Source organism: Esox lucius, chromosome 12, assembly GCF_011004845.1.
Source record: "Esox lucius isolate fEsoLuc1 chromosome 12, fEsoLuc1.pri, whole genome shotgun sequence".
NCBI classification, from domain to species: Eukaryota; Metazoa; Chordata; class Actinopteri; order Esociformes; family Esocidae; genus Esox; species Esox lucius.
The window spans coordinates 15,057,813-15,113,048 of NC_047580.1; the positions used below are offsets into that span (position 1 = coordinate 15,057,813).

Genomic DNA, 55,236 nt, shown 5'->3' on the forward strand with positions numbered 1-55,236 from the left:
TAAGATTGAGTAAGAACACCAGCTAATGGAAGGAACAATACATTTAGGCTATACTGAATGTAAACAAACCCTTGATTACATGACCAAATGCCAGAAATATCCCTAACATTTTGCACCACACCTCCCTATAATCTAAAGATGACACACTCAAGTAAAAGTCACTCACATTGAATGCCAGTCATTACCAAAGTCAAACTTATGTCCACTAATGGTTGAGCCAAATCAGCACTTCCACAATTGAGGCTGAAGAAACTGATACCTAAACTTTGAGTAAAACACCACATAACATCGGCCACGTTATGTTAATACCATGGTGGTCCCATTTATTAAGGCAAAAAGAAGCAGTTTAGTCAACAGTTCTCTTGACTTTTATTTGAGCTTGCGTTTTGTTAAAATTCATGTGAATACATAAAAAGGCATTTAAAAATGTCAAACTGACCAGATATCAAATTACTTTTCTTTTAAAAACCATTTGGTGTAAAAACTTAGGACCGATTTAGAAAAACGTCTGCTGTTTCCCCAAAACTTTTTGTAGCTGTCACATAAAAATAATGGAACAAAACAGGTCTGCATAGATTCTGCAGGCAATCGGTGGTAATCTGGTCAAATGCATGGTGCAAGCTTAAGACGATCGTCAAGTCAAATCTGTTTCTTATTGCTCAGATCTTGGATGTTTCTTCTTGATGCCATAACTGTAGAGAAAAGGAAAGGACAGATTGAAGTACTTGATATGAATGTTCAGTAGCATCAAGGCAGACATGCATGGAGGGTGAAGCCAGGACCAACAGACGTGGCACACATACAATGGCAGGAGGGCTGTAGCCAGGCAGCCAGTTTGCTTTATCAAATCCATGGCATTACCTCATTCTGCCTCTGCCTTGGGTGATGTAGCAAAGCATCAAAAGAAAGTGCAGAGCAAGGCAGGCTTTATAACTCCAGAGTTAACTGGCCCAGGACACTACAACTGGTGTGTCTTTTCCACTGAAAATAAATGTGGCCCGGTAATATAAATTGTTTTATGAGAAGCAGTGATGGTGAATAACTAAACCTAATCAACTGATCAAACAACACATCCTGCAGAATACCATCAAACCCTATTTCTGGGACAAGTCAAAAGCAATTGATGAAAAATTAACTACATTTTTGTTGCTTCAAATGACCATAAAACATTTCAGACTGGTGACATTTTGAACCCTCACACTTTTTTAGAACGTTGTCAATAAAAACCCATCTCATATTGGTTTCTTTTGATACACTACACGTATTCCCGCAGTCCAATATCGAAAACAAAAACTATGACTGTTAAAATGTGGTCAATCTGGAGTGTTTGGTGTGTAGGCATTTTATATCTCAAAGCATTTAATCAAAAACACACAGCACACCGGTGGAGCACTCACCCGGACGATGGTAGAGATGGTATGCCGGTAGTTTCTACTCAGCCCCGCCCTGCTCGGCCGCGGGAGCGGACGTTTTTTCGGTGGATGGTTCACCGTCGGCTTTGGCCTCCTTGCCATCCTGGGGCTTCCCGCCAGTCTGTGGGCGTCTGCGGCGGTAGTTGAAGTTTCGGCGGTAGCGGCGTTGGCGGGGCTCCTGGTTTTCACCATCACCACCCTGGTTCTCTTTGTTTTCCCCCTCGCCATCCCGCACCGGTCTTGGACGTGGTGGACCCCCACCCCTGCTGTGGGTAGGAGAACACCTTAGGACTAAAGCTAACTCCAGACCATTTAAATGACCATTCACTTCCTGAATTAGCATAATTCGACCCATCCCTAGTAGTTGCAAAGTAGAATTAAAGGAAAAGCAACAATAGGGAATGGTCTACTACACAGCTTCCTAACATCCGGTGTAAACCGGCACTCTGAATCAGGGTAAATTCAAGCTTGGTCTTAGAAAACTCAGGCCAAAGCAGCCCCACTTTACTGGTTCTACCCTGATAACTGACCTGCCTTAATTATCCCATTAGCATGCAATTACCTGCTGATCACTGCTGCATGTTGCCACGTTTAGCTACCTTGTCGACGACAGCTAGCACATGAACAAGAGAGTGAGATAGTGGGATGCAAATTACCAACACTGCTGGACCTTCATTTAAGCAATACACAACTCATCTGGGAACTGCTTTCCAGCACGTCATCCAAGATAATTCACAATCTATTCAAACCGTAGGTCACCACAGAGAATGCATAATGGCTTCGGAAAGTATTTGGTTCACTTTTCATGCAACCACTGCCTCTAATGACAAAGGGTTTTGGGATCCTGTCCAAAAACAACACTACCCTTAAACAGTTGTCAAGGTCATAGAAAGGGACAGGTAATCACACAGCGCCAAACCTAACACCTATGATTGGGTTCGGTGGCGCTCAGTTTCCGAAACAGCCAGGTGTATTATGGCAACATGTTCATTGGGCAACAAGTTCAGAAGTACCTTGCAATTTAACTGAAGGCAACAAGGACATAGATTGGAATGAGACGGGAGAAGTTCCATCCCTCACCTCCTGGTCATAAAACATTCAGGGATTGTAATGAATATTCCTACTCATAGGCCCCAATACACTCAAAACAGCACAATGAGTGGATGCGATGTGGTCAGAGTAGCAAGCATTTGACAGCTACTTGACACACCCACCACTGGGAGTTTACTGATAATGAACTCCAGTGTTTAGTATGCTGTTCATCTCATTTCATGTCAAAGAAACCTGCAGTGTCCATTTATGTTTTGTAACATGTTTTCTGGCTAAGAGTTACAGTTTTATTGTGCCAGTCTAGATTTCCCACAACTATACATGAATCTCTATGAAAATCATACTAAATTTTTGGTTGAAATCAGAGATGCAGCACATTGGCCTGTTCTGATAAAAAGAATGTATATTATGTAAATCTCAAACAGTTTCACATAAATCTGACATAATAATCTTATGGAACCATCGAACTTCAAGCTGCCCATGGACTAGCAGTGACTTATTTTTGAATATCGTAGCTGTGTCAGAACAGGTCCCAGGATAAATTGACCATAATAAAGCCAAAAATAAAATCAGGAATAATCTAAGAAAAAGTCATGGACCGTATTATTCAAGATCCAGTTAAAAAAAAAAAAGTTTAACAACTAAGTAGCTCTGGATAAGACAGTCTAAAGATACATAGATGGAGGGAGGGGGGTGCAGTAGATTAAGTACAAAATGTATCCACTTACTACTGCACGTCACTCAGGAAAAGAGCATCTGCTAAATGAGTTAGAAGGAAACGCAGACGTGAACTCTATGTACAGTAAATGCTGAGATCAGAGGTTTATGTAATCTTCATTATTTAGTCAGAGAAGAGACATGAACTCATCACTTCAACAGCATAGATTGCTTTGTTCTAGAATGATTAGGTCATATTGTATGTTCAGTTTAACCAATCTGCCTTATTCACACATCACTAACTAGATGGACAGTCTTAGTTCAATCCTACATTAACCATCATGCATATTACGAGACATGCTACAAAGAGATTAACCAAAACTACAGGCAAGTCTCTGGACCAAATGTTCCTGTGTGACCAGAAATAAATAAAAAATAGTGTTTACATAGTCTAGCCTCAAGAGCTTACTATAGTGCAGTGCCAAAACACTTCAGACTTCTTCTAATCAGGGCCTAATTCTGAGTAGGGACAATAGGTAAACGCATTAACTAGCTAGTAGAAAACAAAATAGAAGTCTTTCAGCATTCTAGGACCAAGACTGAAAACCCCAACTTTAGGGACTAAAGAGACATTGGAATAGTTGCATTTTAAAAAGCGGTACACATGCAATGCATGCAGATGTTAAGGCAAAAAAAACTTGCGGAAGCAGTTGCAATTCAGTGTTAGCCTGCAAAAAGGGGAATGTTCCTTTACGTTTTTAATCACTATACACCTCATAAATGTACTTAATTTGGTGGTTAGACAAATAAGATATGCCCTTAAATGGGCCAATGACTTCTGTGATTATCCCCTTGTTGCAGCCTTGTGTCAATGAACACAACATGCAAACCTTGGTCTAAACCTTGGTCGGAAGCCTCTGTAGTAGTTCTGCCTCATTGGTTTGTTGCCCTGGTCTGGACCTCCCTGGTTCTCGTCACCTTCTCCACCCTAAAAACAACAAGAGTCAGTCAAAATCATTAATCGTTCAAAATAGAGCTGGGTGTGAAACACGTTCTGGGTAGAAACATTTAAATATATGGTTGACTGATGGGACGATAAGGCCGCAGAAATGTATTAATCTTTTTAGGAACAGGCACGACTGAAGTAATAAAACAATTCAAAAATGAATGGACCAGGTATTAAAAATACAATTGACTTGGTCAAGATCCTACTTCTTTTCAATTGTAGTTGAGAAAAGGACATGAATCATATTTTAATGTTGTGAGAAATGAAGGGGTACCCAACATCATGGGCCATTAGCTCTCATGTGAATTGGCTCTCATTTTAACCTAAAGAACATTTGATCAGTTATAGATGTGCACTAGGTTCCATCCTTTATCCATTTAGAAAGAATGGCCATCCACTTGGTTAGGAAAACATTGAAAGGTTTCTTTACATTATTCTTCAACCCAAGGCGAAATATTTTTTATCCTTGTACCCTAAAAAACAGCTTCCTATTCTCTGAGACAAAGGAGCCGGGGACAAGACCTACATTATTAGATGTTAATAAAGCGATGTCATCGCGTTTACATACACTTACTGGATAGGTTAAACCATGCAGAAGATAAACTTGTATGTGCAGAAACACCTCTCAGGTGTTCATTTTGTCTTGACCAACACAGCGAGGTGTATCACTGGTCTATTAACCGGCGATTTGAAGCCAACGCCGGGTCCTGTCAGCTTGTGTGTGGCGCGTGTGTTCGACGAGAGTGTATATGACATCACTGGAACCGGGCCGGACTGCTTCAGGAGTGCCTGTGACAGCGTACCTCAGTCATCTCTCCGCGAGGTGCGTTGGTGTACGGGGGCCGACGGCCGTAGCGTCTACGTACAAAGTATGGGGGGTAGCGCCGTCTCCCGGGGAAGGGGGGCCTGCGCTGCTGGGGCTGCATCTCTCCCTCGGGGGCACTCTCGGCACCCTCACGGCTCTTGCGGGGGGGGCGCTCTCCTTCACCCTCGCCGTCGCTCTGGTAGTTGTCCGGGTATTCGCCGTCGCGTGCTGGGCCCCTCCTGCGGGGGTAGCGTCTGTAGCGGTTCCGGTCAGCAGCATACTTGCTACCCTGGACGGGAACACCCGCCGGGCCGGTGACATTGGCTGCCTCTGCGCCCTGGGGAGAGGCACATACAATGCACGGCTCAAACCTCTGGGTTGCACACTATAGCACATGAATACGCAAATGAGACTTCATGACAAATAAAACCCACCCACCTAGGAAAACTTAAATATTCCATAAATATTGATAAAACGTCTAAAAACATGCATCTTCCTATGTGTGCAGGGGTTTCAACTACCTTCTCCCCTTCAACCACATCAAACTCCACAGTTTCTCCATCTCCAACACTGCGAAGGTATTTTCTTGGGTTGTTTTTCTTTATGGCTGTCTAAAATTAAAGGTAAATAAAAAAAAATGTATTAGGCAAAAGTCTGTGGTGCTCTTGATTTGTCAGAGAATACATTGATCTATCCATGGGAGATTTGGTTACCTGGTGGACAAAGACATCTTCTTTTGTGTCATTCCTTGTGGATTAAGGGAGAACAACAAAATACATTACACAAGCCAATAAAACAACAGTAAAAAAAATATATATCCACTGCATAATTTCTAATTAAATTAAAGCAAGCAGATTAAGAGCCAACAAGTTTCATTGTACACTCATTAAGCCCTTACATGACAAGAGCATGTAACAGACGGCCAAATCAGCCTCACAGCTTTGTAAGCAAATCAAAGCTGTAATAGGATTGAAAATGTTACCGAACACAACCATCATATTAGTGCCTCGAAGAAAAACTTACCTGTTGATGAAACCGTAGCCATTTCTGACATTGAACCATTTGACTGTACCCAAGACCTTAGTTGCTAAAAAAATAAAAAATAAGTGATTACTCACATAGCCCAGCAAAAATTACACTGCACAATAGCCTGTAAATGACAAGTTATGGATTGAAGAAGAGATAGTTGCAAATGTCAAATGAGAAATTAAATTGGGACCACTGAGAAATGTACACAACAGGTCCTACCCAGGATCACAGAAAATACTAGGGAAGCAAAGCTATATTTAACCACCACCAATTGGCTTTTTATAGATTCTGATGCTAAACCCTTGGTGTTTACTGGCAGCTGCTGTGGCTTGGACCAACGCATATCATTAGTTTGCAGTACTGATAGTCCAACGTTTAGGGTCTAATGAGGTCAGTGCTTATGTTCCTAGCCTCTAAGGTCAGTGTGGCCTAAAGAAATTGGAGTGGGTCTCTAGACGTAGCCTGTAAAATGTAATGTGTAACTAGGAAGTGTAATAATTTACAGCCCGAAACTGTCTAACTGGGTTATGTTTTAATAATGACTAGCTTTCAGTGGGCAAAACTATTTCCCTAGTTCAGATGCGCACAAGGAAGTACTCGAAACTTTACACGTGGTGTCGCACCCTAAGACGCTAGCTAGCCTGCTAACGTCACTTAGCTAGAAACGCATAGCTATGTACCTACTTTAATTAGCTATCGTTTGTAGGTTATCTTGGTTTCAACCATGTGGTTGGATGTGAGCCAGGATGCTGAATATCTGGTCATTCAGCACGTCAAAAAAATAAAAATACCAACGTGTAAATAGTAGATATTTGGTGTGCATGTGTACGGTTAAACGCGCGATACAACTGAAATTGGCAGGCAAACGTGGACAAAAGAAATTCTTAAATCTGAATATCACGGCGGACATTTTGGATGCCACTACAAACTCGACTGAATGGAAATCAAGTTGGCTACCGCTAACTAGCTAGCTAAGCCATCGACAACTCCGTAAAAAAAGCATTTGGGGGCGTTATGTTACTTTTTGATTGGTCTTTGCCATAAAGCGTTAGCAATAGAATAACGTTTAACAATTAGACAATTCTATTGTAAGCACGAACGCCATAATGCAAGCTAGCTAACTACCAAAGTAAGGTTAACGTTATGCACGTCTACGCGAACAAAGGGATAAGATTGCAATCGTGGCTCTGCAGTGTAGTCTCGTAGGCCTCCAATGAATTATCCCTCAAACATCGGCTATAATTACTTTATAAATGGGAGTACCTGCAAATGTGTTTACTTAAATAGCAATGTATGTGGCTGTGTGTTTTTGTGTACACTCCGTGCATCTCGAGTATTAGTGTCGTTAATCGGTCATTACCAATGCCAATATCATTTCCTTCAAGCCAGTTAGCAGAATGGCTAACCGCTAACGTTAGCCTGACTGTTAATGCACGAGACCGCACGGCTAAACTAACGTAAGCTGCTGTGGCTAGTTAGCAACCATTCCCATGTGCCATTCCACATTTATTCCAGTTGGCCAACTTTCCTAGGAACTGCACATATGTATATGGCCGAGGTAGAAGTCAGTTTGTTTGTATTATAGACCCACATTCATTATTTTACTTGTTAGCTAGTCAACTAGTTAGTTGATAAGTTCGATGAAGGATGTAACTATTTGGAATTAGCCATTCTGATACGTAAATAGAGAACGTTTCGTTAAAAATGATTTGGACTTCACTTTAACGACCAGTTAACGTTAGTGAACGTTGTATGGACTAATGTTATTTAGTTACCCACGTTCGAAAGCAAGATAGTTAACCAACATATTACCGGTAATAATAGCTAAGCAGAACTGCAATTCGCGTAACGTTACTACTGTATACTCTAGTTACACGTTAACTAACGTAGTTACCGTAATTAATTTGATACATATTTGCAAATAACGTTAGTATGTCTATTAAATCTAGGTCTGCGTGAACTACATGTTCCACCTGGTTAGCAGCTAGCTTACCGATGACCTTCTTATCCCCCGCGGAAGCTGCGGCTGCCGGGCTGGATGGGCTCTCCGCATCGACGGCAGGCTCCGGCGGTTGTTGTGTCTCGGCCTCGCTGCTCATGGTTTCTTGTTGGATATGCCGGCGGTGGCTCTCTAGTGTGTTTCCCGGTGCTAGATGGTAACCTGGGCCGGCGGTGGTGGGGGCTGCTGCCTTCGGGCTCTCAACTTTCCTCTCTCCGCTCCCGTTGCCGATCGAACTGGGAGGAACGAGAAACGATGCAGTGGAATATCCCCGGCCATAGTCCCTCCCATACTGTAATATAATTGGTCAAACATTTCCTCGTGATAAACGTAACGAATACGTTTATTTTCTATTCGTTACATTGGTTGCCAGTTATTCGCATTGGAGTTATTGGTGGAAGACCTAGAACGCGTACGAAAAAGAAGCCGTGTACTCTGCTGAATGCGTTGCTTATTGACGCTATGTCAATGCTAGATAACGAGTTTTTACTCGGAATTTCTCTTTCAAAATGTTATATATTTAAGCAATAAGGTACGAAGGGGTGTGGTATATAGCCAATATACCACGGCTAATAGCTGTTCTTATGCACAACGCATCGTGGAGTGCCTGGACCCAGCGCTTAGCCGTGGTATATTGGCCATATACCATAAACCCCGGAGATGACTTATTTCTTAATTGTAAACCAGACGTTTTAAATTCTGAATGGTGATTGGTTGATAACCGTGGTACATGTAAGCAATAAGACAAGAGAGGGCGTGGTCTAAGACCATTGGCCAATATAGGCCAATACCGCCTGGATACAGCGCTTCAACTTGGTATACACAATTATAATAGTACAAAAAAACAGATTCCCTCTCCCGATTATCCAAACGGAGCAGCCTGATTCTACAGCAGGAGTATGCAGCAACTGACAGTAGCTTCTCTACCCCTCGGCATACTTCGTTTTTTAGGATGTGCCATTAAAGATCCCAATATTTTTGTCCACTGGTTGTAAAAACAGCACTACTGAGCCAAAATAGGTCCCTGGAAAGAGTACACTATGTCGTGATGTAATCGGAACCATTCGGAATTTCAAACTTGGAACTTCATTTCTAAGTATGATAGTGATTTTACTGAAAAAAATAAACCCATTTAAACAACATATTAAACATCGAGACCAATGTGGAGTTATTTCACAGAATTTCCAGACTGCATCATTAATCAAGGCTGTCACCTAGGTGTTATTCAGGAATCTTTTTTCTGATGCAATATAATTAAATATGACAATTGTATTGTATTATGGTAAGCCTTTTATTACCTGAATCAGCTAGTACATTAGAGATACAGTTGATTTCCAGGAAAAAAGGTGACAGTACTGCAGTAGAGTTTACATAGTGAAGATTCAACCTGCATAGCTTGTAGCTTTTTTCTTGCTTTCTGACATCTTATTCCTGTGCGTTCATCTTTTATTCTATGCTGCTTCTATGCATAACAGATAAGGATTTTGTAGTTTCCTGTCAAGAACAAGAAAGATCCAAATCAAATGAACACACAACTTTAAAAGGACCCACTTGCCAGTGGGGTAGACTATATAGCAAGACAACCCCAGCCCGAGTGGGAGACAACCACAAACCACCCCCCATCCTTTGTCATGATAATGCCCTACTGGCACTGTACATGAGTACTGGTTGATGTGTGAAGAGCTTGTTGTTAATGGCCGGGTCCTGTTGTCCTACACAAAGACAGGCTTTAACATTGACCCAGAAGCCTCCCTCCAAGCCCCCTAAAACTTTTCCTGCTCCATAAGAGAACAGAGCTCCATCTGAAAGGAGTCTTTTGTACTGGGATGGAAAAGGTCCAAGGTGGGGGCAGGGGACTAGCTTTTTATGTGTATGTATGTTTCCTTATGTATGTACAGTGAAGTTTTTGGGACAGTGACACATAGTTAGGTTTTTTTGGCTCTGTATTTCAGTAAATTGAATTTGAAATGACACAACCACCATGAGGTGTAGACTATTAGTTTTAATTTGAGTGTATTTCTATTCATATTGAATTAACCATTTAAAAATTAAAGCATGTTTTATACATAGTCCCCCAAATTATGGATACCAAAAGTATTTTGTTTTATTATCATTATGTACAATATCATTCAAATTAATTTATGAAGACCTTTTTACATCAGCAGTTGCTTTTACGAAACACCCAGCCTGAAACCCCAGGGAGCAAGCAACAACAGTGTTGAAGCACAGTGGCTAGGAAAAACTCCCTAAGGAGCTGAAATTTAGGAAGAAATCTAGAGAGGAACCAGACTCGGAGGGGTGACCAGTTCTCTGAATCAGTAATATTAAGTACTGGGTTGCATATCCTTTGCAGTGATTGCCTGATGTGTGTGACCTATAAACATCACCAGAAACTAGGTATGGAGTATTATCCCTAGTGAAGCCCAACTACTGTAGGCCTGTCTGTTCCTGGGCTTTAATGCCTTCAGTCTTGTCTTCAGAATGTGAAAGGCATGCTCCGTTGGATTCATATTGGGTAAGAACTTGGTAATATTTGTTAGGCTTTGTATCTAAACAGTTATTAGCTTTTTGTCCAAAATATTCAAAATGATCTAAAATGTATTGCGAAGCTCAACAAAGATTTGTATACATTTACACAACTACATAAAATGCATAATTGTCAACATCAATAAGAGAACATAATGAGCAGAGAAACACTAACAAGCCTAAGCTGGCAAACGTAGCAAAAAAGGCTGTAAAAAAACTGCTCAAGAAATTAGCTATATTGTAATTTCATATATTATAATGTTTCAAGAGAATAAAATTACACTTTCAAATTATACATTTCCCAAAAAAGGTAAAAACAGCAACCCTTGTTTTTAGTACTTTGTGTACCCTCCTGTTGCAAGGATAATGGCATTGATGCTTAATCTGAAATGGATCCATCTTTGTCTGTGCATCCATAATGAATGATACATTCTTTATATTTTATTTGGATTGCAAGGAGGTTTGGTAGGATCTCTGTATTGTCCTGGTCCGGTTTCCAGATTTTTCTTTCACCGTATACAGTGAACATTTTATGAATTGTTGAATATTGAATTTCTGCTTTTTGGCACATTCCCATTTCATTGTACCGGAAGACTTTGGCAATCAATTATGATAGCTTAAGTGTTATAACTCTAAACATATAAAAGTAGTGTTGCATTGGGACTTTTTAAAATGTGTACTACTGCAAATCAATGTTATGTGCTACTGTTTTTTTAAACATCTGGACATATGGATCAGAGCTAATTCCAAGCACATTCATTGATGAAGGTAACCCAATTTAATAAATCACAAAAAGACAATTAGCTTTGAAAACATTTATGGAATAATAAATAGGCAATTTCCTTATGTGGAAAAAGATGCCGTCACATAAAATGGCTCAAATTAGAATCAGGTGCACAAAAACAAGAACTCATAAGAGAGTAACTTAGAAGGGTCCAGCCTAAAGATGAGAACATTTTCAAAACGGTGCATCATTCCACTGTCCGACAGATTATCTACTAAATAATAAAAATTCCAGACCGCTGGCAAACAACAACTGGCAAAGTTTGTCCCACCAAATTCAGCCCAGGAGCTGACCAAAAGACGGCTCATTGAAGTCTCTAAGAAACCCAGGTTGACATCAATGGATCTACAGCAGGGGTGTCTAAACAGTTCCACGGAGGGCAGAGTGTCTGCAGGTTTTTGTTTTTTCCTTTAAATTGGTTCCCAGTTCACACCTAAACAACCAGGTGAGGGTAGAAATTAACCAATTAGTAACCTAATTAATCAATCATGTACAAGGTGAGAGCGAAAACCTGCTCACACTCGGCCCTCCGTGGAACTGTTTGGACACCCCTGATCTACAGGCTTCTCTTGCCACAATCAAAGTGAAGTGAAATGCACAGACCTACATGGGTGGTCAGAAAGGAAGATGCTCTTAAAAAAGACTATCAAGACACAACTCATGTTTGCCACACATCTGGTAAGAGATGAAAACTACATTATCAATGAACTTAATTTAAAAAAAGATATTTTATTCACATGATCCGTATTTACACACACATTTCAAATTTCTAAATTGTGCAAGTTCAGAAGGACAACAGTATGTGACTTTGTAACATATAATGGACCGCCCTTTGACTGATTGCCTGGATGGGAGTCTGAGAAGTAAGAAAAGGTTGAAGACCCTGCTCAAATGGATGAAGTAGTGACAGACCGTGATGGGGATCCACTATGCCAAGAGGCCATCACTGAAACCCTATTCTGGTCACTGCCTTTGTTGCCTACTGTCACTAATACATGCAGCCGAATAAAAATTATGACGTTTTGGTTAGAAGTGATTAGGCTTAGGTCTGGTTGATGTGTAAGAGAAACAGTTTCCCAAATGTTACGCATAGATTGGACCCTTTTCACATCCTTTATTTACAATTTCAGGAATTGAGAGAAACTGATTATGTAAAACATGGACGTGTCAGTTTGTGTAGCTGTACTTACTATTCATAGGAGAAAAATGTAATGTGTGTAGCAAACTTTAACAGACTAACTTCCACTCAATTTAAAGAAGTAAACAGAATTAGGTACAGGTCAATTGATAGCAAAAATGGGATAAGAACACACTGATTGAAATAAAAATTATAAAAAGAGTAAATTGCTGAGGAAAGTCACATTTCCCCACACTGGGCTATGAGGATGGGGAGCTTGGGTTTGTTGTTTGGGCCGGTAGGAACGTTCTGTGGGAGAAATTGTCCAGATAAAGTTCAATGACATACAGCAATTTCTACACCACAATTTCTCAAAAAAAATTGCTTTGCTGTGATATAGTAGTAAACAATTCTTATCTACACTCCCCATGCATTTGCTTGAAATTAAAACTTTGAAATTGGAATTCCGAAATGGAATTACAGTAACAAATGTCATCTTTTATTCAACTGTTTAGAAATGAAAGGGCTTTGTGTGTCAAGTTTGAAGAAATACAAATGTCTGCTTAGAAAACAGAATGGGGTCGTTTCCCTGACATAGACTAAAAATCGACCTGACTCATTTATTCTGCATGTATTTGGCTCCTGTAATTAAGAAGCATTTTGAGTCTTGGGAGAGGTTTGGTACCGTATGACTACTACAGTAATGGAGGTCAACATGACTGAAAAACATTTAACAGTCCTACATGAAAAGAATCGAATCAGGTAGAATCATTTTTAGGCATCCTCCTTCAGTGACAAAAATCACTAAATCCACTAAAAATCATTATATGCATACAAGATTGCATAAAAAGAAAAGGGAAACATCAAAACAACCTCTCATTTACATATTCATTTGTATTTACAAAAACCGAAATGTTTTTCACCCAAATAAGCTGCACCGATGCATAATATCAGCAAATGGAATTAGTTTCTGTCAATGACACAGCTCGAAGCTGACTGTCAGTGAACACAGAAGCCAGTCTATTTTCCAGTTCAACATTGTGGGAATCAGTAACTCAACGGTAGGAATGTAGATTGCTTTGCCCCTTATGAGTCATAGTAGTAACAATATAGCCACTACGACTGATCAACTGCAAATACACCATCATACATCTAGCTAAGGTTTTTGATGCAGTAAAAGTAATAAAAAAGTGCTTAAAAAATAAATGTAAAGTTCACTTCAGACAGTCCGTTACATGGCGAGGCTTAATCAGTACATTTTAAGTGGGAGTCCAATTCTGATTTCACCAGATGGAAAATGAAATGTAAAGTGGGTTTTGGTTAGGTAAAGATCCCATTCAGTGATGTGCCATGTTTAATTTGTCAAGGAAACAACAGCAATAAACCACTAGCTCTGATTATACATTTTCCTTTTGGTTTCCTAGCAAAGTGCAGAGGGCTCAACAGTACAATACTATGTAATTCAAGAATAAATAGTTGATTAACAAAATTGGATCAGGACCTCTTAGATGCTTCTGCTTATTGTCCATAAAAACAAACAGCCCATAAAGTTAAATGTTTTTACAGAATGATTAGAAAAACTCACCTCAATTTTTCTCATTACAAGCAAGCCGTCGACCACTTTCCCTGAAATGTAAAATATGTCAAGACCCATTTCCATGTTAAATTGTATCAATTGTGTCATTGTCTACTGATGCTCACCAAAGACCACATGCTTCCCATCCAACCAGTCACATTTGGTACAGGTAATGAAAAACTGACAGCCATTTGTGCCAGGGCCACTGTTTGCCTGAACAGGAAGGGTTAAAAGAGATTTTACTGAATGTTATACAGCTACATAAACAAGGAAGATTTATTATCTATTATCATTGTCTATTCTCATAAATGTATAATATGTGGAGCATGTGTTGAAAAGCACCAGTGTTTGAATGATATTCTTGGTCTTAACATAGAGGTACAGTACCATTGACAGGAGGCCAGGGGCAGAGTGCTTCATTCGAAAGTTTTCATCTGCAAACGGTCCTCTATAGATGCTGCAGATACCTGTACCGTCGCCCTACAGGGTCAAGGCAAACAAACAGCATGCTGTATAAGTTCATATAACTGCAGCATCAGTGGTAATGGTAATGGTACATTTAATTCTATAAACATTTTGTGGAACAAAGAGTGTACTGGCCAATCAGTGCAAACTATTAACAAACTGATTGGATGAGAAACCAGCTGTGCTCCAGCATCCAGGTTCAGATTTAAGTATCCACAGTAAGTCGTGAAACTCAGCTGTAGTTCAGAACATGTCCATTAGGTGGTAAAAGATGAAAAGGTTCAACAAGCCTCATTGTAGACAAGAGAATGTGGTCTATGACACAGGTAGATGGGGCTAGAGTTTCACTGTAGATGAAAAGCTATCACACATTTTTATTACCAAAATAGTACACCTAACTAAAAACAAATTATTTGTCACAAGATTATATGGGCCAAATGTATGGGAAGTAGCAAAAAATAACCACCGAACATAAGCTAGAAGTTGTTGGTTGCACTGAAATCTATAAATTATTGAAGTCTTCCATTTCCTTGTTGTTTACAGTATGATGAATTAACTAACACTTTGGCTGTTATTGAAAAACAACAGAAACAACCAAGAGAAGAGGATATACTTACATTTACAAAGTCCCCACCTTGGATCATGAAGTCCTTTATCACCCTAGCAGAACAGGCAATAAAAAACATTCACAAGGAATTTAGTTGCCAACATTAAAATTGTATTATTCATTTCAGACCAAATAATAACAAAGTGTGCTACCATTACCACTTCATCAACTAAACACCCTACAATAGATAGGTCTTAAGGATAACATTATTTTATTTGCATGTTGTAGCTGGCAAGCAACAACTGCATGCACATCATCATTTCCATTACATTTATTTTCTGTCTCATAAACATACAGCATGTAACAATTAACATATTTTACAATCATCCCACTTGGCCATACCTGTGGAATGCACAGCCTTTATATCCAATAGGGACACCATCCTTTCTGTAGGAGACAGGAGAGTTTGCATAGACAAATGAACATGGTACCCACTTTTGACTGGTCATTTGGTTCTTCCAATGGTCAGAACAGAAAAGGTTGGAGAGGATGCCTTCAGTTGCTATGGTTATATCATTAGAGATCAGTCCTCAGACACTATAAGCATCTTGAAGAAGTTTTTTAAGACACACCACCCATGCTTTAACTTAGTGTGCTTTAAGTCATATACTATTTATCCCAAATATTTTTATATTTTACTTGAATCCACTGGTCTCATGTCCCCTTCATCTTATTTTGTGCAATCTCAAATGTTGACAAGCCCTTTTAATACATTCCACTAATAGCATGTGCAATTTAGCCACTGATTTGTGCAGGGGTCTAAAATCACAGCATTGCAGTACATCTGGTTATCATGGCCAGGTGTTGGAATCCTGGTTGTGACATATCAACAGAACCCGGCATGAAACAGGGCTGTCTTGTCTCACTCTAGTTACTCCTTTTGGTAGGTCAACCTGCAAGTTCAGTCGTAGTTAGCATGTCTATTTCTTTTGAGCGAGCAGTGTGATAAAAACACAACAGCTAGTTAGCATGTCTATTTCTGTTGAGCGAGCAGTGTGATAAAAACACAACAGCTAGTTAGCATATCTATTCCTGTTGAGCGAGCAGTGTGATAAAAACACTATAGCTAGTTAGCATGTCTATTTCTGTTGCGTGAACAGTGTGATAAAAACACAATTGCTTGGCGAGAGTTTTGACTCTCCCGCAGTGGTTGTGGAGATAATGCAACAAAGCAATCCAAAATAAATCTGTAAAATAGTTTAACAGAACTCCAACGCAGCTCGCTTAACCAAGAAGTTGATACCTGAATCCTTATACGCCGGAAGGAATGGCATTCGCTGGACTTGGGCCTTGACTGAGCTTACAGGCCCTACAAGGAGTCGCCAGGGTGCAATGAGACAAGGCAACCTAATTTAACTTCTGATCCCTCAATTTCAATGATTTAATCCCATAAGAATAAAATTAAGGTGTGGAAAATTAGAAGTAGATACCAGAGACCAATAGCCTATCAAGTGTCCACTGAGAATGCCATACCTGAATTCCCCTGTACAGAACTGCCTGTAAAAGACAAAAAGACAGATTTTAATTGGAGGGACAAAAACTGCGTGATCACCAACCAATATTTAATTATCCCATTTAAGCATGAGAATGCAATGAAATAAAAATTAGAAAATAGATTAACAAACAATTCAGAAATGACTCTACTCCTAAACATGTTTTTATCTGACATTCTACAACACCGTAACATACAACGTTACAGGCATAGTTTTACACCAGGAAAGCATTGGTTAAGGTGAGAAAGCTTTGTTTACTATTAGGCTACCTGAAGTTCTCTGCCGTCTTGGGAACCACATCGGCAAAGAGTTCTATCTTCATTCTCCCAACTTCCTAGAAAACAGTAAGTCAAAGGAAATTAACCTTTCACTGGGGTCGATTGATTAAAATACCTAAATATAGGACAACAGGATGGTCACGTAACAATGATTGTAGAAGTGTTCAAAGGGGAAGGACAGAAACATGAGCTTCCACTTCAAATGTTCACTAATAGCACACAGCACTTAAAACGTGATCTTGAATCATATATCACCACCAGTCACAAGGTGGTTCAGGTGTATCATAGGTCATTTAGCAAGGGGAATGTAATGCTTCTCTTTCCATGGGCTATAATTTGTTGTACATTTTATTTCCTTCTAAACCAACTTTAAATCAATAATTGTTTGATATGTTGTTTTAAATACATTTACATGGATATGTTATCGGTTGTTAACCTTTAACTTCACCAGTACCACTTCCTTTAGAGCAAATTATACAAGTTTAAATTCAGACTGAAATACAGGACAAACTAAAATGTTCTGTTGCGAAACACAGGACACAAGGCCAAAATACAGGATTGTCAGACTCTATATTCCACATGTGTATGTAAACAGGACAGAGAACACAATGGTATAATCAACTTGTTTGACCGGTTTCTGAAAGTTTTGTTTCCCCCGATAATAATCCTGGAATGCTTTGTATGTCTAAAGAATCTCTCAGTTGAAAACACCACACTACCTTTGTAGGTTTCATACCCATTTGACAGATTGCATTTCATGACTTTTTCAATTGGTTCCATCTCTATGCAAATATACAAATTTTAAGGTGTAGATAATGGGAGGCTTGTCTCTGATTCAAAGTAGCCTGCCATATCTGGTCATTGTCAAAGGAACTTTACCCCTCACAAAGTACAATAGTTGTTACGCAACTGTATAAAACGTGTGTTGTGAAGAGATATGGGGAGTGCAGACATTTGATCTAACCCTGCTTAAACACATCAGTCGGTTTATTAAGTTCTGGTTGTGCTGCTACTGAGTACTGTCACCCTGTAAGGTGCTTTCTGGTATGGCTTGTTATTTTCTCATCACTGAAGATGAAAAAAAACATACATATGGCTTTTGTAGCTAAACCAAATTTACGTAACCCATTTGGGCACACTTTGTCTTTCTTCTGTACGAGAATGGAGAACATTGTAACGCAAATGAGATCCTGTCTGAAACCAGAGAAAGTAAATGCGTGTGTTTACCTCACACGGAACATTGATGAGAGCCAGTAGCCTATTCCTTATCAGTTGGCCTAGTTTGCAATTTCAATATGGTAGTTGATTTTAATATTTATTTAGCCTTTCAATCATATTTTATCAACGTTTTGCATTCTCACTGAGTGTAATTTGTTCTCTCCTTTGCAATAAATATATTTATTTTCTGTGTGTCATCTCAAGTCTCATTGTGACCCTGGGGTCCTTCAGTTATGGTGAGTCCATGCCAATCTCTGGCAATGATGACAGTTCAGTGTTTTTTATCATTATTGATGGAGGTCTTAGTTAGGGAGCACTAATGGTGGGCTGTTGGGAGGGTTACAGTGGTGCACAACTGAGATATCTCCTCCCCCAGAATCGGGATTTTTGCATCATTAAATTGCGGAGAACATTTAGAAATTTACAAAACATAAAAAAAAAAAATATTGCCACACATGGCTAATGAATGATTAGTGTATTAACAGTTAACATTTTACGTTTTATAAATCACGATATCACAGTGTGTCTGATTCACAATGTGACTGCTTAAAATAATTATATCCATTAGGTAATTTAATGAATACCAGTGGGTTTGCATTGTAGTGCCAACTGTAAGGATGTCAAGACCCCAGTGACACAACTTTAAAACACAACGCACATTTAACTATAACAAACAGAACTACTGCAACAAAACGAAAAAAACGTTAATCCATGAGGCGGACAATAGCCTACTAAGTCAGCTTCCTGTTTTATTTGCTTGCCATTATACCTAAGTATTGTGACACTGCTATACGGTGACAACCATAGCACCTACCAACTATCCATTAGTTCCAGTCAGTTACCACTGACTTCCTTGCAGTAAGTGGGCAGTAAAACAAGAGCCTACATTTCCCTACAGCAACATTGTCAAATACCATATGTAGCATTCAGACTAATCATTATGGAGATGTAAGGAAATGAATCACTGTACTCTAATTCATAGTAAGCAATTATATTAGTGTGTGTGGGTTTCTGGACTGGATCTCTGTACGCATCCCTGCCTGTCACAGCACTGCGGGGGTGAAGGGGCACATTCAATCCCTCTGACAAGAGCCGTTTGTCCAAGGCATCCCAGGAGAAACCCCTTCACCCACCCAACAGTCCTGGCCAGTCAGTCCACCCTAACGGATGTCCAGCGTCTGCAGTCTACATCTTTAAGAGTACAGTGACAGGGTCTTGGATGGCTTAAATTGATCTGGTTGGCATCGTTCTGAGACGGAAGACAAAAGATCAAGATTGAGTCAACAACAGGTAGGGTCAAGACTTGCTTGAAAACCAAAACATAATAATAAAAAAGATATTGATGAATGATTAAGCTATTCAATGCCTTGTTTCATGCCTGTCATTTTAAAAGTGTGTTTCTAAGATAAGTGTGTACAGAACAGGCTAGTAGGTGAGAGGGTGCACTGCACTTTAGACGAATGATGAGATACTTTATTATTTACCACCATGATGATATTTAAGTTAATAAGCTAGCAGATAGTTAACATTTGTAATTCACTCCACTCACAAATAAACTCTATGACCTTTCAAACACACCACACAGTAGCAAGGCAAAGAATCTGTATATAGCTTGCTAACCAAGCTAGCTAGATTAGGCCACAGCATCTTTCGGCCCTACTTGTTGAGCACTGCTTTCCCTTAGCTCTGATACCATTAAAGCAAGGAGAGCATTAAATCCTCTTGGAGCCCGAACCTCTCTCTAGCCCTGGCCCAAAACAAAGAGTCCTCTTTATATCCTTTACAGTGATAAGAATGCAAAAACTGTCTGGAAAACATTAGCTACTCTGGCTTCTCGAATGCTGAGGTTGGGTCACTAAGGTAAGTAGTTTGTTTATCCTAGTACACAACCTACAAAGCCTTAAACCTGCTATGCATTACTAGGAACCTGAAGAGAAAAAAAACAGGCAGCATATAAAAACAACTTGTCATAATAAAAGACTAATATGCTACTGAATAAATTTATTTACAGTAAACATACATTTAAAACCACAGTTCACATCATCTCTGGCCATTATTGTTGAGCTTTGTTTTCAAACCCGACTACAAGATGCTACAGTGACTATTAAAGATGGATATTTCCGGTTGGAACAGTGTTAGCCCCATACAGGCATCGTTACAGGACACACATACTAAATCAATAGCTTTGGCACGGTCTTAGAAGTAAATCCTCACCCCACCCAAAACCTTTCTAAGAACAACAAGTAGCATAAAACTGAGAACATGAATCATCTGGGGGGATGGGGCAAAGGAAGGTGGGGAAACTGGCAGGTAGAATGACAGGTGTGTCTAGTTTCATCCTGGAAATACGGAACAGGTTTCACCCACAGCGAGGCAATAAAAGGCTTATATAATTCTGAAACTACCAAACGTTTCTCTGGCCGACAGTTGAGAGTACAGCTTTGACTCTCCCACTGATCTCCAACTACTCATATGTGATTGGGATTAACAGCGACAGAGGTGGGTCTACATGACGTTTTCAAAAGATAAGTGTTACATAGATAAACAGCTTGTGTGCGCAATTGTAAACGTTTAATTTGAGTTTTACTAAATTAATGTAGTCCTGTTGCTTGGTTTGTATAAGAGTGAAGGGATGGAACTTGAGAATGACATGACGTGATAATTTATGGATAGAACAACAGATACAGCATAACTTGTAAAACCATATTTTGCAAGTTTACATCTTTGACAATGTTACTACATGTGGAAATTTACTGACAAATGCATTTCCTCCTACACATGGATTAATTTGTTTTCTATCTAAACATGTAATCAATAGGTTGCCAAACATGCAAATGTTAACCCTTGACTAGCCTCAGACTGTCGCCAGTTTAATGAAAACATAAGCTACTGTTTTTCTTAATACTTGTGGTTGGTGGAATCAAAGGAATGAGTGTTGATGCATGCTACAATCAATAAAGCATATCTGTTATTTTGACTCCTGTTAAAAGGTGTGTAATGGGTTTTGTTGCTGAAAATCCAGGTAATACAGAAATACATTAGGAAAAAACAATCTTATTGCTTCATAGAAGCTGGTTATATGTAACATCTGTTATACTCTCTTCAACAGCATATTTCTGAACATGGTGACATTGAACAGAATGTCACAGATCCAAGAGATTCCTTCTGTGGCAGGGCACAAAGACAGCAGCTACAACATGCTAGCCATCCTCAAGTCATGGGAAGAAAACAAGACCTGCAGTGAGGAAAACACCAGCCAGTTTCTGTTAATTATGCTTTTAAAGGTGGGTCTGGACTGTTTAATCCTGTCCTTGAGCCATCGCCGTCTGCATACCTCCTTCATAGGCATCTGTGGCCTCTCAGTCTTCCTGGTTGATGTAGCATTGTCATGTGCTGTGGGAGCCGTATGGGTCCTGGGACCTGCTAGCCCCCAAGTGTCCACATGTTTTTTCTTGGCACACGCCTCAGCCATGTTCAGCGCACTGCCTTTGCCTGTCCTAGGCCTGGGACTGCTGGACTATGCCTGCTTCCATAGCGCCCCCTACAGGACCCCCTGGTACTGCATGCTTACGTTGGTGGTGTGGGTGCTTGCAGGTGTACACTCGTACTGCTCAGCCTTCACCGGCCTGATCGAGGTTGAGTACGGAAGAGGGAGGAATGCTTTAGGATGCGCAGTGCAGGACTCTGCGCTGGTGGTATATTTCTCAGTGGGGATCTTCATAGCCATCTGCTCTGTGCTGCTGTTCCACTACAAATGTATTTGCTCCTTGATGAAAGAGGCCAACAGGCTCTCAAAGCAGAGGGACAATGCCAACTTTAAGCTGCAGCACAGTCTGATCTATAGGTACACCAACTTAAAGCAGCTAAAAGCTGATGAGGAGAAGGATCTGTTGGGGGAAACCAAATGGCAGAGCCCCCCCCTTTACCTGAGCCTGACGCTGGGCTTTGGGACAACGTGGGCATCTTACCTGTTCATGGGCGTCGCCTGTGAGCTCTTGGGCCTTGCAGTCCCAGCTTACATATCCGTTAACATCTTGTGGTTGAAGTGTGCCGACAGCTTATTGGTGGGGCTGATGTTCTGGCTCAGGAGTGACTGGTTAGGGCCGTACAGCGATCCCCCGGACGAGCTTTGCCAGTGGCAGGTTTACTGGCACTTAAGTAGAGGACATGTTAGAGATGGCGAGAAACTTCCCAATGCTATGTCCACCCTGACAGGAAACGACAGAAACCCACTCCTGCAGGTCTAAATTGTGCAAATACAAAAGCTGACATGACAACATGAAGTGTTTTCTATTAAATTTGCAATCGTCTAAAAATGTCCGGTACAGATTGAGGACAGAGGAAGTTATTACGCTGTTACAGTCGTAAGTATTGTTTGGAAGCCTAAATTATATAATAATACTTGCCGCTGACATGGAAGTGTAAGTTCATGTTTCTCAGTTTCAGTGTTATTACATGATTCTTCAAAATGCTTTTAAGTAACTGGGTGATTCTCAGGGGACATGTCAAAATCATGTCAGAAAGAAAAGGAGTTATAAAACCGCAACGATTCATGTTTACACAGGCAGTCACCGCACATTTTTTTCACGACTAATTCAGACAAAGCCTTCCATACATTTGTTCCCATTGTAGAAGTGGTCAGAAAGTAACTTTTCCGACATGAATGTTGAACCAACTTGCCTAGCTCACCCTTCTAAATCCATATCTTCTGAAAAATATATGGTTATCCCAGTTTCTTATTTCTTGAAGAAAAACTGTTTAATAAACATGTTCCTTTTTTGAAATATAAATTTCACTGAAAAATGGGTAAACAAAATGTTCATGCAATGTTCACTCCATTTCATATCAATTGGGACGATAAATTAACTGAAGTGTTCAATAAATTGAACTGGTACCACTAAGATGGTTGAAGGTCAAATCAATATGTATGTGTATTGCTGTATATAGTTCATGTAATTTGATGTTTATGCTGATTTTCCTTGTAAACTGTGTTTTTTATATAAATGTTTTTACATGTGGGTCTGTGTGTTGTCTTGTCTTCTTGCAAGAGTATGCCTTTGGATGTCAAAAATTAGAATTGGTTGACTCACCTTGTTAAATATGGTTAAAAACAAATACAATTTTAAAACAAACCTGAATCTGCTCAGACAGGGCTATATGAATGTCGTATTTACAGTTATCATGGTAAGTCCAATATAACTAATGATTAAATTCTGGTTCAAGCAAATAAAATACATCTGAAAACAACCACGCAACAGGAGACTACGATGATAGGCAAACTAGTCACTAGCCATCTTAGGGCAGCAACATATTAACTACCTTTTCTTATCAGTAAGGCCTTCTAGAGAGTGTTCAGCCTTGAGTGGGACCATTTATTAGATTGGTTATCTAGACCCCTTTTAGGTCAAATATAGTACACAGCTCATGGGCATTAAGGTGTGTTAGGTAGAACCATGTTTTGCTATACAGGGAATGACCATTGTCTACATCAATTAAAATGTTTCTTATAATACCATGATGCTAATAGTGCAAGATAATATTTACCCAGAAATCTATAGGCTTTTCTGAGGTATTTACATTGTTCACATGCTTGGTGGTTTTTAAATGTCAGTTTCAGTACAAACTGCAACTTCTAGTGAATGTCTGACTACTACAGTATCATCATATTCAATCTAGTAGGCGGAAGCACAACACATTTTCCCACAGATATGCCAAGTGCTATCGTCTCAGTTACAATAAACTTCTACCCTTAAAGTGCAGCTCAAAGTGTTTGCTTTATTTCTTGTAATTGAGCATAATTAATCGGAATAAGTTAATATGTCTTGTTGTGGGGGGGGGGGGGTTAACTTCAAAGGGGATTTTAACTTAACTTTTTTCTAGTCCATCTACCATGCAAATAGTCTAAAAGTATAATAATTTTGCATGTGGTTGTATCATAGCTATAAAAAATAATGTTATTTAGGTACAGGACTGCTGGACCCGTTATGGAGGAAGAAGTGACACTGTGCCGATGTTGGGCTCTGCTCTCAGTTGATAATTTCTAGACTGTTACTGTTCTCGGGAGGGGGAAATGCAGCTACCCCCGGCAACATGTCATTAGTGATACAGTGCACTAGTAGTGTGAGATACTGCCCGACGACAGTAAACTAAGACAAAAAAGCAATGTGACATCAAGATGGTTCAATATTCCAAGATATTTCTCCTTTGGCCTTCATGAGAACATGTCCATTTTGAATGATGCTATTGTGAAAAAGGGGTGTCGGGATACACTGGTATTGATCATAACCGTAATATTTAAAAAATGAAATATTGATATCATGTTAATAATACACATATAATAAGAAATATTGTATTCACTAGGCGAAACTGATGTTGTACAAAACTCTGTTTTTCAATACCTAATTCATGTCACCTATAGACAAACGATGCATGCGCTTAAACAAGTAGACTGGACCTATGCAGTGGCGGAACTCGTTATGCCCACTAGAACCCCCGGGAGGGATCTGCAAAGACGCGCCATTTTTGTAGACTATTCACATGGGGAAAAGGTTGCATTTTTCCAAAACCTCCTCTCTGTGTTAGGTCTCGTGGATCTTTTGCCTATCAGTTCATCTGGTTGCCTTTTCACTATCCATTAAGGGTAATTTTTAAAAACTTTTTTATTTTTTATTTGTGCAGTTATGGTTAAATCAATCAATCAATCAAATGTAATTATAAAGCCCTTTTTACATCAGCAGTTGTCACAAAGGGCTTTTACAGAACACCTGACCTTAAACCCTAAGGAGCAAACAACAGTAGTGTTGAATTTCAGTGGCTAGGAAAAACTCCCTAAGAAGGCAGAAATTTAGGAAGAAACCTAGAGAGGAACCAGGCTCAGAGGGGTGACCAGTCCTCTTCTGGCTGTGCCGGGTGAACATATTAAGAGTACAAATTGTAATGATTAATAAATACATTTGGGCTGAGTCCAGACTCTATTTAAACCTAATCCAGGTTGGAAGCATGAGCAGATGGACAAGGACAACAGAACTCCGCCGCCAGTCATTCAAATGAATGAAACAACCGTTCAATTGAATGATAAAACTGACTGAGTCAGTCTTTCACAAATCTTTTTTACTTATGCAAAGGCAGCAGCTCCGTGCTTGTTTCCATCTTTTTTTTTCATGGCATCAGTAATCAGCTACATATGTTAATTATTATAGTCTGTATTCAATTATCAGTAATAAACTTGTCTTTATGATGTTCCTGCCTTTATTTTTCTGTGAATGCACATAGTGATCTTGTTGTACTAATCCGCTATCAAATGATCGATTGAACGATACAGTTCAATGAGTCACTAAAAAGATAAGTTCAAAATGAACAAATTGTTCGCAAACTGCACATCATTATATTAGCACTGCTTCCGGAAAATGTGGTTACCTTTTTTGGGAGGATGAGATGAAACTGACAAAACTTGAGATTGTGATGTTATACTTTAGAATTGTAAAATTAGATTTGTAAAAGAAAAAAAAAAGAAAAAAAAGTCTGTCATCGTAACAGTGTTTGTACCTCAACAGATTTCACGCTTATGTAAAACTTTTTTACGATCACATCAATTTACTTTATTTTTTTTGCAATCTAACTCCTTAGAATCTTGGAAATCGTATGAATTTACTCCAACAGTTAACAAAATTGCTGTAGCAACTCAAATTGTGAGCTGAGATCCATTGTTGCGTGCACAAACTACATTAAGCACACAAAGTCAGTGTTGGGTGCGGAAAATACACTTGAGCTTCCAAGTCTGACATTAGCAAGCACAAAAAAAATATTTTACACAGTAAATTAGTGAGAAGGCAGATTTTGTCTGGATGAAAACAACCCCTAGTTTAGTACAGTACTGAGAGTGTTTTTTAATAATAAAATCTGAAATGTGTAGCCGTGCGGCCAAGGGATTGTGCTTTTTAAAGTTGCGCCTGAAGAAAGCAATTTCCGAAAAGATATACAAAAAGAAAATTCTATCAACTGTAACATTCTTTTATAGCTTTGGTTTAAAGATCATAGTGTAACCAGCCTCCAAATTTGCCCCACCAACTGTAAAATCACTACTATTAAATTTTCAAGCCCAAATAGTGTTACAAACAGGGTCCAAAATTAACACCAGTCAGGCGCCATCTGCGGGTAGATCTAACTTTGGCGAGATAATCTCATAAGGCTATCAAACGTAAATGTTTGTACCTAATGTTTCCCTCTTATTGTAATTAGAACACCGGAGAGGGTCGCTGCTATGTTGTGATGCACCCCAACAGAAAAGCATAATATTTTTATGACATACGACCCCCCCCCCCCCCCCCCCCCCCCCCCCCCCCCCAAGCTTAGCACATTTTACTTTACTTTTACTTACTGCATTTTCCATCGCGCGCAGTTCACTATCGCACGAGCATCAGAGCAGAGCAACAACGTTCACAGTAATAAGCTAGCGAGGGACGTCAAAAAAGTAACGGTCTGTGCATGCGCACGTTTGTGTTGAACTGTCATGTAATGGCGCTTTTCCACTGCATGGTACCGGCTCGGCTCGACTCGCCTCTTACCAAGGTTATAATCAGTAACTACTTGTGGATTTTTTTTTTCCGTTAACTGAAATTAAAATAAGGCTTCACAAAAAAACAAACTAACTGAAACTGTACTGTGTTTGCAAAACTAAAATAAACAAAAATTATAAAGAAAATGTATTTAGTTTTCGTCTATGTCGATTTATTTCTACATAGGCCTAGTATCTTGGGAGGATATGAAATAAATTTTCCAATTTCTTAGCTGTGCAAGTTTTAGTTCATGTCCCTCACCTGGCATCATGGCGGCGAAAGTCAGGAGAAAGCGGCAGTGTCCTATTTGGGATTTCTTTAAATACAACTGTGTCTCAGATAAGAGCAAGCGCCTTGCAGTCGAAGGTGATCAAATATGTGAAGCATTTCTCAAGGGAAAAAAATCCCACAAATCTGAAAGTGCACACAAGAAGGCTTACCTAGACAAGGAAAGGGAGAACACCAAGCCCCCCTTACCCCAAACAGCTGACCCCACTCCAGGTTGCATGATGGAACATGAGGCAACCGTAGACCAGAAAACACTAATGCAATGCTTCAGTTAATACGCAGGAACACCACAAGCGGGAGGAACCATTGGTTCATATGTTCATTGAGACTGGGATGTCTACACGACTGTGTGAGTCGATTGCCTTCAAAAAGTACAGCACTTCACTCAAACCAAAATTAAAAACACCTGGAGCTGCAAGAGTCAATGGCCTTATTGGAACTAAGATAGAATCGGCAAAGCAGAAATTGAAAGATATAAGTGAGGCGAGAAAGCTGACCCTATGTGTAGATTGTTGGAGCAAGAGAGGATAAACTGTATCTTTCATGGGTGTGTCAGCTTGTTTCTACTGTCCGCCCGAAGGCCAGGTTCACCATGCACTTCTTAACTTACACCGAAAGGAACACCCTCACACTGGGGAGTCCTTTGCACGCTGCATTGAACAGACATTAGGTTCGTGGGGTATAGCAGATGACAAGGTGCTGCTTGCTGTGACAGTTAACGGCTCCAATATCGTCAAGGCTGTGTGGCTGCTTAGGGATAGAAGGCGAGAGCAACGTAGCAAGTCAGAAGATGTTTCTCAGGCGCAGCTAAGAAGTCTGGAGACAGGCAGGATGAATTGTGGATAGAGTCAGAGTCAGACACGGAGTATGAGGAGTGTGGAGGCATCGGTGAGTGTGGCTATAGTGACAAATATGAAAATGTAAATGTTAAAACTATGGATGGGTGTGATTAATCAAATATCAGAATATCCTTAAGTTAGTTTTCAAATAACTTCCCCAAACTCTTATGACAATAGTTGGATGTAAAAAACGTAATATATTATTTATTTTTTTGCATGCGTGCCATTGTGCGACGTATCCTACAGGATTACAGTTTCCAGAATTGATCGTTACATTTTTTTTTTATAGTGAAATAATTTCACTATCCCTAGTTAAAACACTGATGTGTTTAGGACAGTAAATTTAGTTGTTGATATTAGCTTAAAAAAAGCTGAGATTCAACCTTTGTTTCACAGTGTAAGAAATTAAATATAATAAAACAAATTAGCTTACATAAATATGCTCTGGAATCTAGGATTGAGTACAGCCAAAATCCCTATTTCATGAATCAGTTTTTATTAAATCAAATACATAGCTCAGTTTGGAATGTAACAGAACAATGACAATTTTTTGTGCATTTAACAATTGATGTTTAAATTATCAAATTGTTTGTCTGTTTTATCTTTTTGCTTTGCTCAGAACTTGACCTGCCAGAAGACAAGCACAGAACAACAAGTTCCCGGGAATGCCATGCCTGGCCCACACCCTTGAGCTCACACTTAAAGATGCTATGAAGCACCCAAGTGCTGATTCAGTCAAGAACGCTGGTAAACACTGAGGAAATTGTCAGTGGCAAATGAAGAATTGATGAAAAGGTGTGGCAAAACTCTTCTCAGGGACTGTAGCACACGCTGGAACAGCACTTTTGAAATGTTGAGAAGACTGCTGGAGACCAGAGCTGAACTAACCAATTACTTGAAGATAAGGGCATGGAAACACTTCTCACAAGCGATTGGGCAAAGCTGGAGAACCTTGTCAAGCTGCTTGAGCCCTTTGCAGTTCACAGAGACCAGCTTCAGAGTGACAGCCAGTAGTGCCATGCCTGCTCAACCTTGAGGCACACCTGCTGACGACAACTGTTGGTAAGCTATTAGCTCAAGTCCTGCTTAAGTCCTTGCGAGAATATTTCGCTGGCATTCTTAGCCCTGATTCCACACAGTTTGATGCTACACCAGCAGCAGCCTTCCTAATGGATCCAAGTGTTTCACTGGTTCTTCAATCACCAGACAGTCCCACTAGGGAGGGCAGCTCAGTATAATCCAGCTGGTTCTCAGCATGATGTTGCCACTGCAAGGACCACTCAAACTTAAACAGGAGCCTCTCCTGCTGTCCTTCAGAAATACCGTTTCCTTGCATCCCGTATAGAGGTCAATGTGTGCTCCACAAATCAGCCTAATGTGACCGATAGTCTATTGACCAAAATGAAGAAGTATCTCTACGATGTCAAACAGGGTGGGTTTAATGAGATACTTGCAGTTCTGGAGATCAAGAGAGGCTGTCTATCCAAAACTTTACCCTGTGGCATTGGAACTCATTAGTGCTACTGCCTGGCAAGCCTTTGTGGAGCGCATCTTCTCTGAATGTGGACTGCTGTCATCTGGCCTGAGCAACAAAACAACCCCATCCCCAGAACAATGTATTTTCCTCAAGATCAACAAGAAATTGTTGCTTGATTGAAGTATACCCATCTCTCTGTTTCTCATACACTACCCACACACTTGTAATCTTGAGAAGCTGTATTTAAAACAGCTGATTCATTCATAGTGCAAGGGACATTTTTGTTTTGTTTACAATGTTGTACACAAGGCTATGTAACCTTAACATAAATAATAATCTATGCATGGAGATTACCTTGCCAGCTGCATCTTATATATTTCATCCCACATCTACACTCACCTAAAGGATTATTAGGAACACCATACTAATACTGTGTTTGACCCCCTTTCGCCTTCAGAACTGCCTTAATTCTACATGGCATTGATTCAACAAGGTGCTGAAAGCATTCTTTAGAAATGTTGGCCCATATTGATAGGATAGCATCTTGCAGTTGATGGAGATTTGTGGGATGCACATCCAGGGCACGAAGCTCCCGTTCCACCACATCCCAAATATGCTCTATTGGGTTGAGATCTGGTGACTGTGGGGGCCATTTCAGTACAGTGAACTCATTGTCATGTTCAAGAAACCAATATGAAATGATTTGAGCTTTGTGACATGGTGCATTATCCTGCGGGAAGTAGCCATCAGAGGATGGGTATATGGTGGTCATAAAGGGATGGACATGGTCAGAAACAATGCTCAGGTAGGCCGTGGCATTTAAACGATGCCCAATTGGCACTAAGGGGCCTAAAGTGTGCCAAGAAAACATCCCCCACAATATTACACCACCACCAGCAGCCTGCACAGTGGTAACAAGACATGATGGATCCATGTTCTCATTCTGTTTACACCAAATTCCGACTCTACCATCTGAATGTCTCAACAGATATCGAGACGCATCAGACCAGGCAACATTCTTCCAGTCTTCAACTGTCCAATTTTGGTGAGCTCATGCAAATTGTAGCCTCTTTTTCCTATTTGTAGTGGAGATGAGTGGTACCCGGTAGGGTCTTCTGCTGTTGTTGCCCATCCGCCTCAAGGTTGTGCGTGTTGTGGCTGCACAAATGCTTTGCTGCATACCTCGGTTGTAACGAGTGGTTATTTCAGTCAATGTTGCTCTTCTATCAGCTTGAATCAGTCGGCCCATTCTCCTCTGACCTCTAGCATCAACAAGGCATTTTCGCCCACAGGACTGCCGCATACTGGATGTTTTTCCCTTTTCACACCATTCATTGTAAACCCTAGAAATGGCTGTGCGTGAAAATCCCAGTAACTGAGCAGATTGTGAAATACTCAGACCGGCCCGTCTGGCACCAACAACCATGCCACGCTCAAAATTCCCATTCTGACATTCAGTTTGGAGTTCAAGAGATTGTCTTGACAAGGACCACACCCCTAAATGCATTGAAGCAACTGCCATGTGATTGGTTGATTAGATAATTGCATTAATGAGAAATTTAACAGGTGTTCTTAATAATCCTTTAGGTGAGTGTATATGCTCAGAAAACTTAGAATCTCATTAATCTAACTGCAGTATACAATTTAAAGTAGCTATTACAGCAACTAACTCCTACGCAAATGTTAGAGTATAATCAACATCCACACAATATTTTTTCTAAGGCACCAGGGCTGCTAGTTTCGGGTCCCAGAGTCCCAGAGATATAGCAAAGCATCGTTTTGTATGCCAAACGTATGCCTTTGGTAGCATGCATCTTCCTCAAATGACGACCAATGGATTTGAAACTTGCTAGGTTGAGAGCACACGTGCAACACTTTACGGCAATTGTTGAACGATCACCGTCAGACGCACACCCAGGACACACCAACAAGACGCATAGTTGTCGCGGCTCACGAAACTATACTCGGCAAAAGTTTAAATGGCTTCTCCGAAGTGGAAAAGTAACATAGGAGACCAATTTGGACTAGATTTTTGGAATAAATAATGGACTGTGAGTCAAGCAACTTGGTGAGTACAATAACATATATTGTATGTCTTGGGTAATATATTAGCATATTATGCTAGATTTTTGGAATAGACTATGTCATATCGTTTCTGAGCATTTAACTGCCAATTGGGTCACGTCATTATAGTAGATTTCTGTTCATAATGACCTAATATATAACTAATTGCCTATGTGATTTGGCTCTGACATGTTGTGGCTGTTTCTTATGGCCTATTCATCCCCATATTTCTCCCTGAATCCCCAACAGTGATTCAGGTGGTCCCTCTGGCTCTTGACACCCACTGTGACGCCATCATCTGGTTGGCCATTTCAGAGCTTTCCCAGAAGTCGATAAGTCTCCCCCTTCTTTCTAATATTCCCTTCTACTCTTTTACTTTCTACTCCTGCCAACTGTTTGCTTACTATCTGTGTGTAAGGAGGCATAGATACAACATATGATCTAACATCACATGTGGTGATCTAACATATGTTAGATCATTGGATCCACCTCCTTGTCGTGCCTCCTGTTAGTACCTTTATGAAGGGAAGCTAATTTTCCATCATGTATAACCCTTATTTTAATCACCTTTGCACTGTTGTATGTTCTGTGTAGGTATGAATTTGAAAATTCATAATGTGTCCAAAGTGTGCAATATGGCACAAAGTGGCCAATCTGTAAAGGACACTTTGGCCTTGCTTTACAAATGAGTAAGTATTTATATAAAATGGCCATGAAACTTTACCCAGATCCTGCTGACATCTAGTGGATCAAGTGTAAAGTTCCTCCCGGTTCATAATCCATGTTTGGCCTTCCCCACTGCAATTCTAACATGATGAGGAATTTCGTTTTTTTTTTACAAAAAAAACGCATGTTTTTGGTTTGTTTTATCTTCTTGGGTTTGTTTTAATCTTCTTCACTACGAGAGAAATGCTGGAGTTAAACATTCATAAACTATGGTGGATCCCATGCTTGATTAAAGATGTGATATTAGAAAACTGACAAGCAAATATTCCGGACAGCAAAATTATGAATGAAAAAGTAATAATTGGAACTCAAACAACTACATATACATCCATAGGTCTACAGGTTGAGCTATCGGCCAGCTGATGTCTCTACCAAAATTATAAGACAATTCTAACAATGGTCCAACGTTTTGACATTCACAGGCTTGTGAATTTCATTAGTTCTTGATAATTAGGCTGTAGACTAATTTAGTTTATGTTTTAAAGCATGGTTGGAAAGCACCATGTTTTTAAAAACCCTATCCAATGGTTGTGTGAGGTGCAAAGCTTCATACATCATCAATCCCTTTCTCTTCGATCAGACTGGGTTGAAATTGCGACGCAAGCCTTGAAGTGTCGGCTTTGTGCTTCCCATCACCAGTTACAGAATACATTTGTTTTTCTAGTTTACTTAGTTATGACTTTTAAAAAAAGAATCACAATGAAATGGCAGACAGTTAATCATATCTAATAATTTACTTCAATCATATCTTAAAAACAGAGTTTTTAAAATCCATATAACTCCCATTTACTGCCTACATAACTGAGGGCCCACCATTTAGAAAATCATAGAATAGCTACAGGGAGAATGGCTGTTCCAGTCAATTATGCCCATACTAGCATCTTTTGTCTGAGTTTGTTACATGGACTGCAGTTAATTACGATTATAGTATAACTTATTAACCAGGTTTCAATTCCAATCTCTACCATTAGCTAACCTGTATTTTTCTTCACCCGTCTCCCTAGCATGATTACCTGTCAATAAAAGCCTTGAAATGCATACGTAAATATGCGCATCTACTGTCCTTTAAAAATAAAACACTAATCTGTTATTACTTCTATAGCAATTTACATAGTTTCAGATATAAATCAAAATATAATCCCCTATTGCCAGCTAACAATAACGCGTTGTCACACGATTTTCATAGTTCACAAAAGTTTTACTCACTAATAGAACACAGGCTTTCGCCAAAGTGACAGACGTTTCCTTATGATGTATATTCACGAAGTTGCACTATCCCATGAAATAAATCCGTAACATTTTAGGACGAAGTTACCTAGCTAGCAACTACTAGCTAGATGGCTAGCCAAAATTGCTAGCTGGTGATTTCGTCTTTTTTACTATCACTAAAAGCAATAAAACGACTCACTTGTCCTCCAATGGTTACGTCAAAGAACACAATCGGGTTGTTGGGGTTGGAAGGCTGAACATTCATTGTTACGTATTTTTAAACAAAATTCGAACAAAACTTAAACGTCTTCAGTTTCTAGCCGAAAGCATGTCAATAGAAAACATTGATATATTCAAAAATGACTGCCATTCGTAAATCTATGGCATCCGCGAGGGGACAATAACGACGGATCACGTCCACGGACAAACTTTACCGACTGCACCACCTCAAATAAAAAGTACTCTATTTTACTCATGGTCAAGAGGCCTGGTGCCTAAACGTTTATTACTTCTGACTATTCGTAAGAGCTTAAAACTTGCGTTACTACAGACCCAGACAACTCGTAGAATAGCTATGTAGCTCCGACCTGATTTCCCTATATGGGAATGTGGGGTAAGTTGAGCCAATTTTTATATAAGTTGCAGAAATAAATCGACCCATATTTCAGGACGTCCCCTGTCAGATGAAATGACAATAATGCACATTTGACAAAGGGCCTTGAAAATAGAATTACTAAAAAGTTTGCACTAGGGTAAGGTTAATCTATGGTTAAAATGACCAATCCTTTTTTTTTCAAAAGAAACCTGAACACATTTTTCAATTATTTATTTGTAAATATAATTAATAAAGTATTCCAAACAATCTTGCATATTTTCTGTCCTCATTACAATCTTTGAAATTACAAAAGATACTAAAGGAGGGAATAAATGTTTCATTTTTAAATATGAAAATATCCAGTTATACAGAGATATATGACATGTGAGGTTTCATATTTTATTCATAAATTTTTTTATCCTTGACACAGCGACTGTCCCTTAGATTGGATAATTACGCAGATTTAACTAAAATATTGTACATTGTTTCACCTCCTATGAACATTAAAACATTCTGAGTATTAAAACTTTATGTGGTTTGTATATGGCTAAAAGTTACCTTTAAGACAGTTAGGAAATTGGACCACAAAACAGTCCTATAACTTTACTTAAGGAACAATCAGGGATTAAACTGGGCTCAGCTCTGGCACCTTCGGTCTATTAAAGAGTCAGGTGGGGCCTAACTGTGGCACCATTAGTTATGAGAATTCTGCCTACAACACTATATAATGAAAATCACTGAATCAACATATTATTCATAATTATTGAATATTTTATAATGTTCTCCTCCATGCATTTAGACACACAGCTGTGGATTAAAAAACCCACAAGCAACAAAAATCTAATGTTGAGTTGCAGAATCAGGAGCTGGAATATACAGAAATACAATCGAATGGTAAACTATGAAAACAAAAGTCCAATAAATATGTTTATAAGGATAGAAAGATTTTGGCACACAGTGAAGAAGTGACTCTGGGACGCTGGCCATAAAAAGCCAGATCTCTGACTGGACAATAAAAAGAAAAGACTAAGATGGGCCAAAGAACACAGACAATGGACAGTGAAAGATTGGAAATAAAGGTCATTATCCCAGTGTCGCCTCTTCACTGTTGATGTTGAGACAGGTGTTTTGTGTATACTATGTAATGCTGTCAGTTGAGGACTTGTGAGGCGTTTGTTTCTCAAACTAGACACTATAATGTATTTGTCCTCTTGCTCAGATGTGCACTGGGGCCTCCCACTCCTCTTTTTATTCTGGTTAGAGACAGTTTGCACTGTTCTATAAAGGTACTACACAACGTTGTACGAGATCTTGTTTCTCACATGGAATTGAGTTTCACAAGAAAGTTCTGTTTGTGGTCATTATGAGTCTGTAAATGAACCCACAATTGCTGATGCTTCAGATACCAACTAGTCTAATGGCCAGTTTTAAAGCTTCGTTAGTCAGCACAATAGTTTTCAGCTGTACAAACATAATTGCGAAAGCCTTTTCTAATAATCACATCAGCTTTGGGAAATTACGAACCTGGATTTGCAAACACAACATGCCATTGGAACACAGGACTGATGGTTGTGGATAATGGGCCTCTGTACATCTATGTAGACATCCCATAAAAAATATATGCTGTTTCCGGCTACAGTAGTCATTTAAACATTAACAATGTCTACACTCTATTTATGATCAATGTGATATTATTTAAAATGGACAAATAATGTACTTCTCTTTCAAAAACAAGGACATTTCTGAGTGACCATGAACTTTTGAACGGTAGTGTATGTTAAAATGTCATAACTCAAGTCCTACTTGGCAAATTTTAGGCTATAATATTTGCCTCAATATGTATTTAATGTTTACATGTGCCAAGTGTTAGATTCAAGTTGGCTGATCGACTTGGCTGGTCAGGAACACTCAACTCTTTGGCTCAGAAAAAATGGCTTTTGCAGTTCGGGTTCATTGATGCAAAGTGAGGTGCCATCCAAGGTTTTAAGGCATGTGGTTGTATCTGAACAGACAAAATGTCTGTATACTTCTGACATCCCACCACTGCCATCAGCAGTCACATCATCAATGAAGACAACAGGGCCAATTGCAAATGAGTAATTTACATATTTCTTGAAATATTAGTCATGCTAAATCATATTCTCCACACTTTTTGCATACAGATTACAATTATTCTAGTCTTTAAATGTGTTTTTAGTAAAATAAATATGGGACAGCTTTATAGAATGATATGAAAAAGGGCAGTAATTTACATAACATCTGTAGATGAGTTCCCTTATACAAACTACCCCCAACAAATACCCAGGTTTATTACAGTACATACATGAAATAGTAGGAAAACACAATCTGAAATAAGTCAGTGAATGTTTTATTTGTCTCCCAAAAAATAAAATACAAGCTCAAAATTCCACACAAAGCAAAACTTGTTCTACTTAAAATAAACAAAACAGAGACTGGTTAATATTCTATGGCCATGATCATAGATGGTTTTTGGAGCAAAAACATGCAGAAGCTGCCACCCTGCAAAAGCCAATTGCCTATGTGAAGTAATGAGGTTTTTTCACATTAATGCCATACTCGGACAGCGCAGGGGAGAGGTCCTCCATGGTCAATGTATACTTCTTGTCCTGCTTTGGGAGAGAAGAGGTGGGAGGATTTGAAAAACCAATTGAAAGAAAAAAAAAACATTGTACATGAATGGTTGAATGCATATATTTTTGACCAGTACTTCATATATTTTTGACCAGTACTTCAAGCGTAATCCACTAAATTGGAAAATCCACTAAAGTGAAGTTGGAAAATCCTAGGAAATATAATTTCATTCATATTTAACATTGAGTCTCCAATCAATGACAGTCTTCATTTGTGCATTTTGGTGCAGGATTGCCTGAGCTAGAGAAGTAGCTTAGAATCTGACAGTGAATTGATTGGAGACTAAATGTTGTTCTAATCACATCAAAAGATGTAGAAATGTAAAACCATCTTCCAAATGGATTATGTAGATCAAAACTTAGGTATGGCTATTTTTCACTTTCAGTAACACTTTGGGGGCAATCATATAAAATATAGTAACCACATTAACTGTAAGAGGTTAAGATGAAGGTGTTGGCTTGACACTGGACCCGGGCTTGGAGTCCAAGTTGCCATTAACTCAGTTCGAATAAAGTGTGGTGTAGAATCACAGATCTACAAACAATATTCCTTGCAAAATAAAGAGGTTTTGTTTATCTAAAATGCATTCAGCAATGCTTATCCAATTTTCAATGATTCAACATCAAAGACTCACAAACAACCATTCATTGTTTAAAGAATGTCCTAGAATCTAGTGGATAATCAAAATGTTTTGCGTTGTTTTTATGTAACACTAGCGCTGTGTAAAATATATTAACTGAGATTAATAACATATTCAATGACATAGCCTAATCTTCTTATCAGTAACATCAGAAATGCACTAACCTTTGTCTTGTTCCTGGAGCTCCCCGAGGCAGTACCTTTCATTTTACAATGCTGCAGGGCATCATTAGCAATATCTGAGATAAACTTCTGAGCTGCTAGGGAGACCAAACGGATTCTGAAAATGACAGTTCACATTGGGCACTGATATGAGATGCTATTGAACTGAAATGGTCGAAAAGCTCAAATAAATGGAGAGGACCTATGGGTAGTTACAAGTAATTAAAAGAATATGGAGAGATGCTTACATTCGCGGATCAGATGCCTCAAAGCCAGCCCGGTTGAGATAGTAGCCGGTCACTGCATCAGGGATCTGGTAGAGAAAGAACTGAATTTATTGACATGTTTCTGACTAGCATCCCTTCAATTGATCCCAGATTACATTCACCTGCTAAGTGAATCAGAGGCTTTTGATAATAACTACAGTACATAACTTAAACCATGCAGTGGCTTCAGAAAAGTACTCAGACCCCTTCACTTTATCCTCATTGGTTATGTTATAGACTGAATTTATAGTTGATTACATTTTCCCCACACACAATACCCCATAATGACAAAGTCATGTTTAGACAATTGTGCCACTTCACTGAAGAAAAAATAAATCTCTTATGTACATAAATCGGTAATCAGACCCTTAGTCATGACACTCCAAATTGAGAAAAGATGCATGCTGCATTTGTTTAAATTAATTTATTTGGGTTCACATGTAAACCATAAAGAGCCCCTGTACCGTAAAAAATACAATTACGGCACTAGTAGACCCCAGAGATTAAAAAAAGTGTGGAGGCACAGATCTGGGGAAGATAAAACATTTGCTACAGCATGGAAAATTCCCAAGAACTTTCAAAGAAAATACCAAAATGGGCTACATCATTGTGAAATGGAAGAAGTTTTAAACCTCTAACACGGCCAAAAGCCCAGAGGTGGTTGAACCAAAAGCCCAATTAGGGATTTAGGGTTTGAGCATTGCATGACGTTAGGGAGAGGCTCCTCTTGTTGCTCTGTAGGCATGAACCACAGCATTAAAGCAGATTTGCTTTTCAAATGGGAGTCAGTGGTGTGTGAAGAAGCAGGGTGACATAGGATAACTTGGGAAGGGGGTGGGCGGCATTTGGAATGAGTTGCAGGGGTATGGTTGCACACGACCCAGAGCCCTAACAGTGAGTAGTAGTGCAGTAGTCCAGACGTGAGTTGACAAGAGAAAGGATGCCAGGCCATTCTGAAGTTTGGTTCTCCTCCATTTTCACTACGCTGCCCACAGACCACTCCTGTGAACTTGCAGTGAGATATTTAGCCACTGGGATGCAGGAGGGGATGGCCATGCCGACCGAGGGGAACAAAGAGAGCGACAGTAGCAGGACTTCGAAAGCGAGGAGAGTAGGGTGGAAGTGGCTGACTCAGGAGATACAAGCTGGGAGAGATTTTGGAGCAGTTGAGGACAGTGTCTGTGAGGAATAGGAGGACCTGCCCAAATCCAGGTGTACAAAGATGACAGACATACACAAGACGGCTCCTACAAATTTCTGAATTAAGTGTTTAAAGACTTACAGTGGGGAGAACAAGTATTTGATAACCTGAAAAATTGTCAGTGTTTCCCACTTACAAAGCATGTAGAGGTCTGTAATTTTTTATCATACATTATACGTACACTTCAACTGTGAGAGACGGAATCTAAAATAAAAATCCAGAAAATCACATTGTATGATTTTTAAATAATTAATTTGAATTTTATTGCATGACATAAGTATTTCATCACCTACCAACGAGTAAGAATTCCGTCTCTCACAGACATGTTAGTTTTTCTTTAAGAAGCCCTCCTGTTCTCCACTATTTACCTGTACTAACTGCACCCGTTTGAACTTGTTACCTGTATAAAAGACACCTGTCCACACACTCAATCAAACAGACTCCAACCTCTCCACAATGGCCAAGACCAGAGAGCTGTGTAAGGACATCAATGATAAAATTGTAGACCTGCACAAGGCTGGGATGGGCTACAGGACAATAGGCAAGCAGCTTGGTGAGAAGGCAACAACTGTTGGCGCAATTATTAGAAAATGGAAGTTCAAGATGACAGTCAATCTCCCTCGGACTGGGGCTCCATGCAAGATCTCACCTCGTGTGGCATCAATGATCATGAGGAAGGTGAGGAATCAGCCCAGAACTACACGGCAGGACCTGGTCAATGGCCTGAAGAGAGCTGGGACCACAGCCTCAAAGAAAGCCATTAGTAACACACAACGCCGTCATGGATTAAAATCCTGCAGCGCACGCAAGGTCCCCCTGCTCAAGCCAGCGCATGTCCAGGCCTGTCTGAAGTTTGCCAAGACTATCTGGATGATCCAGAGGAGGAATGGGAGAAGGTCATGTGGTCTGATAAGACAAAATTGAGCTTTGTGGTCTAAACTCCACTCGCCGTGTTTGGAGAAAGAAGAAGGATGAGTACAACCCAAGAACACCATCCCAACCGTGAAGCATGGAGGTGGAAACATCATTCTTTGGGGATGCTTTTTCTGCGAGGGGACAGGACGACTGCACCGTATTGAGGGGAGGATGGATGGGGCCATGTATCGCGAGATCTTGGCCAACAACCTCCTTCCCTCAGTAAGAACATTGAAGATGGGTCGTGGCTGGGTCTTCCAGCATGACAACGACCCGAAACACACACTTAAAGCATCACAAGGAAGCTTCTCAAGGTCCTGGAGTGGCCTAGCCAGTCTCCAGACCTGAATCCAATAGAAAATCTTTGGAAGGAACTGAAAGTCCGTACTGCCCAGCGACAGCCCCGAAATCTGAAGGATCTGGAGAAGGTCTGTATGGAATAGTGGGACAAAATCCCTGCTGCAGTCTGTGCAAACCTGGTCAAGAACTACAGGAAACGTATGATCTCTAATTGCAAAACAGAGGGTTCTGTACCATATATTGAAGTTCTGCTTTTCTGATGTATCAAATCATTATGTCATGCAATAAATGCAAATAATTACTTAAAAATCAGTACAATGTGATTTTCTGGATTTTTGTTTTAGATTCCGTCACTCACAGTTGAAGAGTACCTATGATAAAAATGACAGATCTCTACATGCTTTGTAAGTGGGAAAACCTGCAAAATCGGCAGTGTATCAAATATTTGTTCTCCCCACTGTATGTCCATGACATATAAGTTTTCCATTTCAATAAATTAGCAAAAATCTCTCAAAACATGTTTTTGCTTGGTCATTATGAGGTATTGTGTAGGCTATACACTCACCTAAAGGATTATTAGGAACACCATACTAATACTGTGTTTGACCCCCTTTCGCCTTCAGAACTGCCTTAATTCTACGTGGCATTGATTCAACAAGGTGCTGAAAGCATTCTTTAGAAATGTTGGCCCATATTGATAGGATAGCATCTTGCAGTTGATGGAGAGTTGTGGGATGCACATCCAGGGCACGAAGCTCCTGTTCCACCACATCCCAAAGATGCTCTATTGGGTTGAGATCTGGTGACTGTGGGGGCCATTTCAGTACAGTGTACTCATGGTCATGTTCAAGAAACCAATTTGAAATTATTCGAGCTTTGTGACATGGTGCATTATCCTGCTGGAAGTAGCCATCAGAGGATGGGTACATGGTGGACATAAAGGGATGGACATGGTCAGAAACAATGCTCAGGTAGGATGCGGCATTTAAAAGATGCCCAATTGGCACTAAGGGGCCTAAAGTGTGCCAAGAAAACATCCCCCACAATATTACACCCGCCACCAGCAGCCGCACAGTGGTAACAAGGCATGATGGATCATGTTCTCATTCTGTTTACGCCAAATTCTGACTCTACCATCTGAATGTTTTAACAGAAATCGAGACGCATCAGACCAGGCAACATTCTTCCAGTCTTCAACTGTCCCAATTTTGGTGAGCTCGTGCAAATTGTAGCCTCTTTTTTCCTATTTGTAGTGGAGATGAGTGGTACCCGGTGGAGTCTTCTGCTGTTGTCGCCCATCTGCCTCAAGGTTGTGCGTGTTGTTGGCTGCACAAATGCTTTTGCTGCATACCTCGGTTGGTACGAGTGGTTATTTCAGTCAAAGTTGCTCTTCTATCAGCTTGAATCAGTCAGCCCATTCTCCTCTGACTCTAGCATCAACAAGGCATTTTCGCCCACAGGACTGCTGCATACTGGATGTTTTTCCCTTTTCACACCATTTCTTTGTAAACCCTAGAAATGGCTGTGCGTGAAAATCCCAGTAACTGAGCAGATTGTGAAATACTCAGACCGGCCCCGTCTGGCACCAACAACCATGCCACGCTCAAAATTGCTTAAATCACCATTCTTTTCCCATTCTGACATTCAGTTTGGAGTTCAGGAGATTGTCTTGACCAGGACCACACCCCTAAATGCATCGAAGCAACTGCCATGTGATTGGTTGATTAGATAATTGCATTCATGAGAAATTGAACAGGTGTTCCTAATAATCCTTTAGGTGAGTGTATATTGTTGGCAAAAAAAATTGTAATCCGTTTTAAATTGACCAAACAAAATGTGGAGGTTGACCAAACAAAAAGTGAAAGGGTCTGAATCGTTTTTACGAATCAACTGTATATATTAACTGAAAAGTACATAAGAACTTTTTTAAACTTTAAATAGAGGTTTGACTCACTGTAGGAGTGTAATCCTCCAACTGCATGAGAAAATCAGCCAGTGGAGTGCTGTTGATTACAGGCTTCACATCACCATTGGAAATGCCACTCGGCATATAGATGCCGTTGGACACTGATGTGTCCAGATGGTGGGGCCATGGCAGCTGAAGTTTGAGCTGAAAAAATTAAAGAATAACACGATGGTTTAACATCATCCAATGTAGCTATGGCCTTGATTACCAGGCTGAGTGGTTGACTTGATCACAAAAGCAGCAAGACACATATGCTAGATCTAAGATGATTTTCTGGCTATACTGTAGGCTATATTACGATGGCTACTGTAACTGATTAAATTCAACAGGGGTGTAAAGATATTACGCCAACAATTAATTTGTCCAATACAAACTCTCCTTTTTACAAAATTTTCCATCTGGAGTAAACAGTTCAGGTTTTGCAACACACTAAACATTTTTGTATTAATTCTGTCGATTTGGTTGCAAAATGTTTCTTTAAACAGCAACGGTAATATGAATGTGCCAATGGAGGGAAGGTTTCATATGTGACTTAGCAGGTCAATCCACTGTCAATTCACAATTCTTATTGGATAAAAAATATATATATTTTCAGTTTCACCTGTTGTGGAGTAGGTGAGAGACATCATGTGCTCTGAAACACAGTCAAACTAGTTATTTAAAAGTTCAAAAATATCTAAAAATCATGCTTAATGTTAAATAAAACAATTTTTTTCCTAGTGTCACTTTGACTCAGCAAGTTCACCTATTGAATACCTGTGTAATTAGTTTTTCTTTAAAAGAACCTTGTGTGTAGATTGTGATTTTATAATACAATTTGAATTTACAGATGTAGCAGCTCTGCCATACTTTCAGACCATTTCAAAGGACTGACCAATATAGCTACTATTAGCAAACCTCTGTGAATGGTTTCTAATCAAGGTTCAACAAACCTGGAATTTGCAATACACTATATTTCTTCAATGATCTTCTAAATGACTTTGTTCAGTTGCAGGGTTTCTATGTTTTATTTATAGAATGCTCGGTGGCTAAAATGTTTTAGCTCCTTGGAGTGTTCTAAATGTGACACAGCTAAGTGTTATCAGGACATGAAGGAATTTCTGGGGGACACCCACCTGTCTATATCAATGAGAAGTTGGAAAGAGACAAGACTGAGGCAATAGGTACACTAAGAGATGGAGTAACTATTATAACCGAACTTTATAAATTAAAAAACACCTGCAACTGGGCAGATTTACAAGATAACTTACACCCAACCATGAACATAGATTGTATTGAACCCAGTTTAATAATGTCCTACTACACTTAAAACAACCTAACTTAAGTAACTAGCAATCCTGATTTAAGTGATTAACATTTACAAATTTGCTAATAACAGTTCCACTGATGGTGACTAAATGTTTTTGCTAGAAAATCGATAACTCGGTCTAGCTAGATAGCATAGCAACATTTTTAAAGAGTAACCATTATGATATAACCGCATAACGCAATCTTATTAAGCTGTTTTAACCTGTTATTGTTATTTATGGGGAATACTTACCATTACTTATTGCAACAGAAGGGATGGCCACTGATATTAGTTGTAGCATTGTTGTAGTAATGGAATTACTGGATATCGAGGAATTTGAAGATCCCCTGTTATGCCTGCCTGTGGAGGATCAACGTCATGTTTGTTGCTGGCTGCACCGAAGTTCGAAGTTAGCTAGTTACCTATATTGAAAAAGTTTAATTGAATGACAAAAATGTCCTTTTCAGACAGGGTATTATTAAAATTATCTTAAAAAGGTTTGTCGATTAAGTATAGCTAATCGTTTAAGCTATCTTCCGAGATTGTTTTGTTTCTCTTCTCTCGGTTTTCGTGTGCGTCGTTTTATATGTCCGACGTATACAAATTGTCCGGCTAATAGTTCCCCGCTAAAGAAGTGAGCGGGTGTGTTGGTTGGCTATGCCGGGCTGTTGACTCTGTTTCGATGTTTCTTCTATGGAAGAAACGTTTCGCAACTTAAATGTTTCATTTGTTGTTATAACTAAACCCAGCTACAAAACATACTTAGGGAGACCACATAAAGCTGAGTCATTTGTTTTATATGTTTTCTCGTCAATAGCTCTCATCAAACTTTGTCAAACTTTTCACAACAATACACTGATGTAGAGTTACGCCAACTTCCATTTTTGTTTATTCATTTTTACAATTAGAAAATCGTGTCTGTAGATCTTCAGCAAATATGGACAGTGAGCTAATACATTGCCGTATAAAAGGATACATTCATATAAAATGTGTCCAATTGAAAGTGGTAAGTCTAATGTCGGTTATCTGGACAATTTTAGTTTCCTATGGCCAACTGTTTTTAGAGGTATATATTAAGGTATTGACAGTGGTTCTAAAACATATTTTTTTCTTTGGCTCTGAAAAGTATTCACCCCGTTTCATCTTCCACAAGTTATTGTGTTTCCACAAGTTATTGTGACATCAAAATCAGATTTCTGCCATGATCAACACAAAAAACTTCATAAAACAAGAATCAACTGTTTTCTGTTTTGTATTTGTAATTAATTTAGAACAATTTTGTTTTTCACTTTGACACAATCAGTGTGGATCAGCGGCAAAATACCCTGATTAAATCAATATTAATATCTGCAGCACATCACGTCCTTAATAGAGCCCTGCTAAAGGACATTTTTAACTGTCGATCAAATCAAAGGGTGTACCTTTTCTACCTTAATCTAATTGTATATGTATTACTCTTCTTTATAGGACCTTTTTGCGAGATCTATTGATGAGCAAACTTCGAATTTCTAACGTGAAACAATATTTACTCAAGTGCAGCAGTAATAATTCACAACCTGGGTGTTATGTGGAAACTCACTAACCCACAGCTCATTTGATACTAATATTTAACGTTTGGCAGCTTCAGTGCGCAGCAACAAACGCACTCGTGACACATCACGTGATAGAATAGAAAATATGACCAATTAGGTTCTCGCTTGACTTCCTTGGCACTGCCCACTTCCTTACCTTGTATCTGCCCATCCGGGTTCCAAAGCATCACATCGGAAACAACATCATACAAACGCACCGCGTTTAAGCTTTACTACGTCTGCGTCTCTCGGTATGTAGCTACATTATCAGTTTGTCAATGTTAGTTGCCCATATTGTTGGTGCATGTTTATAGAATTAACCTATAACTTAAGATCCGATTTTTCGTGTTGTGGAAACGATCAAACAAAATCCATCTGGTGTAACAACCCTTGTGTTTTGTTGAATGTTATGATTGTAACCTTTGGCCCAGTGCTGTTCATAGAGATGATTGGTCCCCATACTGGGGTGGGTCTTGGGTCTTGGGACTTCCAGATGACTTGGTTGGTCATAGGTCAACACAGCAAAAGGTTTTCATGTGCACAGGTATCGTGCTACAGAATATTTTACAATTAAAATCACTGCAGCCAAGGCTTATTTTAATCAATAGGAACACCGTTGACATTTTGATAAAAACTGGAGTATTGTATGGCTCTTATGTATGTATATACACTCACTGGCCACACAGTTAGTTCCATTTCTCTAGTATTGAGGAGGACCCCCTCTTGCTTCCATCCACTTCAAGTTTTTAATGTCTTTCTGCACACCAGTGTTGCCAACAGTGGTTATTTTAGTTTTTTGGGTCTTTCTGTCAACGTTGCCATTGTCCTCTGACTTATCTCAACAAAGTGTTTTTGCCCACAGAACCTCGGCTCATTGGATGTTTTTTGTATTGCACCATTCTCTGAAAACCATTGAAATGCCACAGAAATATCATTGTATGATCACTACTCACACCTGATCATCAGAACGGATGAGCAAACTAATCTCACTGACAGTGACTACTTCATAGAGATGTCCTCAGTGGCACAGACCATTACTGAGTAACGGAATCTATACATAGATTAAACCTCATTCAATATGGGTTCCAATTTGCTGCCTTTGCCCATACAACCAATCAGGTTCAGGTTGATGCATAATTGTGATTAACAATACTTTCTCAGAGGGACATTTCCAATTGGACATAACTCATTTGCATTTATCTCCTTAACAATGCCACAGCGGGAGATTTAACACATATTTTACAAAATATCAGTAACTGAATTTGTTAATATTTATGCATATTACTTGCTGGTTAAAACATTCAATGATATAACCCAGTATTTGGAGCTTGTGATGTTGGTGATTTTTATTTTTTTTGTCTTTTGGAATAGGATGTATTATTATATGATTTGGTATCAATTGTTAATTTAAATAGCTAGCGATGCATGCCTGAGGAAATTTGAAAAACATTTGTCAATTATTTTGTACAAGCTATCTTTTATATTATTAGTTTCACTGTAAGAATGATCTTCTCACCAATAAATGAAACTTGGTTGTTTTGGATGGCTGTTTATTTGTTGTTAAACAGTGCCCAGACTGTCACCATGGTATCACCTGTGGATGTGATTGTAGTGGGAGCTGGGAGCCGTGGAGAGACATACTCATGCTATGCCTCCCTCCATCCTGAACGCATGCGAGTAAGATTCAACATCTCTTGTCATTTGGTCTTGTCAGTATGGTCGGAAATAACTAAAAAGCTGACCTTTTGCCAAAAACAAACAACTGTCTAACTGATCAGTGTGACATAATGCCTCCTCGTTTAGATTTAATGAGTGGGAGTAACTTATTGACATCATCGATGAACCAATTAACAATGTATGACTGTTTTTCAACGGGGGAAAAAGATAGTTTGCCCACTTTTTCTTCATCCAAGTCGGCCTTAAATGTGAACCACCTGACCTTAGTAAGATGTAGTCACTCCCACTAGTTCACTCACCGCCACTATATACCACTTTTTTATACAACCCTTTAATATCTATTTGGTCTTGACTAAGAAGAATTGTGATGATGATGACAAAAATGGCAACAATAATTACACAAATTCACTTTAGGTTGTTGGAGTGGCTGATCCCAGGGACTTTGCACGAGAGAAACTTCAGAAGCAACATAGAGTAGCAGATAACAACTTGTTTGTTGGTATATCAGCCCATACCCATTTCTCCCATTACTTTTTTTGGTAGCCCTTAATTTGAACCATGTCTCATATTTGGAATAATCTGTCATATTCAGAATATGATATTCCCATACCTTTGATATAATATACTTCATAAGCTCTTATAGCTTCTTATGTCACAAAATGTCAAGAAAAAGACACTGTAGTCTTGCATGCATTGTTATAAGGTATGATACTGTATGACCTAACATAACCTGTTATAATGGTTTACATTGCATGCTTCTCATTATACTCTTTATTTTCCCCCAGATTGGCGTGATATAGTAGAAAGGGAGAAGTTTGCGGATGCAGTGTTCATTTGTACCCCAGACCGTCATCACAAGGTAATAGTTTCCAGCAACCAGAGTGAGTCATTAGGACATCCAGGCTGTTTTCAGGGTCCCTGGACATCCTTTAGGTGTCTCTTTTACTCGGTTGACAATCAACTGACCCGCTAATCAAATTGGGTTTGTCACAGAATCCAATCACTTCAGAATAACTATTATAGGATCGTCAAGGTCTTATGAAGTTAAATGTATTTTGCCTTTGATGCTACAGAAGGTAAATTTTTTGAGAATTATACTCATTCAAATGATTAATTCCTGACTGCTGTTTTGAGTGAGTGTTTGTTGTTGTTTTCTTGTCCAGGACCCTGCCGTGGCGCTAGCTAAGAAAGGTTATCATATTCTTCTGGAAAAGCCTATGGCTGTGAGTACTCTATAGCTCCTGAAGATATTTTGTTTAACAAATATTTATATAATCATTTTTATTTTACAAAATAAAGGTGCAAATTATTACCGCACTTTTTTAATACTTTAGTACCTTCTTATGAAAATGTTATGACAGTGAGCCTTTTCAAAAATATTTTATCACATTGGACAACACTTTGGGATGGGATGTTTAACCATTTCTTAATTTAGAATCATCCCAGAACTTTGATAGACTCTTCAATTCGAACCAATAGATTCTCTATAGCATTCTAGTTTCTAGACTGCATATAATAATCGCTACAGAAAAAAATGCATTACTGTTCTTTGTAGATTTTAATGTGGGTTTGGGGTTTTTGACTTTTTTGACTAGAAAGCTTGTGGCTAAGCTTTAGCTTTTTTTGCTGAGACACGTTTCTAGTAAAAATGTCCTTCTATTTAATTAGTAAAGTTAATGATGGCGTTGCTGTTGACTATCATCAAGTAAAAAACAAATGTTTTTATGTTAGGTATCAGCTGAGGACTGCGCAGAGATTGTAAGAACTTGCATTCAAAGCGGTGTGATGCTCACAGTTTGCCATGTACTCCGATATGATCCTGTCATCCGCAAGATCAAAGTAAGCCTTTTCTTAGCCATTTTCATATTTTAAATCTTAAATATTTTTTCACACAGACTTCAGTTATATGAGTGACAGAAAAATGTGACCCAGTTTAATTAGGACAGTGGCTACTGACTCCAATCAGAGCTTGACAAGATGCCTGCTTAGCAACAAGGAATTCCTTGATGTATAGAAGCGGTCATGTCTCCCATAATTTGTGTTGACAAACACTTAAATTGACCCCACAGGTGCTTTTGGACAGTGGAGTGATTGGAGATGTTGCTCATATTCAACACCTGGAACCGGTAATTTACAATATCATGTAAATTATGTGTCAGTACATACAGTGGGGAGAACAAGTATTTGATACACTGCAGATTTTGCAGGTTTTCCCACTTACAAAGCATGTAGAAGTCTGTAATTTTTATCATAGGTACTCTTCAACTGTGAGTGACGGAATCTAAAACACATTGTATGATTTTTTTCGGGTTTTAGTGTGTGTTTCAGGTCGTTGTCATGCTGGAAGACCCAGCCATCTTCAATGCTCTTACTGAGGGAAGTTGGCCAAGATCTCGCGATACATGGCCCCATCCATCATCCCCTCAATACGGTGCAGTCATCCTGTCCCCTCTGCAGAAAAGCATCCCCAATGAATGATGTTTCCACCTCCATGCTTCACGGTTGGGATGGTGTTCTTGGGGATGTACTCATCCTTCTTCTTTCTCCAAACACGGCGAGTGGAGTTTAGACCAAAAAGCTCTATTTTTGTCTCATCAGACCACATGACCTTCTCCCATTCCTCCTCTGGATCATCCAGATGGTCATTGGTAAACTTCAGATGGGCCTGGACTTGCACTTGCTTGGGTAGGGGGACCTTGTGCGCGCTGCAGGATTTTAATCCATGATGGCATAGTGTGTTACTAATGGTTTTCTTGGAGATGTGGTTCCAGCTCTCTTCAGGTCATTGAACAGGTCCTGCCGTGTAGTTCTGGGCTGATTCCTCACCTTCCTCATGATCATTGATGCCCCACAAGGGGAGTTCTTGCATGGAGCCCCAGACCGAGGGAGATTGACCGTCAACTTCTTCCATTTTCTAATAATTGCACCAAAACAGTTGTTGCCTTCTCACCAAGCTGCTTGCCTATTGTCCTGTAACCCATCCCAGCCTTGTGCAGGTCTACAATTTTATCCCTGATGTCCTTACATAGCTCTCTGGTCTTGGCCATTGTGGAGAGGTTGGAGTCTGTTTGAGTGTGTGGACAGGTGTCTTTTATACAGGTAACAAGTTCAAACAGGTGCTGTTAATACAGGTAATGAGTGGAGAACAGGAGGGCTTCTTAAAGAAAAATGAACAGGTCAGTGAGAGACGGAATTCTTTCTGGTTGGTAGGTGATCAAATACGTATGTCATGCAATAAAATGCAAATAAATTACTTAAAAATCATATAATGTGATTTTCTGGATTTATGTTTTACATTCCTTCACTCACAGTTGAAGTGTACATATGATAAAAATTACAGACCTGTACATGCTTTGTAAGTAGGAAAACCTGTAAAATCGGCAGTGTATCAAATACTTGTTCTCCCCACTGTATAACTCATCCAAACCTAGGCTCAAGTACTATTCCCTTCAAGTACTAATGTTCAATATATTTATTGACACCACAGACAGTGGTGTCCACTCTGAATGCATGTTAACCCTATCTGAAAATCTTTTCATGGTTATTTTGATCTAGGTTGGCTTCTTTCACTTTGCCCACTCCTTTGTTCGAGGAAACTGGAGGAATGAAGCTGAGAGCTCTTTTTCACTTCTGGCCAAGTCCTGCCATGACATTGACCTAATACATCACTGGGCTGGAGGACGAAGGTAAAGAGGCATATTATTTTCTCTTCATGTGAATAAAACTAAGAAGTTAATAAACACATTTATGTGGTTAACTGACAGGCCTAGTAAAATAAACTTATTTTTGCAGTTGTTTAAAAGTGTCTTCGTTTGGATCTCTCAGTCACTTCCGCAAAGAGAACAAGGTGTGTGTCCTACTCAAAGTTCCAGAAAGGAAGTGATACAACTACTATACAAGGCTCTAAAATGAACTGAAATAAACTCTTACCAAAGAGTTTTAAACAATGCATGTGACAGAATAAGAATGCAGGCTCTGAATTGATGGTTACTATAGTGACAAGCACATTAACATGTTACTGTAATGTATTTTAACAAATGTTTATCATGTGGAGTCACTGTAACTGTTCACCACAGAAAAATTGATATTCCGCTTTAAGATTGAGATCTCGCTTCCCTCCAGTTACACTGTCTGGGAAAAAAAACACTTTTTGACACAATTCCACAAATTGAGCCCCAATATCGGTCATTCCCACCCTTTGACTTACCTTTTCATGATACTGTTTTTATTGTTACATTATCTTAGGTGGAATTAATGTTTGTTTTTAGATATTTGTTGATTCTGTCAAAGGTACATAATTTTTGTCCACATTGGACCTAAAGCCCCAACGTGCTCTGTCATTTTGTTGTAACGCAGTATAATGGTTGTATTACAAAAATCTTTGTACCACTAGATAATGTCACTACTTGTGAAGCTATCAGGCAACCCATTCTACAGTAGCCCAAGGTGATTCGGTGCTAAAGAGTTTTTCATCCAGCCGACAGGGGCTGCAGATCGCTGCCTAGATTGTCCTGTAGAGAAAGACTGTTCATATTCTGCACGCAAGATATACCTGGATAGGGTCAAACAGGTATGTGAGTCAGTTCCATTTGTTTGTCCCATGAGAGAGGTGTGTGTGTGTGTGTATATATGTATGAGTGTTATACACATTTATGAAGCCATAAACATTAGCTGTTGTCACAAGTTGTCGGCAACCCATCCTCATGTGTTTTTAGGGCTGTGTGGGCTGGCCCGTGTCAGTGATATGCCCCAGCTCCATCCCAGACATTGAGTCTGTGACAGAGGCTCTGAAATCAGGGCCATATGGCCGTTGTGTGTACCAGTGTGACAACGATGTCTGCACCAACCAGGTAGGACTGATCGCTGTATGGCTAACCACTGTTAGAACAATTAGCAATAATACACACTTTTTTTTTGTGGTCAGTTGGAGCTTTACCGGAATAACAAGCCAAATTAAATTTCTTAACAGCAGTTGTGCATTGTCACATTCTAGATTGAGCTTTTCGTTTTGAGTGTAGATTGGCGCTTTGTGCCCTGGCCCCTTCATCGCAGGTGGGAGGCGGGCCTCTGGCTAGGGGAGGGGGAGAGTGGAGCACCTTCTCTGTCTTTGTTTTTCTTTCTTTGTGTGTTAACATCTGTTTTTAAATTACAAAATTATAATAATAACCTTCCTGTCTTCAATAAACAATACTCAAATGGAAAAATAAAATGTCTTAATTTTATTAAATTAATTATTTACAAGCATAGTGATAGGTATAATTAATTGTTTGGGATGAAAAAAGTAGGACATACAAGGAGCGACTGGAAATGTGCTGAAAGATGAATCGGTTAGTTACTCACGCCGGACGGCCAGCTATAGGAAGAGCACACAAGGGGAGTGGACTGGAGCCAAAAATGCTCTTCTCTAATGTGTCCCTCCCCTTGTTGCCTGTGTGTCTGTGCAGGTGGTGAACATGGAGTTTGAAGGGGGTCTTACTGCAGCCTTTTCCATGGTGGCATTTACAAAGGATATTTGTAATCGAAGAACCACTATTTATGGCAGCAAGGTACGGCAGCAGTCCCGACACAGTATTCTTTTAATTTAATGTCACCTTTTTTTCAGTAATGTATTGTAAGTGTATTTAATCAAACAAGAAATGAAAAGAAATATACAAATATAGAGCAGCAGTTTGATTACATTACAGACAACAGTAGTTATTAAACTTTTTGCGACAGTAGCTTGTGATTATGATGGTGATAGGTGAAGGAAAACTTAGACACTTAATCCTATACACATTTGCATTTAAGCATAAACTAAACCCGAACTCCAATATAAAATGACAATACTTTCTGGTGTTCAGAATCGTTAACCAACATCCACATGCAACAGTTGAAGGACACACTGAAAGTCATGACACATTATTGCTTTCAGTCACTGGGCAGAGTGCTTGTTGGCACACTGTCTTCACACATCGTAATAAACTTTATATAATTAGTTGCATATTTTCCCTTAATATTGAAGATACTGCTGTTTTTAGACATGCTTCATGTAGAATTAAAAAATAAACAAACCACTTTGATTGTTTTGGCGAAAATGTCTCCGTAGCAAATGAGTATATTTTATTTTGCATAAGGGGTCATTGCACCTTTTTCTCTCCTTTCCAAAAAGTTGAAAAGGAAGGTTTTGAGTGAGGAACAGAAGGGTCAAAATTAAGAGACCACTGCAAATTGAACGCTTCTGTTCCTCACTCAAAACCTTCCTTTTCAACTTTTTGGAAAGGAAAGAAAAATCCAGAGCTGTATGACCTTTGAATGTTTCTCATCATGTAATGATTGCTTTGTTCCTATAGGGGGAGCTGTCGTATGACGGAAATGAGATCAGAGTGTTTGACTTCCTCACCGGGAAGGCCACAAAACACATGGCAGAGACCAGAGCTCCAGAGGCTTTTGGCTTGTGCGGGCATGGGGGGGCGGACTACCACCTGGTGGAAGCCTTCATCTCTGCTGTGGTGGTGAGTGCTGCGTGTGTACGACTGTCAGCATGAAGGGCTGACCAAGATTGCTTGAGGGCCTGTTAAAAGCTTGATCAGTCCTTATGACTTAGTCTTTTTTGTAAATCATATCCTCCCGTGAACACCGTTCTTGTTTGGTGTTTTACATACTCATTCTTCTTAACCTTGTTGATCATTCCTTTGCTGTGCTTTTGCAGTCATCTTTGCAGGAAAGCCACTGCTAAGGATATTGCAACAGTGCTGAACTTTCCCCATTCATGGAAAATGTGTCTTAACGTGGACTGATAAACATCAGTGACTGATGAACAAGTGTTAAAGTGATACTTTAGTAACCCTTTCCAGCGTCCTTCAAGTAAAAAAATCTTAATCTTAGGTCTGAGATCTCTTGGGTTCGAGGCATGGTTCACATCAGGCAATGCTTCTTGTGAATGGCAAACTCAACATTTGTGAGTCTGTGCAGGGCAGGGGAGCTCTAACCAACACCTTCAATCTTGTGTTATTGATTGGGTAGTCATTAGCTTAGGGGTTCACATACTTTTTCACCGTGGAGTGTGAATATTTACACGGTGTGTTCAAGACATGATAACATCATTGTTTGTCTGTTATTAGAATAAGCAGAATGTGTTTGTCTGTTGTTGTGACTTAGATGAAGATCAGATAATTACCAATTAATACAGAAATCCAGGTAATTCCAAAGTGTGCAATTTCTTGCCGCTGTATATCTGTTACACCTGTTTAAAATGGCTGTCAGTTGAAAGACATACAACGCTGTAAAGCCTTCCAGCCTAGTATGTTAATGGGCAGAATTTGACTTGAGACCAAATCTGCCATTTCCAACCTGTGAGTGTAAAGGGTTGTATTTTAGCGGTCTATAATAGAGTTTAATATAACCCCCCATTGTGGTGATTATGTTACCTGGATCAGTAAATCACAGAATGCATTGTCAGCTTTAAAAACTCAAACAATTTGGTTGAATTGCATTCATTCTGATTGTTGCAGGTGTCTTTAATAATAATCTTATATTGCACTTGTGGCTGATTTCTTTATGTTTATAGTTTTTTTTTACATGTCTGTGTGTGTATGTCACATACAGAGTGGAGATTCATCTCTAATCCTTTCGGGACCAGAGGAGACTCTACTGAGCCACAAACTGGTGTTTGAGGCTGAGCGGGCTCGATTGGAGAGCAAGGTAGTATTCTGTGGTCCTTTATCAGGACCAGAGGGCTCCATGAAGCGGAGAATTGAGACTATACACTAATAAACATAGAAATGAATCAACAGTAATGATTATGACGGAGATCACCCGGGTACATGTGAATAATTTATCAACTGGATATTTGATGTTACTTTATGTAATTGTTATGTTCCAATTCCATTTTCAAAATGTCATGTATGCTTTTTTGTAAATTTTTTTGAACATTTTAAAAGATTAGTTTTGCAAGCTAATATGCAAATGTTTTATGATTACAATGGGGTGGATCATTTTACAGTTAAATGAGACCCTGTAGGCATTAGTTAATTTTCACAATTATACAAATGTTTGTGTTTATTTTAATAAGATTTCCTGCATTCTCTGAATTTAGGAAGTTGACTTCCTGAATCAAGTGTGAAAACAGTCAGGACTACCCTTAATCTCCCACTTCCTCTCTTGCTCTTTGCCTCTTCTGTCTCACCAGTAAATGTGTGTTCTCTGCTCTTGTTGGCACGTAGCCATGAGCCCCCTCTCTTTCCATTTACTGGAACATCCATGGACATCTAAATGTTGAAAATGTTGAGATGTAGCCAACTCCTACTGCTTTTTCAGGCGCTTTCTCATCAGTTTCTTTCCCTGCTGTCTCTATCCAATAAAACATGCCAGAGAATATGTATATAAAAAATTGAGTCAGTTGGTTTCATCTTTTTGTCCGTCCAGACCTTTGTGCCATCAAACCCATTTAACTTATCCAGTGCACCACCGATAATTTGATGACATACCGGGAAAGATGTCTGATCTGTGGAAGGTTGGAGATGAGATCAATTTGGTTAACAATGGATCAGTAACTATTAAACAATAGATGGCAAAGAATATATGTGTAAATGTTGTGGCCTTCTGGTTTTCTCCCTGCAGTTAGGATGGGGTGTGATGGTTGGGAAATTCTCAAATGTTTTTGATGTGCAGATATGGAATTTTATTATCTGCAAGAAATAGCAAATTTTTGCTATACATGTTATTCAATTGTTAATATTCCTTGATGTATTCTTCTTATATCATTGCAGCTTAATACGGTTCAAAGTTGGAGTAATCCAATAACCACGTTACTGAATACAGTTTTGGACAGGTTAAATGTATTCTA

General features: G+C 39.4%; 5 protein-coding genes across 12 annotated transcripts; 2 read left to right on the forward strand and 3 right to left on the reverse strand.

The window, feature by feature from the left end:
• Positions 1-345: 345 nt before the first annotated feature.
• On the reverse strand, positions 346-8,251 carry ybx1 (Y box binding protein 1). Of its 8 annotated transcripts, none has more exons than XM_020051803.3 (8): positions 7,953-8,251; positions 5,954-6,017; positions 5,644-5,677; positions 5,452-5,541; positions 4,929-5,267; positions 4,010-4,107; positions 1,398-1,675; positions 346-692 (listed from the first exon to the last, which is right to left on the reverse strand). In XM_020051803.3, exons 1-7 carry the CDS (start codon positions 8,056-8,058, stop codon positions 1,432-1,434), a joined length of 975 nt encoding a protein of 324 aa, XP_019907362.1. In that variant the 5' UTR covers positions 8,059-8,251; the 3' UTR covers positions 346-692; positions 1,398-1,431. The 8 variants fall into 8 exon arrangements, with proteins under 8 accessions (XP_019907362.1, XP_019907363.1, XP_010873967.1 ...); XM_020051804.3 differs by having other exon boundaries at positions 4,022-4,107; positions 7,953-8,248; XM_010875665.4 differs by having other exon boundaries at positions 1,398-1,678; positions 7,953-8,247.
• A 3,730-nt stretch (positions 8,252-11,981) lies between these two features.
• Positions 11,982-33,619, reverse strand: ppih (peptidylprolyl isomerase H (cyclophilin H)). The gene is made up of 9 exons (XM_010875664.3): positions 33,380-33,619; positions 16,796-16,860; positions 16,507-16,530; positions 15,376-15,420; positions 15,044-15,086; positions 14,349-14,441; positions 14,087-14,174; positions 13,971-14,011; positions 11,982-12,694 (listed from the first exon to the last, which is right to left on the reverse strand). Exons 1-9 carry the CDS (start codon positions 33,443-33,445, stop codon positions 12,626-12,628), a joined length of 534 nt encoding a protein of 177 aa, XP_010873966.1. The 5' UTR covers positions 33,446-33,619; the 3' UTR covers positions 11,982-12,625.
• On the forward strand, positions 20,420-23,040 carry si:dkeyp-100a1.6. The gene is made up of 2 exons (XM_010875663.3): positions 20,420-20,521; positions 21,132-23,040. The coding sequence occupies exon 2, from the start codon at positions 21,145-21,147 to the stop codon at positions 22,267-22,269; it is 1,125 nt and encodes a 374-aa protein (XP_010873965.2). The 5' UTR covers positions 20,420-20,521; positions 21,132-21,144; the 3' UTR covers positions 22,270-23,040.
• Positions 33,620-35,871: 2,252 nt separating the features above from the next.
• Positions 35,872-43,724, reverse strand: taf10 (TAF10 RNA polymerase II, TATA box binding protein (TBP)-associated factor). Its single transcript, NM_001303833.1, is given in 10 exon segments — positions 35,872-36,405; positions 37,232-37,346; positions 37,477-37,541; positions 41,865-41,987; positions 41,989-42,020; positions 43,417-43,442; positions 43,444-43,470; positions 43,473-43,508; positions 43,511-43,540; positions 43,543-43,724. Coding segments are annotated over 10 exon segments (549 nt in total). The 5' UTR covers positions 43,545-43,724; the 3' UTR covers positions 35,872-36,312.
• A 1,167-nt stretch (positions 43,725-44,891) lies between these two features.
• zgc:154075 (Gfo/Idh/MocA family oxidoreductase) lies at positions 44,892-54,859 on the forward strand. The gene is made up of 14 exons (XM_010875658.3): positions 44,892-44,986; positions 46,304-46,412; positions 46,827-46,911; positions 47,198-47,271; positions 47,576-47,635; positions 48,144-48,251; positions 48,482-48,538; positions 49,968-50,098; positions 50,205-50,259; positions 50,890-50,982; positions 51,128-51,262; positions 51,857-51,958; positions 52,742-52,903; positions 53,997-54,859. The coding sequence occupies exons 2-14, from the start codon at positions 46,320-46,322 to the stop codon at positions 54,159-54,161; spliced, it is 1,320 nt and encodes a 439-aa protein (XP_010873960.2). The 5' UTR covers positions 44,892-44,986; positions 46,304-46,319; the 3' UTR covers positions 54,162-54,859.
• The last annotated feature ends 377 nt before the right edge of the window (positions 54,860-55,236 follow it).

Excerpts from the sequence above, each read along its gene's own strand:
- ybx1 (XM_010875665.4), bottom strand. The coding sequence starts at position 8,058 with ATGAGCAGCGAGGCCGAGACACAACAACCGCCGGAGCCTGCCGTCGAT. Across the intron at positions 5,268-5,451 it reads ATGTGGTTGAAGGGGAGAAG|GGCGCAGAGGCAGCCAATGT; the intron begins GTAGTTGAAACC and ends GCCTCTCCCCAG. Across the intron at positions 1,679-4,009 it reads CGACCAAGGTTTAGACCAAG|CAGGGGTGGGGGTCCACCAC; the intron begins GTTTGCATGTTG and ends TCCTACCCACAG.
- si:dkeyp-100a1.6 (XM_010875663.3), top strand. The coding sequence starts at position 21,145 with ATGGTGACATTGAACAGAATGTCACAGATCCAAGAGATTCCTTCTGTG.
- ppih (XM_010875664.3), bottom strand. The coding sequence starts at position 33,445 with ATGAATGTTCAGCCTTCCAACCCCAACAACCCGATTGTGTTCTTTGAC. Across the intron at positions 16,531-16,795 it reads AAGACGGCAGAGAACTTCAG|GCAGTTCTGTACAGGGGAAT; the intron begins GTAGCCTAATAG and ends TGTCTTTTACAG. Across the intron at positions 14,012-14,086 it reads TGGGAAGCATGTGGTCTTTG|GGAAAGTGGTCGACGGCTTG; the intron begins GTGAGCATCAGT and ends TTTACATTTCAG.
- zgc:154075 (XM_010875658.3), top strand. The coding sequence starts at position 46,320 with ATGGTATCACCTGTGGATGTGATTGTAGTGGGAGCTGGGAGCCGTGGA. Across the intron at positions 47,272-47,575 it reads CCCCAGACCGTCATCACAAG|GACCCTGCCGTGGCGCTAGC; the intron begins GTAATAGTTTCC and ends TTTCTTGTCCAG. Across the intron at positions 50,099-50,204 it reads CACTGGGCTGGAGGACGAAG|TTGTTTAAAAGTGTCTTCGT; the intron begins GTAAAGAGGCAT and ends TTATTTTTGCAG.